Source organism: Martes martes, assembly GCF_963455335.1.
Source record: "Martes martes genome assembly, chromosome: X".
NCBI lineage: Eukaryota > Metazoa > Chordata > Mammalia > Carnivora > Mustelidae > Martes > Martes martes.
The window spans coordinates 41664207-41733153 of record NC_137897.1 but is presented as its reverse complement, the minus strand read 5'-3'; the positions used below and the strand labels follow the sequence as shown (position 1 = coordinate 41733153).

Genomic DNA, 68947 nt, shown 5'->3' with positions numbered 1-68947 from the left:
ACGTTACATTATCCAGCAAGGCTGTCATTCAGAATGAAATGAATGGCAGAAACTGAAAGAGTATGTGACCACCAAGCTGACCCTGCAAGAAATATTAAGGGGGGATCTATAAAAGGAAAAGACCTCAAGAGTGATATAGAACAGATATTTACAGAGACAATCTATAAAAACAAGGACTTCACAGGCAACATGATGACAATAAAATTATATCTTTCAATAATCAATTTCAATGTGCATGGTCTACATGCTCCCATAAAATGGCACAGGTTTGCAGATTGGATAAAAAGAAAGGACCCAACCATATGCTGTCTACAAGAGACTCATTTTGAACCTAAAGATACATCCTGACTGAAAGTGAAGGGTTGGTGAAACATTTTTCACGCTAATGGACCTCATAAGAAAGCTGGGGTAGCAATTCTCATATCAAACAAATTAGATTTAAGCTAAAGACTGTACTTAGAGATACAGAAACACTATATCATTCCTTTTTTTTATTTTTTTAAAGATTTTATTTATTTATTTGACAGGCAGAGATCACAAGTAGGCAAAGAGGCAGGCAGAGATAGAGGAGGAAGCAGGCTCCCTGTCGAGGAGAGAGCCCGATGCGGGGCTCGATCCCAGGACCCCGGGATCACGACCTGAGCCAAAGCAGAGGCTTTAACCCACTGAGCCACCCAGGCGCCCCCTTTTTTTTAATTTTTATTTTTAAAATTTCTTTTCAATGTTCCAGAATTCATTGTTTATGCACCACACCCAGTGCTCCATGCAATACGTGTCCTCCATAATACTCACCACCAGGCTCACCCAACCTCCCACCCTCCACCCCTCCAAAACCCTCAGATTGATTTTCAGAGTCCACAGTCTCTCATGGTTCATCTCCCCTTCCAATTTCCCTCAACTCCCTTCTCTCCATCTCCCCATGTCCTCCATGTTATTTCTTATGCTCCACAAATAAGCAAAATCTTATGATAATTGACTCTCTATGCTTGACTTATTTCACTCAGCATAATCTCTTCCAGTCCCGTCCATGTTGATACAAAAGTTGGGTATTCATCCTTTCTGATGGAGGCATAATATTCCATTGTATATATGGACCACATCTTCCTTATCCATTCGTCAGTTGAAGGGCTTCTTGGTTCTTTCCACAGTTTGGCAACCGTGGCCATTGTTGCTATGAACATTGAGGTACAGATGGCCCTTCTTTTCACTACATCTGTATCTCTGGGGTAAATACCCAGTAGTACAATTGCAGGGTCACAGGGAAGCTCTATTTTTAATTTCTTAAGGAATATCCACACTGTTTTCCAAAGTGGCTGCACCAACTTGCATTCCCACCAACAGTGGAAGAGGGTTCCCCTTTCTCCACATCCTCTCCCAACACATGTTGTTTACTGTCTTGTTAATTTTGGCCATTCTAACTGGTATAAGGTGGTATCTCAATGTAGTTTTGATTTGAATCTCCCTGATGGCTAGTGATGATGAACATTTTTTCATGTGTTTGTTAGCCATTTGTAGGTCTTCATTGGAGAAGTGTCTGTTCATGTCTTCTGCCCATTTTTTGACATGATTATCTGTTTTGTGTGTGTTGAGTTTGAGGAGATCTTAATAGATCCTGGATATCAGCCCTTTGTCTGTAGTGTTATTTGCAAATATCTTCTCCCATTCCGTGGGTTGCCTCTTTGTTTTGTTGACTGTTTCCTTTGCTGTGCCGAAGCTTTTGATCTTGATGAAGTCTGAAAAATTCATTTTTGGTTTTGTTTCCTTTGCCTTTGGAGACATATCTTGAAAGAAGTTGCTGTGGCCGATGTCGAAGAAGTTACTGCCTTTGTTCTCCTCTAGGATTCTGATGGATTCCTGACTCACGTTGAGGTCTTTTATCCATTTCGAGTTTATCTTTGTGTATGATGTAAGAGAATGGTCAAGTTTCATTCTTCTACACATAGCTGTCCAATTTTCCCAGCACCATTTACTGAAGAGACTTTTTTCCACTGTATATTTTTTCCTGCTTTGTTGAAGATTATTTGACCATAGAGTTGAGGGTCCATATCTGGACTCCCTACTCTGTTCCATTGGTCTCTGTGTCTGTTTTTGTGCCAGTACCATGCTGTCTTGGTACAGCTTTGTAGTAAAGTTTGAAATCAGGCAACATGATGCCCCCAGTTTTGTTTTTCTTTTTCAACATTCCCTTAGCAATTCAGGATCTCTTCTGGTTCCATACACATTTTAGGATTGTTTGTTCCAGCTCTTTGAAAAATGCTGGTGGAATTTTGATTGGAATGACACTGAAAGTATAGGATTGCTCTGGGCAGTACAGACATTTTAACAATGTTTATTGTTCCAATTCATGAGCATGGATTGGTCTTCCACGTTTTTGTGTCTTCTTCAATTTCTTTCATGAGTGTTCTGTACTTCCGTGAGTACACATCCTTTACCTCTTTGGTGAGGTTTATTCACATGTATCTTATGGTTCTTGGTGCTATAGTAAACGGCCTAAGTTCTCTAATTTCCCTTTCTCTATTTTCATTGTTAGTGTATAAGAAAGCAACTGATTTCTGTGCATTGACTTTGTATCCTGCCACATTACTGAATTTCTGTATGAGTTCTAATAGTTTGGGGGTGAAGTCTTTTGGGTTTTCCATATAAAGAATCATGTCATCTGCGAAGAGAGAGAGTTTGACTTCTTCATTGCCAATTTGAATACCTTTTATTTCTCTTTGTTGTCTTATTGCTGTTGCTAGGACTTCTAATACTATGTTGAACAAGACTGGTGAGAGTGGGCATCCTTGTCATGTTCCTGATCTCAAAGGGAAGGCTGTCAGCTTTTCCCCATTGAGTATGATATTTGCTGTGGGTTTTTCATAGATTTTATGAAGTTGAGGAATGTTCCCTCTATCCCTATACTTTGAAGCGTTTTAATCAGGAATAGATGCTGTTTCTTGTCAAATGCTTTTTCTGCATCAATTGAGAGGACCATGTGGTTCTTCTTTCTTCTCTTCTTGATTTGTTCTATCACATTGATTGATTTGCAAATGTTGAACCACCCTTGCAACCCAGGGATAAATCCCACCTGGTCATACTGGATTATCTTTTTAATGTACTGTTGGATCCTATTAGCTAGGATCTTGTTGAAAATCTTAGCATCCATATTCATCAGGGATACTGGTCTGAAATTCTCCTTTTTGGTGGGGGTCTTTGCCTGGTTTGGGGATCAGGGTAATGACGGCTTCATAAAACAAGTCTGGAAGTTTTCCTTCTGCTTCAATTTTCTGAAAGAGCTTCAGGAGAATAGGTATTATTTCTTCTTTGAAAGGTTGGTAGAATTCCCGCAGGGAATCCATCAGGTTCTGGGCTCTTGTTTTTTGGGAGGTTTTGGATCACTGCTTCAATCTCGTTACTAGATATTGGTGTATTCAGGTTGTCAACTTCTTCCTGACTCAGTTTTGGCAGTTTACAGTTTTCCAGGAATGCATCCATTTCATCTAGGTTGCTTAACTTATTGGCATATAACTGTTGATAATAATTTCTGATGATTGTTTCTATTTCCTTGGTGTTAGTTGTGATCTCTACCTTTTCATTCATAATTTTATTAATTTGGGTCTTCTCTCTTTTCTTTTGGATTAGTTTAGCCAATGGTTTATCGATCTTATTGATTCTTTCAAAAAACCACCTTCTAGTTTCATTGATGTGTTCCACTGTATCTCTAGTTTCTACCTACACTATATCATTCTTAAAGGGTCTATCCAACAAGAGGATCTAACAATTGTAAACATCTATGCCCCAACATGGGAAGAGCAAACTACATAAGCCAACTGTTAACCAAAATAAAGATATATTGATAATAATATGTTAATAGTAGGAGACCTCAACACTCCACTCTCAGCAATAGATCTAAGCAGAAAATCAACAAAGAGAAAAGAGCTTTGAATGACATGTTGGACCAGATGTACCTCACAGATACATAAGAACATTTCACCCTAAAACAACAGAATACTCATTCTTCTCCAACGAATATTGAACTTTCTCCAGAAGAGACCAGATGCTAGGTCATACCTCAAGTCTGAACTGATACCAAAAGTCTGAGATTATTCCCTACTTTACTCAGAGCATAATGCTTTGAAACTGGAACTCAATCACAAGAAAAAAATTGGAAGAAATTCAAACACTTGGAAGTGAAAGACCATCCTCCTTAAGAATGTTTGGGTCAGGTCGCCTGAGTGGCTCAGTGGGTTAAAGCCTCTGCCTTTGGCTCAGGTCATGATCCCAGTGTCCTGGGATCGAGCCCCACATCAGGCTCTCTGCTCCGCAGGGAGCCTACTTCCTCCTCTCTCTCCGCGTGCCTCTCTGCCTACTTGTGATCTCTGTCTGTCAAATAAATACATAAAATCTTTTAAAAAAAAAGGTTTGGGTCAATCAGGAAATCAAACAAAAACTTGAACAATTCATGGAAACCAAGGATAATCAAAACACATCAGTCCAAAACCTATGGGATTTGCAAATGCAGCCCAAAGGGGGAAATACTTAGCTATTCAGGACTCACTCAAAAAAACAGAAAAATCCCAAATACACAAATTAACTTTATACCTTACAGAACTGGAGAAAGAACAACAAATAAAGCCTAAGCCACACACAAGAAGAACAATAACTAAGATCAGAGCAGAGATCAATGAATTAGAAACCAGACATACAGTAGATCACATCAACGAAACTAGAAGCTGGTTTTTTTAAAAAAATTAATAAGATGAATAAACCACTAGCCAGACTTATCAAAAAGAAAAGAGAAGGGACCCAAATTGATAAGATTATGAATGAAAGGGGAGTGATCATGACTAACACTAAGGAAATAGAAACAATTATTAGAGGTTATTATCAACAACTAAATACCAATAAATTAAGCAACCTGGAGGAAATGTATGCCTTCTAGGAAACCTATAAACTACCAAGCCTGAAACAGGAAGAAATTGACAAGTAGAATAGACCAGTAACCTGTAACAAGATTGAAGCAGTGATCAAAAACCTCCAAAAAAAAAAAAAAAATCGAGTCCAGAGCCTGATGGATTCCCTGAGGAATTCTACCAAACATTCATAGAAGAAATAATACCTATTCTTCTGAAGCTGTTTCAAGAAATAGAAACAGAAGGAAAACTTCCACACTCATTCTATGAAGCCAGTATTACCTTGACGCCAACCATGCAAAGATCCCATCAAATAGAATTATAGACCAATATCCCTGATGAATATGGATACCAGAATTCTCAACAAGAACCTGGCTAATAGGATCCAACACTACATTAAAACAATCATCTATCACCACCAGGTGGGATTTATCCCTGGGAGGCAAGGGTGGTTCAACATTCACAAATCAGTTAGTGTGATAGAACACATTACTAAGAGAAGAGACAAGAACCTTATGGTCCTCTCAACTGATGCAGAAAAGGCATTTGACAAAATAGAGCATCCTTTCCTGATTAAAACTCTTCAGAGTGTAGGGATAGAGGAAACATTCCTCAATTTCTTAAAAATCACCTATGAAAAGCCCACAGCAAATACCATTCTCAATGGGGAAAAGCTGAGAGCCTTTCCCTTAAGATCAAGAACATGACAAGGGTGACCACTCTCACCACTATTGTTCAACAAAGTACCGGAAGTCCTAGCAACAGCAATCAGACAAAAAATGAAATAAAATGTATTCAAATTGGTAAAGAAGAAGTCAAACTCTCTTTGAAGATGACATTATACTTTATATGGAAAACCCAAAAGACTCCATCCCCAAATTACTAGAACTCATACAGCAATTCAGTAATGTGGCAGGATACAAAGTCAATGCACAGAAATCAGTTGCTTTCTTATACACTAATGATGAAACTATAGAAAGGGAAATTAGAGAACTGATTCCATTTACTATAGCCCCAAGAAGCATAATATACCTGGGAATAAACCTAACCAGAGAGGTAAAGGATCTGTACTCGAGGAGCTACAGAACACTTATAAAAGAAACTGAAGAAGACACAAAAAGATGGAAAAGCATTCCATGCTCATGGTTTAGAAGAATAAACATTGTTAAAATGTCTATGCTGCCCAGAGCAATCTATACTTTCAATGCCATCCTGATCAAATTCCACTGGCATTTTTCAAAGTGCTGGAACAAACAATCCTAAAATTTGTATGGAACCAGAAAAGACTCTGAATCTCTAAAGAGAAGTTGAAAAAGAAAAACAAAGCTGGGGGCATCACATTGCCTGATTTCAAGCTTTACTACAAAGCTGTGATCACCAAGACAGCATGGTACTGGCACAAAAACAGACACAGAGACCAATGGAACAGAGTAGGGAGTCCAGATAGGGACCCTCAACTCTATGGTCAAATAATCTTTGACAAAGCAGGAAATAATATCCACTGGAAAAAAGACAGTCACTTCAATAAATGGTGCTGGGAAAATTGGACAGCTATGTAGAGAAAACTGAAACTCAACCATTCTCTTACACCGTACACAAAGATAAACTCAAAATGGATGCAAGACCTCAACATGAGACAGGACTTCATCAAAATCCTAGAGGAGAACATAGACAGTAACCTTTTCAACATCGGCCACAGCAACTTCTTTCAAGACACATCTCCAAAGGCAAAGGAAACAAATGCATGGAGCCCTGGGTATTATACACAAACAGTGAATCATGGAACACTACATCAAAAACTAATGATATACTATATGGTGACTAACATAATAGAAATAAATAAATAAATAAATACTTTAAGGATTAAAAAAAATTAGATGTCCTTCTTTAATAAAAAACTAAATAACAAGATCCAGGTCTAATAGCTGTCTTAATTTTGAAGTAATGATAAATGTAATATAAATTTTCAGACATGAACAATGACAACAAGAGTGATTGATGGTTCCATGATCACGTCTAAAGAACAGAGTTGAAAAAAAAGTGGGGAGGGGGCAGAATAATCACATCAGTTCATTTTTTTCCTCTGATGAAGCTCCCAAATTAAAAAGCAAATATAAGATACTTCCTTTCAGTGAGGCTGGAATTTGCAAGAGGGATTCCAGCCTAGGGCTTTCAGCATGTTTATGTAAAATTGGCTATACAAGGTGAATCACTGCCTAACAACTTAGACCTCTGGCTATACCCTCTAGTCACTCTGCAAAGTAATGGAGCGGGGCAGGAGGGAACCCAGTGATGTCTGGTCACCAAGGCAAAGCAAGTTTGGAGGGGAAGTGGGAAACTGACACAGAGATAAAGCAAGCACTAAGACATTTAAGGGCTCAGAGTGCTCTCCATCCTGTTCCCATCATAACACGGGATGTGACCAGACTAGCATGGGGAGTCTGGGGCCAGAACTGGGGAGGTATTTTCCCTAAGAGTTCTCCATCAATTGTCCCCTCCACCAGATTCCCACCTTCAGGACTGATATTCAAAACATTGACAAGTAGTTATACATGAACAGAGACCAATCACAACAGTTGCCAGTCACAGTACTAGAACAGGGTTCTAGAGGTCGGCTGCTGTGACAGACATTACTTACTGCAGTTGCTAGATTGTGTGGAGGTCACAGAGGTTTTAGAGGCAGGATTAAGGCAGTGGCTCTTCAAGGCGCTGGTGTGACTCTATCATTAAGCATCTGCCTTCGACTCAGGTCATGATCCCAGGGTCCTGGGATCGAGCCCTGCATTGGGCTCCCTGCTCTGCGGGAAGCCTGCTTCTCCCTCTCCCACTCCCCCTGCTTGTGTTCCCTCTCTCACTGTCTCTCTCTGTCAAATAAATAAATAAAATATTTTAAAAAAAGATTTAAGGCCGTGGCTCTTCATCAACTGTCACAGAGTAGATTCAGCTCCTCTGTTAACAACCAGGATAGCTGTACCAGTACACATCACCCCAAAGGTAGAATAGGGAGAGAGAGTAGAACCTCCTGAAGGCTTTATGAATGAACATTGGGCAAATGGTTGATGCCTGCATTCATGGGACATCTCACCAATTTCACAGATGGAAATGTCTCCTCTTGACACAAGATAAGGTCCAAAAGAGATTCTGGCATGCCAGTAGAAGCAGCTTTTCAAATTTAGACTCTAGAAAGCTGCTTAACTATGAAAGTAGGGCTATCCTGGGGTTAAAATCCTAATTCCCCATCGCTTTGACATCCAGGAAGAAACAAAGAAAGCAAGCAACCTGAGATGGGGACCAAATGGTATTAGCCCACACTCCCAGCTGCCCAGATCTGAACACTGAGGCCTGTCTGTCTGGTAGGGCTCTCTCTCGCTCTCTTTGAATGGGGCACCCACCTCCAAGGATCCTCCTTGTATAGACTCAGCCTTCAATTTATACCCTAATTCAATTCTTCTTCCCATCAAGAGAAAGTCTCCAACTAGAGAAGGAAATTGGATAACTTAGATCCTTGAGGCACAGGGAAAAACATCCCTGGGCTACACGTGGGGCTCTTGAGCAAGAAGAGGGGACGTGAGCCCTTTTCACAACAAACATTCATTTTTTATTAAATTTCTAATCAAATACTATAATAATTTCTTTTCTTTCATAAAAAGCTAAATATTTACAAGACTATCAATTTGGGAAAGACAAACAAAAGAGTAAAAAAGAAAAGTGATCAAAAGACAAATTCAAAGACAAAATAAATAACAGCTTATTTCAATGCCTGCCTGGCCCTGGGAGCCGCTGCCAGCACGCCAGCTCCTCAGCCTCAGACTTAGCAGTAGTTCAGCATCTCCTCTAGCTTGAACATGTCCAAGGGGGGGATTTTGGTGACCTCAAAGAAGACCCTGAAAAGGAAGAGGGGTCAGCTCAGCATAAAATAAGCCAAAGAAAACAGGATCCTTGAAATGAGTACGACATAGGACCCTTGGTTCCCTATGTTGGTTTAACCCTAGAGCAGAAAGTAAGGCGAACAGTACTGAATCTTTATTTTTCCTTGAGTGAGGCTAGTCTGTGCCTCCTCATGGCTGAGCACAAACCCCTCCTCAACTGGAGCTTGTTACTTACTGGTGAGAATATTTGGAATGCACAGTCTTGAGCTTGTTGCAAGGACGCAATGTCAGCAGGGTGTTTAGCTGCTTGACCAAGGGGTGAAGATCAGAGGTTTTGTAGCCACTGTAATACTCCAGGGCAGGAGCCTGGAAGAAGCAAAATGAACAGTGACTTTTACCACAGAAAGCAGACCCTTCCTCTATCTCTACTATCCCAAGTCCAGACTTTGTATACATGGCATAGGCAGAGAAGATGGTTAAACATTTCAAAAACTCATACAGCACAGACATTGACCAGTAAGTATAGAGAACTTCCTAGAAGACACTAGGCTCCAGCTGCAAACTAATGGTACGGCTATCCAGATGTATGTAAGTACCATATATCCACAGGTACCAGCTGGATATTAGCCCTGGTTGTAGGTATTCGTGTAAGCTGAAATCCACTAAAGAATCTAAGGAACATAACTGACTTTGTAATTTACTCACTCTCAGGTCAAGAGACAATGGCCAGGCAAACCTCAAAACAAACTCAAGATCCCAAGTCAACAGACAACGGGAATTTAAGGTAGTTTCTCTTCTCTGCCTCTAAGAGCTATCGCTCCACGCATTTATTTTCTCATTCAATTTTATGGATGCTTATTATGTGGCAGAAGTGATAAAGCAGGGCGTTTAAGAGCAAAGGTTCCCGAGGCAAATGGCTTGGGTTCAAATTCTAGCTCCACCAACAGCATGGACTTGAGCCAATTATTAATTTCTTTGTGCCCTGGTTTCCCACTATGCCAAATGGGGATCATTACAGTAACTGCATCATAGAAGCGGATGAGTTAAGGTGTGCACACAAGGCACAATGGAACAGAGCCTAGCACAAAGTGAGTGCCCAAATGAGGCTAGCTAGGATTACTAGTGCCAAGCTCTGTGTAGGCTGCTGCGAATACAAAGATCACCAAGTCCCCTGCCCCTAAGGAATGTGTAGTGGGGGAGATTGCCATGCACATAGAGAATTACAGAATGTGTGGGAAGGTCTACGATGGAAGTGAGAAAGGGACACTGGAGAAACAGAGCAGCAGGACCCATGAACTTTGGCCAGGAGAATCACAGAAAGCTTTGTAGAGGATGGCCCATCTACAGTGGGTGGAAAGACAAGTGGGAGCTCCGAAGGTAAAGAAGAGAAGGTTTATTCTATAAGGCAGTGGTTTTCTAAAAGTATCTTAAATTACTTTCCCCAAACTCCCTTTTTTTCTCCCCAAATATCTTACATGGTAGCCCAAATATCTACCTGGAATTGGGAGTGAGAGCTAACAAGGCCACCAATTTGGATCCCTTCACCTTTTACGTGGCCTGGGAGACACTTCTACAGGAATCCCAGGGCTCTACTGAATATTGTTTAGAAACCACTGCCACCAGTAAAGGGCAATCATTGGCATGCTGAGCAGGGGAGTAACACATTATATTCTGTGTGTCAAATAAAATTAATGGAACCATTGTCATTGCACAGGTTCAGGCCCCAGTGCTTCATCTTGACTATTATGAAAGCCTACTAGATGTTGTTCCCACTTTTATACTCACTGGTGTTCCCAATTTTTATACTACCTCTCATTTAATTCACCTTCTGTACTGCTATACCAGTGCTGTTTCCACAACACACAAAGAGGGGTAGGTCACTCCCCTGCCTCAAAACCTTCCAATGCCTTCATATACAGTAGGTCTCTCCACTTGGTATCAAAGGTCTCTCACAATCTGGCTACACCCTACCATTCCGGTCTCATCTCTCACCACTCCCTATTAATATATCCTCTGCTCGCTCTATAGGAACTGCTTTATTCTGCCCTAAATACATCACACTCTTCTCATTGCCTTCACATCAGGTCAATTATCATTCCCTTTACTTAGAATGTCTTCTCTCACAGGTACCTACTCATCTTTCAAGACCCAACTCAAAAGTCACCTCCACTGTGAAGCCTTTCTTCTCTATAGAAGGAGTATACATAGCATAGAGGACTGTGGGGCCATCCTACCCAAGTTCAGATCAGGGCTGACGCTCAGCTGATACTCACTGGTGCAACCATGCCAAGGGTTAAAACACAGAACTCTTTCTATACTGGCTGGCAGGCAGTTTGCTGCCCTGAGTCCCCTCAGCACCTACCACATTTCCCCAGGATCTAAAGATCAAAGCCTGGAACAGCATGGGGCCTCTCCAGGGCCACAGTACCAAAGCAATGGCCACATCAATTCTGATGATACAGTAGATACCCAATTTGAACTCTACTCTTAATCCCCAAAGATTAGCTCTGCCTCTCATTAGCAAAACATGGGAAGTTATTTCTTATCTGTAAAGTAGGGATAACAGTACTGATCTTGTGAAGATTAAATGAGTTAATATACAAAGTGCTCAGATCACTGTCTAATCACTAAGTTTTAGCCATTTTTTCCTTTTCATCATCATCACTGCCATTTACTGTATGCTTTTTCTGTCCCAAGAAATTTCAGTATGACTTGTCCAAGTTCACACAACTGTTTATAGCAGTCTCAGTACACAGAGGTTTTCCCAAGAGTAGTGGCTGCAGGACTTCCAAGTTGGAGGGGCTTACAAGTGAGTTTTATTTGTACTGGAGAAGGAGGCTTTAGGGACCTTCCTCTTCAGAGAAGACCACTATACTATACCTTCAGAGAAGACCACTATACTATACCTCGGAGTCCCCCATTATACACAAGGACAGTTGCTTTCATGACTCTGGGTCTGTGCTTCTCAAATTCTGTTCCAATGAGCTCTCTTGGGGAAGTGGGGGGCAACCTTGTTGGGCGGACTGCAAGGGGCAGGGGTGGACTGGGGTCAGGTAAGAAGGGGGCCCATCCTACCATCTGTTGCAACCAGAATTATTTCATATTAATCTGTTTTACAATATCATGTTTTCAAGTAAGTTTTCTTTGGAATAAAGAGTACTGTGACTAAGGAAAATAAAATAAAACGCTTTAAGCAGCCAGGCTCCTAACACGTCCTAACTCCTAACATGTCAAAGAATTTATAACTATGGTTGCATGGCAGTTTTATCACTGAGTTTCCCATGACCCCACTTTACACCTTCCACCTGAACTGACCCCGTGCTTTCTTGCTTTTAACTGATGTATAGGTGACATACAATACTATATTAGCTTCAGGTGTATAACACAGTGATTCAGTGTTCACATATTACGAAACGCTCACCATTATAAGTGTGGTCACCATATGTCACCATACAGTGTCATTACAATGTTATTGACTATACTTCCTATGCAGTACTTTACATCCCCAAGACTTACTTATTTTGTAACTGCAAAACTATACCTTTTAATCCCCTACGCTTATTTCACCCTTCCCTCCCTGCCCTTCTCCCCTCACTAGTTTGTTCTCTATATTTATAAATCTGTTCCTGTTTTTTTTTAATTTTTTTAAAGATTTTAATTATTTATCTGAGAGAGAGAGTGAGAGTGAGAGAGAGGGAGAGAGAGCAAGAGCGAGAGCGAGCACAAGCTGGGGAAGCAGCAGATGGAGAAGCAGGCTCCCCACTGATCAGGGAGCCTGACATGTGGCTCAATCCCAGGACCCTGGGATCATGACCTGAGCCAAAGGCAGACATTTAACCAACTGAGCCACCAGGCGCCCCCTGTTTTGTTTTTTTTACACCCGACATATAAGTGAAATAATACAGTATTTGTCTTTCTCTGACTTATTTCACTTAGTATAATATCCTCTAGGTCCATCCATGTTGTCACAAATTGTAAGATTTTATTCTTTATGGCTAAGCAATATCCCTCTGTGTGTGTGTGTGTGTGTGTGTGTGTGTGCATGTGTGTACACACCACATCTTCTTTACTCATTCATCCATCAACGGACACTTAGGTTGCTCACTCTGTGCTTTTAAAGCTCTACTCCATGTCCCCAGCAAGTGTTTACCCGGTGTCCGAGCTTCTTCATGTAGAGGGCCAGGAGGAAGGAGCCAGCAGCTAGCTTGGAAGCCCTCTCCTGGACATAGTCGTATTCCTGCAGAGTCATCTCACAGATGAAGCGGGACAAAGTCAGTGTCTTCATGCTGGCACAGAGACACTAAAGGTAGCAAGAAGACTTGCTCAGCAATCAATTCGGAAAAGCAACACCTAGCAGAAGACCCTCTGTACCCACTCTCTCCAGTTATCCCACCTCAGGCCTAAATGGCTCTCTGCCTGAACAATTCACTTCTCTTGCTACCATGACTCACACTAAGGACCCTACCCCCAAAACCACAGAATCTTTCAGGCAGGGATTCTGAAATCAGCCAATAGGCTTTGCTACCTTTAGAATTTTTAACCAAATTATCAAGTGTCTTTGTGGTACCTTCCCCCAACCTCCCTTTTCTTTGTAAGTTATCCTTTTAAGAGCCAAAGCCTTCCAATTATAACTTTGCACCTGGCTCCACCCCAGAAATATTCCATGCTCCAAAAGAATTTCCATTTTCTTGACTGAATCTTTTTTAGAAATTATAACTTATAAACACACACATAGAAGAAAGTACACACATGTACTTGCAGAATACAATAAATAATTATAAAGTGACCTCACCTGTAACCAATACTAAGATGAAGGAAGAGAACTTTACCAGCATCTCCTCCCAACTTCCCACATGTCCCTTCCTGATCAAAGACTCTTCTTCCCCTCCTCTACACTGCCTTCACCTCAAAATATAAAGGCACACCAATTGTTTCTCCCACACTTCATAAAGATTTTCAATCTAAGAGGGTGGATTGAAGAAGAAATTCACTTGGCCCCTGTTGCCCCTTTCCCTTTCCCTACCATTCAAGCAGCCATTCTGGGTATGGAGGGGACCAACCCAATAGTGGGAGAATGAGGATACGCCTCTTCCCTCTTACCCTAGCATATCTGCGCAGGAAATGATAGGCGATGGGAATGTTGATATCAAATTTGAGAGTTTGCAGGATGCTGATTTCCATGGTGAGCATCTCATCTCGCTGATAAATATCGTCACAGATATATAGGAAGTCATCCACACAAGGTGGGCAGGACTCCTACGGGTGGAGAGGAGAGATAGTCAGAACCAGGCCAAGAAAGCCCACTACTCTGTGCTTTGAGATAAAAGGCAGTGGGGGAGAGAAGTGAAAGATAGGAGGCAATAACATTTCCCAGCATAAAACTTCAGGCTCGCTCTGAGAGCAAACTTCTGGTTGATTTGAGTAGCCCATCTGAAAAGCAAAATCAGAGACAGAGGAGAGATCTGCCCCCCAAAACTGCACCACAGGAGAGAGAATCAGGCCTTGGCGGGGGTGGGGTGGGGGGTGGGTGTAGATTCTTACACTGTCCGGAGTGGCATAATATGGCACAGGAACCCAGAGCAATGACCTCTTTTCTAATGAGTGAAAGCTGGAAATGGGAAATCTAAGACCTGCTCTGGGGGAAGGGAGGAAAGAAGACAACAGAAAGTGGAGCTAGCGATGAAAAAGAAGATGGCACTTTGTTTCGCAGTCTAAGAAATGAACAAGGACGTTTGGGAAGGGGGGGCCCCCTCAGGTAGCAGGCAGTGAGAGACAGGCAGACAGGCACGGAGAGAGCCCAAGCAGAGACTGAGGACTGCAGGGGGCTTGGGGGAGGAAATGCTCATGGGGGCCAGACTGGGAAGATCCAGACCAGGCCAAGGGTGAGAAGAACCCCTAACTGGGAAGCCCCTTATTATGTCCTGCCCTCTGCGGGGTGAACCGTGGTTTGGGGGAGAGGAATAGGAAGCGGGAAGACTCCCGAATCTTTTATCCAGCAGTATCTAACTGCCCACCGCAGCATTCTTTCCACACCTTTCTCTGTCTTTCTATTTTGAGATCTCAGACTAGATTAACCCTTAGTTTTACAGACAAGGAAATTTCGGCACAGAAAAAGAAGGCAAATTGCTCAAGTTCATACAGCAACCTAGCAGCAGCACCAGGACAAGAAACTCTCCCTTCCTTTGCCCTACTCACTAGTGGTTCCTTCCTTTCTTCTCTTCTCATACCATCTCCACACTTCCCCTTGCAAAAGTCTTTCTGTACTTCTCAATCCTGTGAGGGGAAGACATCCCTTCTCCAAAAAACATAGTGGGGACCCTTCATCCTGATAACCACAACAGGGGTACTCTTGGTTCCCAGATTTGCTAGGAAGTGCCTCTTTGCACTTTGCTCCTCCTTCTGCTGTCAGCCAGGGACCCCCAACTTCTTTTTAATTCTCTTGAGCCTAAGGATCGGAGAACGTAATATCTTAGTACTTAATAACTTGTGCTAAGCCACAAGGATGGCCCTAGGTAGGAGAAGGAAAGAGGAGGGAGGAGGAGAGAGAAGGAGAACAAGGAATGAGCCAGGGAGTATGTAATCAGGGAGGGAAGTGAGCCAGAGAGGAAAGCAGCAAAGGAGGGAGCAAGGGACAGAGTGAGAGAAGAGGAAGGGAAAAAGGGAAGGAGGAGGCAAGAGAGGAAGGAAGGGACAAAGGGAGGAAGTGAGTCAGGGAAGGTGGGTAGGAGGGAAAACAGCCAGGGACAGAGAGAGAAAGAGGATAGACTAGAGCAAGTGATAGTGGGTGGGAGGAAATGAACACCCCAGAGGAGAGGTAGCAGTCAAGAGGGGGAGCTTGGAGGGAACAGAGAGTGAGGGGGAGCAAGCAAACCAGGGAGCAAATGAGTAGGGAAAGAAGTGAACCCAAGAGGTAAATAGTAAGGAAAGGCGGAAAGACAGAAGGGGGAAGAGAGAGAAGAAGCAAGGGAAGAAGGAGATGAGAGAAAGAAGGTGGGAGGCAGCTAGAATTAGAGGGAGTTGTGGTGCCAGGGTACCAGGAAGCAAGGGTGGGAGGTAGAGAGGGAAGGAGCATGTGAAGAAGGGAGAGAAGGAATAAACAGAAAAGGGAGGAGGGAAGGGATGGAAGAGGGAAGCAAAAGACAGGAAGGGAAAGCAGCATGAAAAGAATGAGGTGGGGAGTGAGGAGAGATGGGACAGAGAGAAGAGAGCAAAGGAAGGGAAAATTAAGGGGCAAAAGGAGTAAGGGAAGGAGGAAAGAGGATGGAATGGTCCGGAGGGAGGGAGGGAGGTGGGAGGGAGAAGGTGGCAGGAAAAGAGACACAGAAGGAGGGATGGATGGAAGAAGGGTAGGAGAAGGGCAGAGAGGGAACTAGGGAGGGAAGGAAAGAGTGATACAGGAAGGAAACCCAGTTGGTAGTGAATGCGTGCACAAGGCAGGGATGGAAGAATCAAGGGAGAGATGAGGGAGGGATTGAGAGAAGGCTGGAAAAAGGAAGAGAGTTAAGGAGCAAGGGTAGAAGTGAAGCAAGGAGGGAAGAGAAGCCAGAGCTGCGGGAAAGAGAGGCAATTAAGAAGCAAAAGAGGGAGGACTGGAATGAGGGAGGGAGGGAGTTCAGGAGTAAGGGACGCAAGAAGCAAGTTAATGGTAAAGCTGGGGAGGCAGCAAGTCAGGGAGCACAAAAACAAACCCACAGTTCTGAAGCTCTTTAAATTCAGTAGAAGTTGCTACCCCTCTGCTTCTAAACCCCAAGATTTCACACATGTAGCCTATTCATGGAAATATCACAGTTGAACAGGATCATTTAGCATCTGAGGAAGAGGAAAGACTCAGAGAAATTAGATGGTTTACGTTTATGAAAGAAAGGCCAGCAGGGCACCTGGGTGGCTCAGTCAGTTACGTGGCTGACTCTTGATTTCAGCTCAGGTCATGATCTTAGGGTCCTGGAATCAAGCCCCACATGCGAGGGAGTCTGCTTCTAGAGTCAACCTCTTTCTCTGCCCCTCCCTCTATACTCTCTCCCTCTAAAGTGAATGGATAAATCTTCAAAGAAAGAAAAGAAAAGAAAAGCTACTTGCTTCTATAATGCTACTTCAAAAATAACCATTTCACCCGGACTCACTACCATCTGTAGCAGGCCATGTTCCCTTAAATGTCTCCAGCACTGAGGTTTGGAACTGCTTTCTTATCTATGCAGTTCAAGACTATGCAGTGGAGACTAGGTGGAGATGAAGTTGGTAGAAGAAGAAAAGAGTGCAGGGTAGGCAGACAGTTATGGATCAGAAGGAAGTACTTAACTAAGCACATGCCCACATACACACGTCTTCAAAGAAGAAGTGAAAGAACCCTGTGGACTCCAGGAAACAAACATACCACCCTTGCCACCCAACACCAGCATCCCTCTAGGAAAGACCAACCAAAAAAAGGTAGGAGATATTATTTGTGTGTATATGTATATAATTATACACACATACACACACACAGGTGCACATATATGCAAATGTAAATGCATGTATGTGTGCGTGGGTGTATCTACATGTAGATGATACAAACGCATATACCTACATATATTCCCATTTACATATACAAATACATACATATATATAGGACATGGCTAGAAACTTGATTATTTTTCTCCAGGCTCTATGAACTCAGGCTCACCTCAAATTTTGCTGCAATCAGAAACGCCGTGGAACCAAGGAGTTGTAGCTTGTCCCTCTTGCATACTACCTCCATAAGGTAGTGATCCACCAGTTTCACTGCCAAGTACAGGGTCTCATGACTCATCTCAAAGGTCATCTGGAGGAAGACACAAACAGGAATCTGCCATATCGTCCCACCCCAAGGTCACATCCAGTAGATCTAACTATCTGGTCTGTGGCATTGAGGATAGTGGAACTACCAGAACTGGCTAGCTGAGACTCAGCTACAAATGTGGGAAGTGCTTCAGCTAGGTGCCTAGCTAGACCTTCTGTGCCTCTAAGGACCCCAGCATTATTCATCCCTACACATTTAGGTAGATGACCAGTCCTATAAATCAGAGAGAGATGTTCTGCCTTCTCTAGGAGCACTTTGAATGAACACACCCTCTCTCCTCGATCTCCAATACTTAGATCCTTGCTTTCCCCATCTGCTACTACATTATACAGTGAACTCCCCCAAAGAGATCATGTTCTTTTACCTCTAAAATACAGAGGCTCATTTATTAGTTTATTCATTCAGTAGTGTCTCTTCCCAATTAGACACGCTATTAGAATATATGGATTGGGAGAAAGTACCAATAGCACCATTTGGAAATGAACTGAGGGATTGGAGAAGCCAGAAAGAGATTAAAGCATTAGTAGTATAACCCTCCTTCCTTGTTTTTCTCTTGTCTGTCTTTGCCTTGCCTTCACCAACTCCAAGAAACTACCTCCTAGAACTCTAGACCCAGTGTTAGTTTCAGCCCACACAGCATCTTTGAGCAAATTAGAGGAAAAAAGTGACATCTTTGGGAGAATGCAGCCCTGCAGGCACACATCTTATCAAGTAAATAATACCTTTATATGAATTAGCAAACGGTCCCTCTGCCTCAAGGCAGAGCAGCTCCACAGCCAAAATGTACAGCTTGACAAATGGTATGAGCTGGAATCCATCGCCCACTTTTGTCTTCCCTAGTAACCCTGTGTAGGCACAATCTGCACTACACACAGGGGTCCTCCCAATCCTCGGTGATGCTTCTTCCTCTCAACCCCTTAGGTTCTTAGATTTAAGAACAATAAAATCTATACTTATCCAGCATCTCAACCAATGCAGGAATCTTCTCTTTAATGTCTCTACCAAATAATTGTTCAGTTTCTGCTATAGGACCTCCAAATATAGCCTAATCTCTCTTTGAATGGTTTTAATGGAAAATTCTTCCTAGTAAAATTTGCTTACTTCATTGGGCCTCCTTTTATGTAGGCTACTCTTATTGACTGAAGCCTAGATGTCCAAAAAGTAGGCCAATAAGAAGCAGTGGAGAAATGGATGATTATCAGAAGATGGCTGAACACATCAGTTCAGCAATAGATGCATTACATTTCTGAGTAACAGAAATACCAAGAAGCTGTTCTTATTGTTCCTGGGATATGGCCTTGGATCTTCTCAGAAATCCATCCTTACCAGCTTCCTATTGCAATGTAAAAAATTACCACACACTTAGTGGCTTAAAGCAACATAAATTCAATTATCTCACAGATCTCGAAGTCAAAAGTGCAAAATGGGACTCACTGGGCTAAAAAAAAAAAAAAACCAAGGTGTTAAAAGGACTGGGTTTCTTTCTAGAGGTTCTAGTAAAAAAACCCTTCTTCTAACTTCTGCGAGCTGCCCATATTCCTTGGTTTGTGGTCCCTTCCATCCTCAAGGCCAGCAGTCTTTCTCACACTGCATTACTCTCTGCCTCCCTCTTCCACACGTAAGAACCCTTGTGATTACCCTGAGTCCATCTGGATAATCCAGGATAATCACTGTATCTTAAATTTGGCTGATTACAATCTTAATTCCATATTCTATTTTAATTTTCCTTTGCCACATAAAGTAACATATTCATAGATTCTGGGGATTAGGATATGAACATTTTATTCTGCCTACCACATTTTCCAAAGGAATGTCATAAGAGATGGAGAGAGTTCATGAAGATTAAGGGTAATGACTACCAATTTAAGTATCAAGAAATTGAGGTCAAGTAATTACCAAAAAAAAGACAGTAAGAATGAACAGTAGCAGTTCTCTGAGGATGATACCACTGTGAGTAAATGACAAAGCCAATGCCTACATAGCCTCTTTCCAGTACCTCTCATAGGCACTTGGCCACCCATGTAACACGTTGTTATGAAATGGTTAACATGTAAAGTATGGGCAATATCTGAATGAATGGTTGAAATTTGGAGTCAATAAATATTTGAATCAGCAGCAGGGTCAGTGATAGCAATCCTCCTTCTTTGAATGTAAGACAGTACTCTTCTAACATAATTCTACCACTCGGGACTATGCAGAGCAAGTCTAATTGTTCTTGTGACAGCCCTTCAGCTACTGAAGACAGTTATCATGTCTCCTATAAATTTCCATTCTAGACCAAATAACTTGACTTCCTGTAACTATTCTTCACATGATACGGTTTTCTGTCACCTCAGCATCAGGCTCCAAATGAGGAGACTGACTTTGTGCCAGTTAGAGAAAAGTGGTAGTGCTCTAGATAATTCAAGAAGCTACAACAAACAAAGAAGCCTTTCAACACTGTAGCAACGGTTTCTCCCTCACAACCACCCCTTGGCTAGCACACCCTTCTAATTCTTCATGAACAATTATGCTCCTTACCTGGGGATGGGTAAGAAGGAACAAAAGGGAATAAATAAGTAAATAACTATAGAAAATATAAAGAGTACTCTTGGTCTCAAAGGAGGAGACAAGTTTGACAAAATTTATCTCAAATTCCAAAACTCAAAAACCATCTTCTGCAAAGATGAATAAATGGAGAACATCGCCCATTTATATGAAAAAGAACAAGTAATTTTTCAAGAAGCAATGTTCTGAGAAATCAGAGCAAGTGTCTACTTGTGAAACCTTTCCACTTCAAAGAACTGAAATAAACTTAAAAAGTATACTCTTAACAAGATCTGAGAGATCACTGTATGAAAAGAGAACAGATCCAGAAAGACTGGTTTCTGATGAAAAAGCAATTACTTAATTAAAAATGTAATAGAGGAAGTGAATAGTACATTCAGTTATGACAAAAGTCAAATCAATAATTCCAAAGGCTGCTTTAAAAAATTCTCCCAGAACTGAGAGGTAAGAGAGAGTTGAAGATAATAAATGAAAACCTGAGACACAAGAACAGATTCTGGAGACATATACAAACACATGCACATACACACACACTCAGAATGAGATAAGAGGCTGAAGAGAAATAAATAAAAATTTCTCTGAGCCAGTCTCTCCTCTAGCCATCCAAGATGCCAAAAGGAAAGAAGGCTGGGGGGAAGAAGGTGGCCCCAGCCCCTGCTGTTGTGAAGAAGCAGGAGGCCAAGAAGGTGGTCAATCCCCCGTTTTAGAAAAGGTCCAAGAATTCTGGCATTGGACAGGACATCCAGCCCAAAAGGGACCTCACCCACTCTGTCAAATGGCCCTGCTCCGTCAGGCTGCAGCAGCAAAAGGCTATCCACTATAAATGTCTAAAAGCACCTCCTGTGATTAATGAGTTCACCCAGGCCTTGGACCACCAAAGACCTACTAAACTGCTTAAGCTGGCCCACAAATATGGACCAGAGACCAAGCAAGAGAAGAAGCAGGGATTGTTGGCCCAGACTGAGGAGAAAGCTACTGGCAAAGAGGATGTCCCCACTAAGAAGCTGCCTGTCCTTCTAGTTGGGGTTAATACCGTCACCACCTGGTGGAAAACAGGAAGGTTCAGCTAGCACAAGATGTGGATCCCATTAAGCTGGCTGTCTTCATGCCTTCCCTGCGTCGTAAGATGGGGGTTCCCTACTGCATTATGAAGGGGAAGGCCAGGCTGAGGTGTCTGGTCTGCAGGAAGACCTGCACCACTGTCGCCTTCACACAGGCTAACTCAGAAGACAAAGAAGCTCTGGCTAAGCTGGTGGAAGCTATTAGGACCAATTACAATGACAGGTAGGATGAGATCCACCGTCACTGGAGAGGTAATGTCCTGGGTCTAAAGTTGGTGGTTTGCATCGCCAAGTTGGAAAAAGCAAAGGCTAAAGAACTGGCCACCAAACTGGGCTAAGTGTATGCTGTTGAATTTTCTGAACATAAAAGTAATAAAAAGTTATCTTTCAAAAAAATTTTCTCTGAGCCAAAGAAAGATTGAATCTTCAGACTGAAAGGACTCATGATATACAGGACAAAATTAAGGAAAACATATCTATGTCAAAAACAATCATTGTAGGGAAGGTAATGTATGAAACAATAATAATACAGATCTAAAGGTCTCAGTTATCTTGACTAAAAATAGAAGCAGAAATAAACTAAAAGTGTGCAAACTATCTCATCGTACTTGAGAGGCAATTAAAAGAACAGGTTCACTAGAGAGGCTGATTAAATAATGGGCTATATCCATATAATAGAATATTATGCAACACTTTAAAAAATAAGGTAGATCTATAATTACATGGAAAGATTACTAAGACATTCTTGTTTTTTTAAAGATTTTATTTATTTATTTGATAAAGAGAGAGAGAGAGAGAGCACAAGCAGGGGGAGCAGCAGGCAGAGGGAGAACCAGGCTCCCTGCTGAGCAGGGAGTCGACATGGGCTCAATCCCAGGACTCTGAGATCATGATCTGAGCTGAAGGCAGACGCTCAACCAACTGAGCCACCCAGGTGCCCCTACTAAGACATTCTTAAAACCACAAAATGCAGAGCAATGTGTACAACATGACCTATTAATATAACAAAATATCATAAAACCCACATTCATTAAAAAACTGCACTTTTATGTATATATATGCCTGTATGTGTGTACAATCATGCATTACTCATAAAATTTAAGGTTTTTGAAGAAAGGATAGTCAAAACTTAATAAAAGTGAAAATACACACATAAGAGGATCTAGAAGGATACACACACTAAATTATTTATAGTTGTTACCTCTGAGGAATAAGAAAATGGTTGATTTTATTCATATACATATACACAAATCTATATGAATACATACACACATATTATAAGCATATATTAATTTATAGTTAAAAAATTGTATGGGGCAGAGGGTTTAAGGTGAGATGGAGGGGGTGAAGAAATGCCAGGAGAAATTAACTAAACAATGATCGTGGATGGTTACCACACTGATCTTAGACTTTGATAAGTTAAGCAGAAAAATAAATTAGCATATAAATTATATAATAATTATTAAGTCAAAATTAATTGACATAATGATATTTGTATTCTATAGAGAATACCTATTTTCTACAAACATCAGTGAATCATTTATAAAAATCCATTATGTCTGAAGCCATGAAGAAAATCTCATTAACTTAAGAAAAACAGAAATTATCATTCAGGTCACATTCTCAACACACAGTATGATAAATCTGGAAATTGGCAACAAAAGGATAAACCAAACAAAGTAAAGAAAAGCATTTTTTAAAAATGGTAAGCACTATTCTTTTTTTTTCTTCTTTTGGTAAGCACTATTCTTAAAGAAAAAACAAAATGAGGAAACAAAAATTGCAAACACAGATTACCGAGGAAAAAAACAAGATAGCTACAACACTATCAAAATTAATGAGATGTACTCAGAACTATTACTTAGAAGAAAATACATATTTTAAAGCTTTTACTATGAAGTCAGAAATAATTAAATTAGACTAAGCATGCATTTTAAGAAACTAGGGAAAACAAAATAAACTTTAATAAACTAAGAGTAAAATAACAAATATGAAAGCAGATGTCAATAAATATTTTAAAAAGGAAAAGTTATATGAATACATTCATGAGCTGGTTCTTTGCCCAGAAAACTGAATGAAACCTTTGCAAGGAACATTGAAGACAGCATGCACATGTATGCAAACACATGGAAGCAAGCTAACATAACACACACATTTTAAATGAAAAAAGAAATAATTACAAAGAATTATAAAAGAATATCATATACAGTCTGTGACAATAACTGTGAAAACCTACAAAATGGATGATTTTTAAAAAAGACAATATAAACCACAAAAATGACTCAAGAAGAACAATAAATCCTTAGTAAGCCAATAATCATCAATGTTATCAGAGTTATCAAAGAAAGATACACACAAATGGCACCATGCATCAATAAATTCATGGGCCAGTTCCCCAAGGTAAATAATTCCTGTGTTAAACTTAGTACTATAGAAAAAATTTTCTAATTATGTTAGGCTAGAACAGTCCTAGTACCACAACTTAATAAAGACAGCGCCAAAAACTTACAAAGGAATCTTATTTGTGAATACAGAAGCAAAAATTCTAAATAAAGTATAAGCAATCAAATCCAAGAGTAAACTAAATAACCATGACTAGTTCAGCAAAGTAGATGAATACAAAATAAGTACAGAAAAATATTAATTGCTTTCTCAATATATGAATACATTTTAAAATTAAAGAAAAAAGGATAACACTCATAACATTAAAAAAAAATTCCTCGGGGCGCCTGGGTGGTTCAGTGGGTTAAAGCCTCTGCCTTCGGCTCAGGTCCTGATCCCAGGGTCCTGGGATCGAGCCCCGCATCAGGCTCTCTGCTCAGCAGGGAGCCTGCTTCCCCCCTCTCTCTGCCTGTCTCTCTGCCTACTTGTGATCTCTGTCTGTCAAATAAATAAATAGAATCTTTAAAAAAAAAAAAATTCCTCGATACCCAAGAAAAAACCTTTCAAGTCAGTGAAACCAATATGAAGAAAATCTTCTAAAACTTAAAATTAAAAAGAAGACCTGGTAACTAAACAGATATAACTGGCTTGGAAAGCTTGATATTGTGCAATCTGTGAATTCTCCCTGAATTAATCTCAAAAGGCTGTTTTTGAAAAACTGACAAAACTGTTCTATAGCTCACCTGGAAAAATTAACATGTGAGAACGATGTGTATTTCATAAAATAAGTGAAGAGGCAGTAAATGTGTTACAAATCATGATAATAAAAACAGCATACTACTGATATTAGAATAGACAAATGTACTAAAGAATAAAATTGGAAAGACCATAAACAAACCCAAGTACACATGATTAAAGATTAAGAGGGACAAACTTCCAGTTATAAAACAGTTAAGTCACACAGATGAGAAGTACAGCATAGGGAATACAGTCAATAATATTATAATAATGCTGTATGGTAACAGATGGTAATTACACTTATTATGGTGAACATGGAGTAATGTACAGAATTATTGAGTCATTATGTTGTACATCTGAAACTAATATAACATTGTATGTCAGCTATACTTTATAATAAAAACATACGTCAATTCAAGCCAGTGGATAAAGAAAACAAATAAATCGTATTAGAATTACTGGATAATCACTGGGGGAAGGTGTATAAGTGTTGACACCAAAATCAAAATAAATTCTAGACAAAGATTTAAATGTGAACATGAAACTATAAATGTTCTAGAAAAAATTCAGAGAAATATTTAAATAATTATGACTGGATAAGACTTTTCTAAAGAAGAAACAAATCTTAAAACCATAAAGAAAAAAACTGATGGACCTAACTACTTAAAATGCCAATGCCACTACATATCAACTTAAAAAAACACATTAAAATTTTTCATTTATCAGATGGCAAAAAAATAACACTCTATCTTGGTAAGATTATGAGAAAATCATTTTTCTTCAGTAAAGTACAATGGGCATATTTCAGAAGGACAGTGCCTATATGTACAAATATTCTAAAGGTGCATTGCATTGATCTAATACTTCTATTCCTAGTAATTTAATACAGAAAAACAACAGTACAATCATGAACAATGGAAGCATATGTATGTTCACTATAGGGTTATTTTTTTTTAATATTTTATTTATTTATTTGACAGAGACAGAGATCACAAGTAGGCAGAGAGGCAGGCAGAGAGAGAGAGGGAGAAGCAAGCTCCTCACTGAGCAGAGAGCCCGATGCGGGGCTCGATCCCAGGACCCTGAGATCATGATCTGAGCCAAAGGCAGAGGCTTTAACCCACTGAGCCACCCAGGTGCCCCACTATAGGGTTATTTCTAAGAGCAAAATTTAGAAATAGCCTAAATGTCCATTAATAGGGGGTTAGATAAATAAGGACAGCTGAAGAACAGAATACTATGTAGTCAACATAAATGATATAGAAATACGTCATTTTAACTGGAAAGATCTCACAATTACATGAACATTGTTACATGAGAAAAAAGGCAAGTCATAAAAACACTATAAAAAGGATATAACTAATCTTCAATGTGTATGTTCCTCAAAATACATAAAGCAAACAATGACAAGACTGAAAAAATATACAAATTCACAATTATAATTGAAAATTTCAGTACTCTTCTCAGCAACAGAATTAGTACACAGAAAAACAGCAAGGATAATGAGGAAATTAACAACATTAACCAACTGTATCCAACTGACATTTATAGAACACTCCATCCAACAGCAACGGAATACACATTTTCTCAAGTGCACCTGGAAAATTCAACAAGACAGACCATATCCTGAGTGATAAGCCTTTAAATTTTTTAAAGAATTAAAATCATAGTGTTTTCTTTGACCACAATAGAATTAAACTAGAAATTGGTTACAGAAAAATAATAGCAAAAATTCCAAACACTTGGATAGCAAATGACAAACTTCTAAACAGTCCAGGGATCAAAGAGGATGTCTCCCAAAATTTGTGGCATGCAGCTAAAGCAATGCTTAGGGAGAAATGTATAGCATTAAATGCTTCTATTAAAGAAAAGAAAGGTCTTAAATCAATAACCCAAGCTTCCACCTTAAGGTGAGTGAAATAAGTCAAGCAGAGAGAGTCAAGTATCATATGGTTTCACTTATTTGTGGAGCATAAGAAATAACACGGAGGACATGGGGAGATGGAGAGGAGAAGGGAGTTGAGGGAAATAGGAGGGGGAGACGAACCATGAGAGACTGTGGACTCTGAAAAACAATCTGAGGGTTTTGAAGGGGCGAGGGGTGGGAAGGTGGGTGAGCCTGGTGGTGGGTATTATGGAGGGCACGTATTGCATGGAGCACTGGGTGTGGTGCATAAACAATGAATTTTGGTATACTGAAAAGAAATTTAAAAAACAAAAAATTTTTTAAAAAAAGAAACTAGAAGAAGAACAAATTAAACCCAAAGCAAAAGGAAACTATAAAAAATTGGAGCAGATACCAATAAAACTGAAAACAAAAAACAGTAAGAAAATGAATGAAATGAAAACCTGGTTCTTTGAGAAGATCAAGAAAATTGAGAAACTTCTAGAAAATTGAGAAACTTCTAGCAAGATTGATAAACAAAAAGACACAAACACCAAATATCAGGAATGAAAGTGAATAATAAGCGAATACAGGAAGAACTCTATGCACATAAATTAGACTTAGATGAAGTAGACCATTTCTTTGAAAACCACAAACCACAAATCAAAAGTCACCTGAAACGAAATAGGTAACTTGAATATCTTATAACCATTAAAGAAATTATAATCTTAGTTAAAATTCTTCAGGAAAAAGAAAAAGAAACTTCAGGCCCAAATAACCTCACTTGTGAATTCTACAGAACATTTAAAGAATAAATAACAGTAATTCTACACATCTCTTCCAGAAAATAGAAGAGAAGGATACTCTCAAATTATTTTTTAAAGTGAGTACCATTCTCATACCAAAACCAAAGACAGTACAAAAAAAAGTAGTACAGGGGCACCTGGGTGGCTCCATGGGTTAAAGCCTCTGCCTTCGACTCAGGTCATGATCCCGGGGTCCTGGGATTGAGCCCCACATGGGGCTCTAGCCCCGCACTGGCTCTCTGCTCAGTGGGGAGCCTGCTTCCTCCCTCTATCTCTCTCTCTGCCTGCATCTCTGCCTACTTGTGATCTCTTTCTGTCAAAAAAATAAAATAAAATCTTAAAAAAAAAAAGAAAAAAAATACTACAGAGAAACATCCATCATAAACACAACTACAAAAATCATCAACAAAATACTAGCAAATAAAATCCAATAATACATAAAAAGAATAATACACCAGGACCAAGTGGGGTTTATCCCAGGAATGGGGCTACTTCAATATTTGAAAATCAATCCATGTAATCTGCCATATTAATAGTCTAAAACAAATAAGATTGTATCAACAGATGTGGGGGGGGAAAGCATTTGACAAAATTCAACATCCATTCATGATAAACATGGAATGGAAAGTAAATTTCTCAACCTGATCAAGGGTGTCTACAAAAACTCTACAGTTAAGATCATACTAATTTTGAAAGACTAAGAGCTTTCTTCCTAAGACCAGGAACAAGACAAGGTCGTCCACTCTCACTGTTGCTATTCAACATCATAAAAGAAGTCCTATGCTGTGCAATGAAACACAAAAATGAAATTAAAATCATGCATATTGGAAAGAAAGAAATAACACTGTCCCCATTTGCAAATGGCATATTTGTCTATGTAGCTAATCTCAAGAAACCTATAAAAACAAAAGCACTCCTAAGAATTAATAAGTCAATACATAAATGCCAGTATTTCATACTAGTAATATACAAATGGAAAACTACATTTTTATAAAAATACCATTTACAATACTACATCTGAAACTAATGATATACTATATGTTGGCTAACTGAATTTAAACTAAAAAAATATCATTTACAGTAGCTCCAAGAAAATAAAATATTTTGGTAGAAATCTAACAAAACATGTACAGGATCTACATGGTAAAAAGACAGAAATCGGGACGCCTGGGTGGCTTAGTTGGTTAAGCAGTTGCCTTCGGCTCAGGCCGTGATCCCAGGGTCCTGGGATCCAGTCCCACATCAGGCTCCTTGCTCCACAGGGAGCCTGCTTCTCTCTCCAACTCTGCCTGCTTGTGCGTGCTCTCTCTCTCTCTCTCTCTGACAAATGAATAAATAAATAAAATCTTTTAAAAATTAAATAAATTTAAAATAAAAAGACAGAAATCAAAGAAAACCAAAATAAATGAAGGACATACCATATTCATTGGTATGGAAGATTCAACACGGAAAAATGTTAATTCTTTTCAAATTCACCCATAGATGTGTGTTAATGGTCCCCAAGACCACCCCAAGGTAAAGCAATTCCTAGTCACAGGACTCAGCATATAGTCATACTCATGACTATGATTTATTATAACAAAAGATAGAAAGCAAAAATCAAGTAAATGAGAACATCAGCAAAACTTGCCAAAAACCAGACACAAGCTTTCAAGAGTCTTACCCCAATAGAGTCAGCTGCTCAGGATGTACTTAATTCCTCCAGGAATGAAATGTGACAATACACATAAAGTGCCGTCTACCACGGAAACTCGGTGCCTAAGATTTTATTGGGAGCTGGTCACGTAAACACTCTCTGCCTTGCATGTACCAAACTTTCAGACTCACAAAAGGAAAGCGAGAGTTCAGAATAAACCACATTGTTTATACAAAGAGTTTAGGCACAGTTAGCATTAAGGGAGGGTTTTATAGCACTGTAGGGAACTGTTTACCAGACAACTAGTCAGATGCCCAGACAAAGGTGAGATTTGCAAATAGGACTTTCTTTTTTTATTTTTTTAAAGATTTTATTTATTTATTTGACAGAGAGAGATCACAAGTAGGCAGAGAGGCAGGCAGAAGGAGAGGGGGAAGCAGGCTCCCTGCTGAGCAGAGAGCCCGATGCGGGGCTCGATCCCAGGACCCTGGGATCATGACCTGAGCCGAAGGCAGAGTCTTAACCCACTTAGCCACCCAGGCACCCCGCAAATAGGACTTTCTAAGGATAGCAGTATTTGGCCTGTTAACTATTTTCTGCACAAGATTTAACTCAATTCCAATCAAATTCTCAGCAGGACTTTTTTGTAGATATAAACAAACTTTCTAAAATTTATATAGAAAAGCAAAGGAACTAGAATAACTAAAACAATTTTGAGAAAGAAAAAGAACAGAGGTGGAAGGATCACACTACCTAGTTTTAAGACTTACTATAAAACTACAGGAATAAAGACAGTGTGATATTGGCAAAGTGACAGACACAGATCAATAAAGCAGAATATAGAAATAAGTATAGAAATAGAGCCTCACATATAAGGTCAATTGATTTTTGGCAAAGGTGCAAAAACAATTTAGTGGGAAAAAAGTTTATTTTCCCACAAATGGTGTTAGAACAATTGGACATCCATATGCAAAAAAAAATGAACTTTGACCTCAAAAACCTCATACCATACAAAAACTAACTCAAAATGGATTACAGATTTAATGTTAAAACTATAAAACTTTCAGATAACATATGAGAAAATATTCATGACTTAGGTTTAGGCAGAGAATTCTTAAGAAGCACAATACATAACAGAAAACACTGAAAACTAGACTATCAAAATTTAAAAAAAAACTTTTGCTCTGTGAAAAACCCAAATAAGAGAATAAAAAGGCTACAGACTGGTAGGATATATTTGTAAATCACATATCCAACACAGGGTTTATATCCAGAATATGTAAAGAACTCTCAATAACTTGACACAAAGAAAATATAGTATATGTTGGCTAATTGAACATAATTTAAAAAAAGGAAAAGAAAAGAAACTAACCCATTTAAGAAATGGGCAAGACTTAAAACACTTCACCAAAGAGGATAGACGGATGACAAGCAAGTATGATGTTCAACATTATTAGCCCTCCAGGAAATGCAAATTAAAACTATGGCGAGACTCCTCTACCCACCTACTAGATGGCTAAAATTAAAAAATACTAATATTGGGGCGCTTGGGGGGTTCAGTGGGTTAAGCCTCTGCCTTTGGCTCAGGTCATGATCTCAGGGTCCTGGGATCGAGCCCTGCATCGGGCTCTCTGCTCAGCAGGGAGCCTGCTTCCCCCCACCCCCACCTACTTGTGATCTCTGTCTGTCAAATAAGTAAATAAAATCTTAAAAAAAAATACCAATACCAAGTGCTGACAAGGATACACAGCAACCAGAACTCTTATGTCCTACAGGTAGATCTCAAGGGAATTATGGTGAAGGATAAAAGTCAATCTCAAAAGGTTATGTACTGTATGATTCCATTTATATACCATTTGTGAAATTACAAAGTTATAGATGTGAAAACAAATTAGGAGTTCCCAGGGACAGGAAGGTAAGGAGAGGAAGATGGCTGTTGCTATAAAAGGGTAACATGAGGGATCTTTGTGGTAATGGAACAGTTCTGTGTCTCAACTGTGGTGGCAGTGCCTACAAAATTTGCATGTTTGATAAAACTATACAGACTAAACACACACAACAAATAAATGCATGTAAAACTGATGAAATTTAAGGCCTGTGGACCTTAATTATGACACTATATTATAGTTACGTGAAATGTTACCATCAGGAAAAAGTAGGTGAAATGTACACAGGACTTCCCTATACTGTTTTTTTGCAAATTCTTGGACTCTTATTTCAAAACAAATGTTAAAATTTCATAGAACTATATACCAAAAAGTCCATTCTTGTTTATTTAAAATATAAAAATTAAAGTTATAAAAACACTATATATGTTTTCTAGAACTGTGATTCTCTATCAAAAGGTGTACATTAACATCACTTGTGGAGGGGTGCCTGGGTGGCTCAGTCAGTTGGGCATCTGTCTTCGGCTTGGGTAATGATCCTGGGGTCCTGCTCAGCAGGCTCAGCAGGCTCAGCAGGCTCCCTGCTCAGCAGAGAATCTGTTTCTCCCTCACCTGCCACTCCCCCTGCTCTCTCTGACGAATAAATAAAATCTTTAAAAAATCACTTGTGGAGCTTTATAAAAATATATGTGCCCTGAAGACATGAACAGACATTTCTGCAAAGACATCCAAATGGCCAACAGACACATGAAAAAGTGCTCAACATCACTCAGCATCAGGGAAATACAAATCAAAACCACAGGGAGATACCACCTCACACCAGTCAGAATGGCTACAATTAACAAGTCAGGAAATGACAGATGTTGGCAAGGATGCAGAGAAAGGGGAACCCTCCTACACTGTTGGTGGGAATGCAAACTGAGGCAGCCACTCTGGAAAACAGCATGGAGGTTCCTCAAAAAGTTGAAAATAGAGCTACCCTATGATCCAGCAATCCCACTACTGGGTATTTACCCTAAAGATACAAATGTAGTGATCCAAAGGGGCACATGCACCCGAATGTTTATAGCAGCAATGTCCACAATAGCCAAACTATGGAAAGAACCTAGACGTCCATCAACAGATGAATGGATAAAGATGTGGTATATATATATAATGGAATACTATGCAGCCATCAAAAAACCCAAAATCTTGCCATTTGCAATGACGTGGATGGAACTAGAGGGTATTATGCTAAGCGAAATAAGTCAATCAGAGAAAGACAATTATCATATGGTCTCTCTGATATGAGGAATTTGAGAGGCAGGCAGGGGTCATGGGGGGAAGGAAGGGAAAAATGAAACAAGACAGGACCAGGGAGGGAGACAAACCATAAGAGACTCTCAATCTCAGGAAACAAAATGAGGGTTGCTGGGGGGCGGCCGGGGAGGGATAGGGTGGCTGGGTGATGGATATTGGGGATGGTATGTGCTATGGTGAGTGTTGTGAATTGTGTAAAACTGATGATTCACAGACCTGTACCCTTGAAGCAAATAATTCATTATATGTTAATAATTTTAAAAAATATATGTGCCCCTTCACCCAAAAAATACAAAAACACTAATTCAAAGGGATACACACACCCTTACGTTTATTGCAGCATTATTTACAATAGCCAAACTATGGAAGCAATGCAAGTGTCCATCAATAGATGAGTGGATAAAGAAGATGTGGTATATATACACAATGAAATATTATTCAGCCATGAAAAAGAATGAAATCTTGCCATTTGCAATAACATGGATGGAGCCAGAAAGTATGATGCTAAGTGAAGTAAGTCCATCCAAAAAAGACAAATACCATATTATCTCGCTCATATATAGAATTCAAGAAACAAAACAGAAGAGTAAAGGACAAAAAGAGAAAGACAAACCAAGAAACAGACTCTCAACTACAGAAAATAAACTGATGGTTACAAGAGGGGAGGTGGGTGGGGGGATGGTTTAAATAGGTGATGGGGATTAAAAAGTACACTTCTGATGAATAAAATAACAATTAAAAAAACAAAAAATATATGTATATGCCTGCACCACACCCCCACAATTCTGTTTGGATAATATGGGATGGGACCTGGGCATCTGTGATTCTATCATCCATGCACTAGAATTGTACCCCTAAAGCAGACGACTACCACTTGAAGTGGAGGAATAATATACACACAAATATTAACAACGGTTCTGAGTTGTGGGATCACAGGTAATTATATTACTTTCCTATAACGAAAGTGAATTTTTGTGCAATAAAAATAACAACAAAAGCTTTTTTAAAAAAGATTCAGTTCCTGAGGGTTGCTGGGGGCAGGGGGAGGGTTAGGGTGGCAGAGTAATGGACAATGGTGAGGATATGTGCTATGGTGAGTGCTGTGAATTTGTGTAAGACTGACAATTCACAGACTTGTACCCATGAAACAAATAATACATTATGTTAATAGATTATTAAATTTAAAAAAAGATTCAGTTCATCATTCCAGCTAGTAGAGATGTTTCATCTGATATCCATTTATTTCCTGTCACTACTCCTAGTCTCATGCCATGCAATATTTGATGAGTTTACCTTTTCTGTTATCATTTACATCACTAATAAAAATGTTGACTAGAACAAAGTCCGCTGGCAATCTTCTAGAAATCTCCTTCAAGCTTAATAATGTTCAGCAATCTCTGGGATCAGTTTTACTTATGTAAGATCTACCTAAATTCTACTCTTTTTTAAAAGATTTATTTATTTATTTGAGAGGGTCAGGGAAAGAGGGGCAGAGGGAGGAAAGAGAGAGAGAATCTCAAGCAGACTCCCCACTGAACATGGAGCCCAGTGCAGGGCTTGATCTCACCACCCTGAGATCATAACCTAACCCAAAACCAAGAGTTGGACACTCAATTGACAGAGCCACCCAGTCAACCCCCTCAAATTATGCTCTTATCTAATTCATTATTCTTCATTATTTCCATAAGATGAGAGGCATTTTCATGCTTTACTGATATCCAAATATATCATGTCTACCACATTTTCCTGGTCTGTTACTTCAAAGTGACCCTGAACCACCCCTCTCGTACTCAATAAAGGATATTAAACTATATTACCTTTTCTTCCTAATTATGTAGCTAAGACTCTTCTGGGCATAGCCTATGCCTTATATTTTCTTGCAAATGCCACAGCAAGCCATTTGATTTCATTCATTCAACAAATATTTATTGATACTCCACTATGTGCCAGGTACTATTCTGGACTCTCCTTCCTTTGTGTAAAAGGATAACTAAGTACTCATAGCAATATTCCCTCAACATCCAACCCAGGGCAAATAGCTACCTGCCATGTCTGCCACACTGTCCTTCCTATCACCAGTCTCACCCAAAGCTTGAAAGGCTTTGTCACTGACCCTTATCCAAATCACGAAATAGACTTTGTAAAATTCTGATAATGATTGAACTACCATACCATCATCGCCTTTTCTAGAAGTAGTGTCTCCTTCCGCTGGGTTCTCACAGGATCTTTTGTATAACATTCTTATAGTAACTAGGGTATTCTACTTTTTATTGTACTCATCTGTCTGCATGTCTTATCTTGCCCCCTAGATCATAAGCTCCCTGAAAGCTCAGCTCTGTAGGCCCAGAAAATTTTTACCATGCTTAGCATCTGGTGATACTGAATGAATAATCAATAAAGAAAAGAGCAGCCCCTTAAAGCACCAGTTGTCAGGCTTACCTGCACCTCTACCAGCCAGTCCACAAGAATAGCCCTCATGCAACTGCTGATGTCAGTCTGCCTGTTCATGTATTTTTTAAGTATGAACTTTTCCTGGCAACAATAAAAAAAGAAATATTAATCCATAAACTCTCCTTATAGTTCAAAAATTGTAACTTAAGAAAAAAAAATACTTGCAACCAATATCTCAGAAAAAGAAATTGTCACAACATAATTAACTTCTTCAGTTCTAACTCATTATTTTCAGCTGGTATCAGATAGGGGCCGATCAAAGTCTCCTTTCCTAGACAAGTTCTAGTTATGCTTGGGAAATGGATGCCCATCATATTCAAGCATCAGGGTAGATATGGAGGAGCCTAGGGGGAGTATGGAATATGGACAGGAATATACCTATCAATGAATACTAAAGAGGTTCCACCCCTTCCTTGCCATTCAATCTAAAGTGGAGCAGTGTTTTGCAAACTTTAACACATATACCACCTGGGGATCTTTAAAATTCACATTCTAATTTAGAAGGCCTAGGTGAGGCTAGATTTCTGCATTTCTAACAAGATCTCAAGTGAAATTGACACCACTGAGCTAAGGCCCATACTTGTAGTATAACAAAGCTATCTCGTGCTTCCTCCAAGCTACACCAGAAAAAAGTGAAGGATCTGGAGTCAGTTAATCAAATGTTATGTCTCTAGAGAGAAGACAAGATATTCATCTTCGCTCTTATGCATGGCCTGCTAAAATTTTAGTTGTTAGATAATCTTGGTCCCATCTATTCCACTGAGAGATTGAGAGAGAATGAGAGAGAGAAGAAAATTTGCAGTCAGTGAATTTTAGTGGTCAAGGAAACTGGCTGATTTTAAAGAGGAAGAAAGTGTCACCAGGTTGGAGAGTGATTTCACATGTCGCCAGAAACTTGCATAGAGAAGGGAAAAGATCTCTAAGAGCAGCCACTCAGAAGACGACTACTATTTTTGTGTCTGAGATTGTCTCCTCAACAATTAGAGGTGCAGACTTATGGTCTTCAAGGTAATCAGACTTTTAGCCCATATTCCAGCTCTACCATATACTAGTTGTGTGATTCTGAGCAGTTTCTCCAATCTACAAAAAGGAGATAATAATACCTATCATCATGAAGTTATTGGGAGAATTAAACAAGATAACGTCTATAAACACTTTAGCCCCAATGTCTAACTTACGGTAAGCTACCAGTAGATGTCAGTTGTTGCTGTTATTATTTTAATCATCATTATTATCTCCCCTTTCAACTTGCATTTTGAAGGATGGAATGATGAGGAAATGAGACCTAGAAATCCTTCTGCTCCAACAGCCACCTACATACCTCTCTCTCCTTCATGTAACTGAAGATATCCTTGGCATATATGGGGTTGAAAAATGGATCACTGTAGTTATTGTCAATATCCTCCAATGGGGTTATCTGCTTGGAAATCACCAAAAAGATGTTAGAGGGAGAAAGATTCCAAAGAAGGCTTAGCACATACACATAAAGCATGCACTCCTTTCTTCCCAGTGTCATCTTCTGCTAAGTTTCCTCAAGCCTCATATATCCTGGGCCACAACAGAGCACCCCCTTGGTCCTTCAATACTCATACTGCTAAATGACCAAGAAATGTTTAGTCCTTCTTGCACGTGCCTGCTCTGCCTTAGGAACTAGGCACCATTTTTACAGGTAAGCTCAAGACTCTCCAGGAAAAACACTCTTATTTTACTATTTCAACTTGTGTCACATATCTTCTTAGGTCACTTGTTTTGTCCCAATGCTTTGATCTAACCCAATTCATCTTCTTGGTAGCCTTTTCCTCCCTTCTACACCTCTACCCAGATTGTTTTGCCTACAAGAGGGGTACTTCTCCTCCTGTTTGCCAAATCTCATTCCTTCATCCTTCCAATTTTCAATTTAAATACCAACTTCCTTGGGAGATGCCTCTGTGGGCTTTACTCATCTTTGACTGGAGTCCACTGTAATGCAGATTGCAATTACTAAGAAAGGCAATTTACACACACACACACACACACACACACACACACACACACACAATATTCCAGAACCTTGTGGGAATTCCTGGAATAAATACTTTCTAATTGTTTGGGTGTATTTTAATTCCAATTGGAAAGTCAAGAGATCCCACAAGGCCAACTTAATTTACTATAGCTTACTATATACATATCAATTACCTAGGAAGGCAAAAAAAAAAATCTCTTTGCTAGCAGCTACCTACAGGACAACAAAGAACACATCATCTGATTTAAGAAGAAAGAGAAAGAATACCTCCTTCTGTGACCTCTTGCCCCAAGATGAGGAAGGTTTATTGGAACTGGATTCACAAGCACTGGACGTGCTTGTAGTATTGAACTTGCCCACACTGGACATGCCTGTTCTGGATTCGGGGGCTGTGCTGGACACATGTGAGCTGGTTTCAACTTGGAGGATCAGGAAATCTTTGAGAGAGTTATCTTCCTTTTGGGTGGTATTCTCTTGCAAGGCCAATGGCTCCTTTAGGGACAACTCCTTCCCAATGGTGGGTTTCTCATCCAATGCAAATGTCTCCTTGACATGGAATGTCTCATTGAGGGTAGGTTTCTCCTGAAAAGGCTCCTTGAAGAGGGTCTCCTTCTCACTGCTGGGCTTCTCCTGCAAGGCCAAGGGCCCCATCGGGGTAGCCTCTTCCTCAACTGTGGGATTCTCCTGCAAGGCCAAGGACTCCCTTGGGATGGTCTCCTCAGTGCTGGGCTTCTGAAAAGCCAGTGGTTGCTTAATAAGGGACTCTTCATTGGTGATATTCTCTTGCAAGGCCAAATGCTTCTTCAAGAGGAACACCTCCCCCTGAGCAGTGGGTTTCTTCTTTAAACATAACTGCTCTTCAGTGCTTGTTGCCACCTCAGTGGAGACCTCCTCCTTCAGAACTGATGGTTTATGTAAAAGGGATTCCTCTTCAGTAGTGCTTTTCTCCTGCAAGGCCAACAGCTCCTTCAAGGAATCCTCTTTGGTATCAGTCTTCTGCAAACCTAAAGCCTTCCAGAAGAGGGGCTCATCTTTGTTGGTAGGTTTAACATGCAATGAAAACGGCTCCGGAGAAAGGAATTCCTCCTCAGTAGTAGGCTTCTCCTCTAAAGTCAATAGTTCCTTAATATACAATTCTTCTTCAGTGGTGGTCTTTTCTGGCAAGGCCAGTGGCTTAGTTGAGAGGGACGCCTCCTGCAGAGTGGTGTGCTTCTCTTTCAAAAGAGATGGATCCTGGAAGAGGAGCTCCTCTTCAGTTATAGACTTTTTATTAAAGGGCAATAGCTTCTTAAAGACTGACTCTTCTTCAGAGGTGGTGTTCTCTGAGACCAGTGGCTTCTTTAAGAGGGACATCCTCCCCTGTGTGATTTGCTTTTTCTTTAAAGATAACGGTGTCTTGGTAAGGATTGTCTCCTCAGTTGAAGACTTCTTCCTAAGTGACACTGGCTCCATAAAGAAAGAATCCTTATCTTTGCTAATCATATTCTGCAAGTCCAACAGTTCTTGGCAGATGGACATCATTATTTGACTGGCACACTTTTTCTTCTTTAAAGATAAAGGCTCCTTGGTAGAGACTGCCTCATCTCTGGTATGTTTCTTCCTAAAGGGAACTGGTTCTATACGAAATTCATCTTTACTATCAACATTCTCCTGCAATGCCCCTGGCTTCTTCAAAAGAGCCACCTCCCCCTGCGTGGTATGCTTGTCTTGGAACACAGGTGATTCCCTGATGAGAGACTCCTCCTCAGTGGTAGACTTATTTTTAAAGGACAAGGGCTCCTTAATGAGTGACTTCTCTCCAGAGGTGATCTGCAATACTAGTGGCATCTTCAAGTAGGACACCTTACCCTGACTAGTACACTTTTTCTTCTTTAAAGATAATGGCTTTTCGGTGGGGGTTGCCTCCTCAATGGTACGTTTCTTCTTAAAAGCCAAAGTCTCCTTTAAAAGTGACTCCTCCTCAGTTAGAGTCTTTTGCAAGGTCAAGGCCTTCTTCAAGATGGACACCTCCTCTTCTGTGCTGTGCTTCTCTTGTAACATGGATGGCTCATGGAAAAGGGACTCCTCAGTTGTGTCCTTCTTCGCAGAGGACTGTGGCTCCTTAATGAATGACTTCTCTCCAGATGTGGTCTTTTGCAATACTAGTGGCTTCTTCAAGTGATACATCTTCCCCTGAATGGTACACTTCTTTACAGGTAATGGCTTCTTGGTGGGGTTTGTCTCCTTGGCAGTACGTTTCTTCCTAAGGGACATTGGCTCCATAAGAAATTTATCCTTAGTGTCCTCCTCCTGCAATGCCTGTGGCTTCTTCAAGAGGACCACCTCCCCACTAGTGGTGTGTTTCTCTTGCAATGCAGATGGTTCCTGGAAGAGAGACTCCTCCTTAGAGGTAGGCTTCTTTTTAAAAGACAATGGCTCTTTAATGAGTTTCTTCTCTCCAGAGATAGTCTTCTGCAATTCTAATGGCTTTTTCAAGTAAGCCATCTGCCCTTGAATAGTACACTTCTTCTTTAAAGATAATGGCTTCAAGATGAAGGCTGCCTCCTTGCTGGTAGCTTTCTTCTTGAAAGCCAATGGCTCCTCAATGAGAGACTCCTCTTTAGAAGTGGTCTTCTGCAACACTAGTGGTTTCTCCATATGGGACACTTTCTCCTGAGTGGTATACTTCTTCTTTAAAGATAACACCTTCTTGGTGGAGGTTGCCTCCTCTGTTTTAGGCTTCTTTCTAAAGTTTGTTGGCTCCATAAAGAAGGAATCCTCTTCAAAAGTGATGTCCTGCAAAGCCAAGTCCCCCTGATATGTGCTCATCTTCTTTAAGGATAATGTTCCTTTGGTGATGGCTGCCTCCTCAGTCTTATGCTTCTTCCCAGAAGTCATTGGCTCTACAACAAACTCATCATTGCTGTCAGCTTCCTCCTGTAAGGACGGTGGCCTGTCCATGAGGGATACCTCCCCCTGATTTGTGGACTTTCTTAAAGAAAATGACCTCTTGAAAAGGTTTGTTTCCTCAGTAGTGAGTTCCTCTTTTAAAATTAATGGCTTTTTGAAAAATGATACCTCCTCAGTAGTGGTTGTTTTTGAGATGGTGGATATCTCCAGACTGAGTGGTTTCTCCATAATATTTGGTACCAGGGTAGTAGAAACTACTACTGGTGAAGGTTCCGGCTTATAACTGTAAAGGAAACAATGTCTGAGTAAGAAGAATGTAGTTCCTAGAATCCTCACCAACCATCTCATTTTGTTGCTATATTTACCAAAGCTATAAAAGGGGAAAGGGCTTCAACCTCAAGGGATAGATTAAAGGGTAAAAATCAATGGGTACTATAGAGAATCAACTAAGTAGCACTCTGTATAGTTTCTATGGCCTAGGTTCTCACACTTTTCTGGAAAATTTCCCCTAAAATCTATGTTGTGCTTTACTATATATGAATTATTTCCTTTACTTATATACAAAGTCTTTATTCTAAAACCACACTGTATGAGTTATTTGCTATTATATCAGTCTCCCTCAGTAGCTAGATTTATTTATCTTTGTCCATCAGCACCAGGCATCTGGTAAAATGTAGGTTGAAATTAATATTGTTTGAAGGCTTGTGAGAAAATTATGAGAGCTTAGGAAGGCTTAGAAGAGAAAGGTGGGTTGGTACTTAATGTTGGTGGTATCTAACCACATCCCCTTCAACCTAAGCTAGTCATGAGATACTTTCCCAGTGGAGAGAATAAAAAGACCACAACATACATTTGTTCACAAGGATCAGATTCAAAGCTTTGTTTTGAACAGGACTTCATGTCCAATTAGTAACTAACCTAGTGTGACCAAATCACTGGAGGACTAGAAATCAGAATAAGAGAGAATTTAAGGCAAATACAATCATCAGTCTGAACAAGAGTAAATGCCCCCAAAACTAGATATCATCTGATTCCATTTATATGAAATGTCCAGAATAGACATACCCATAGAGGTATATCCATAAAAGAAATAGATTGGTGGTTGCCTGTGGCTGGAAAAGGGCAGGGAAATGGGGTAGAATGAGAGGCTGGGAAAGGAAAGGGACTACTAATGGGTTCAGGCCTTTTTGGGGGGGGGTTGAAAAGTTCTAAAATTAGATAGTGGTAATGGCTGTACAACCCCATAAGTATAATTTAAAAATCACTGTATTTTTTTTAAGGAAGTGCCTAGAGAGGTTCCACATGGCCAGATAGATTCCAGGTCCCTCCTGATGAGAACAGCCTTCAGATAACCTAGTTATGATAAAGAGTATGCCTTCTAGAGCTAAAATGCCTGGATTCAAATCCTGGCTCCTCCACGTACTGGCTAGGTGACACTGGGCAAGTTAACTGTCTGTGCTTCACTTTTTTCACCTATACAATGGGGATCATATTATCTCTTTTATAGGGTTGTTGTGAAGATTTGATTAATTAATATGCAATGAAAACATGTAAAACAAAGAACAGTTCAAAACTAAATGTATATCAATAAATCAGTTTAGCTAGATAAAATGGACAAATTCCTAAGAAGACACAAACTACCAAAACTAACTTAAAAAGAAAATAGAAAATCTGAGTGGACTTATAACAACCAAAAATATTGAATTAATATAAAAACTACCCACAGAGAAAAGTCCAGGCCCAGAAGGTTTTGCTGGGGAATTCTACCAAACATCTAAATTAATACCAGCTCCTCATAAACCACCCCAAGAAATAGAAGATATAAGAACAGTTACCAACTCATTCTATGAAGCCAATATTACTCTGATACCAAAAACAAAGATATCACAAGAAAATTATAGTCTGGTATCTCTTAAAAATATAGGTGCAAAAATCCTCCACAAAATACTAACAAATCAAATCCAGCAACACATAAAAGTATTATACACCATGACCAAGTGGGATTTGTCCCACGAATACAAGATTAGTTTAACATCCAAAACTCAATTCATGTATCAAACCATATTAATGAAATAAAAAACAAAAGCCACATGATCATCTCAATAGATTCAGAAAAATCATTTGACAAAATATAAAACCCTTTCATGATAAAGGAATTAATAGACTAGGAATAGAAAAGAGATTCCTCAACTTGACAAAGGACATCTATGAAAACCCAAAGCTAATATTGTACTTAATGGTGAGAGACGGGTGATTTCCCCCTAAGATCAGGGAAAAGACAGGATATCCAACTCTTCTTTAGAGGGTGGGAGATTTGTAGTGTAGCAGTATATAACTCATATAACATTGCTGATGCTTTAGGACAAAATCCCTCTATTCTCTGAATAAATTCCAAACTCTTTGCCATGATCTGCAAGGCCCTGGTGATCTGGCTCCTGTCTGCCTCTTCAAATCCAGCTCTTAAGAAACATTAGTATAGGAAATAGGTATTGAGTATCCATGATACCATAGATCTGGGGTGATCAGAGTAGGCTTCCTTGATAGAGTGACCAACTCTCTTTGTGACTGAGAGGGTTCTGGGGATGCAAGACTCTCAGTATTAAAACTGGGCAAATCTTAGGAAAACCAGAATAAGTCGGTCTCCCAATTCTTAGAAGACAAGAATGTCCAACTCTTGATACTTCTATTCAACATAGTACTAGAGGTTCAAGCCAGGGCAACTAGGCAAAAAAATAAAATAAAAGGCCTCCAGATTGAAAAGGAAGAAGTAAAACTGTATATTAGCAGATGATATAATTTACATACAGAAAATCCTAGGAATATACCCAAAAACTATTAGAACTAATATACAAGTTTAGCAAGGTTCCATGATACAAGATCAATATGCCAAAATCATATATATTTCTATATCCTTGAAATGAACAGTATGGAAAAGAAATTGGGAAAACAAACCCATTTACAACAGCATCGAGAAGAATAAAATGTTTAGAAATAAATTTAACAGGGGCACCTGGGTGGCTCAGTGGGTTAAGCCTCTGCCTTCAGCTCAGGTCATGGTCTCAGGGTCCTGGGATCGAGCCCCACATCGGGCTCCCTGCTCAGCAGGGAGCCTGCTTTCCCCCTCTCTCTGCCTGCCTCTCTGCCTACTTGTGATCTCTCTCTCTGTCAAATAAACAAAATATTAAAAAAGAAAGAAAGAAAGAAAGAAAGAAATTTAACAAAAGAATTACAAGACTTATATTCTGAAAACTACAAAAATGTTGCAAGAATTTAAAGGTCTAAATAAATGAAAAGACATCCCATGTTTGTGGGTTGGAGGAGTTAGTATTAAGATGGCAATACTCCCCAGACTGATTTACAGATTCAAGACAACTTCTGTAAACATCCCAGTGGAAACAGACGAGCTGATTCTAAAATTTATAAGGAATTGCAAAGAACCCAGAATAGCCAAAACAGTCTTGAAAAAGAGGAACAAGTTGGAAGAGTCACACTTCCTAATTTCAAAATGCACTATAGAGCAACAACGGTCAAGATATGTGGTACTGGCATAATGGCAGATGTGTAGATCGAAGGAATAAAATTGAGACTTCAGAAATAAACACTTTCATTTATAGTCATTTGATTTTTGACAAGGATGCCAAGATAATTTGGTGGAGAAAGATTAGTCTTTTTAACAAACAGTGCTGGGACAACTGGATATCTACATGTAAAACAATGAAGTTAGACCCCTAACACACACTAACAACAAAAATTAACTCAAAAGGAATCAATAACCTAAGAGCTAAAACTTTAAAGCTCTTCAAAGAAAATCTTAAATCTTTGTAACCTCTGATTTGGCAATGGTCTTTTATATAGGACACCAAAAGCATAAGGAACAAAGGAAAAAAATAAATTGGACTTCAACAAAATTAAAAACTTTTGTGCCTCAAAGGATACCAACAAGAAAATGAAAAGACAACTCACAGAACAGATGAAAATATTTGCAAATTACATATCTGATCAGAGACTTATAGCTAAAAAATATAAAGAACTCTTACAACTTAAAAATGAAAAGCTCAACAACTAGATTTTTTAAATGGGCAAATGATCTGAATAGACATTCCTCCAAAAGGTATGCAAAAGGCAATAAGCACATGAGTGATGCTCAATATCATTAGTCATCAGAAAAATGCAAATCTGGGGGCACATGAGTGGCCCAGTTGGCTAAGCATCTGCCTTCAGCTTGGTCATGATCCCAGGGTCCTGGGATGGAGCCCCACATCAGGCTCCCTGCTTAGCTAGAAGCCTACTTTTTCCTCTCCCTCTGCCTGCAACTCCCCTGCCTATGCTCTCTCTGTCAAATAAATAAATAAAATCTTAAAAAACAAAAGAAAAATGCAAATCTAAAGCAGTGAGATTCCACTTCACACCCATTAGAATGGCCATGATAAAAAAAAATAGTAAGGGTTGGCAAGGATGTATAAAATTGGAAACCCTCATATAGTGCTAGTAGGAATGTAAAATAGTGCCACCACTATGGAATACAGTTTGGTAGCTCCTCATTGAGATCAACACAGAATTACCATATGACCCAACAATTACATTCCTAGGTATACACACAAAATTATCGAAAATAGGTGTTCAAAAAAAAACTCGTACACAAATGTTCATAGCCACATCATTCACAATAACCAAAAGGTCGAAACAATCCTAATGTCCATCAACTGAAGAATGGATAAGGAAAGTAAAATATATTCACACAATGGGATATTATTGGACAACAAAAAGTAATGAAGTACTGATACCTGAAACAACGTGAATGAAGCTTGAAAACACTATACTAAATGAAAAAAGCTAGACACATAAGACCACACATTGCATAATTCCATTTATATGAAATGCCCAGAATAGGCAAAGCTATAGAAACAGAAACAAGTTTAGTGATTGCCTAGAGCTGGGAAGGATGGGGGAATTGAGAGGTGGTAGTTAAAGATACTGGCTGAAGGGGTTTTTTGTTGTTGTTTCTCGGGTTTTTTTTTTTTTTTGATTTACGAAAATGTTCTAAAATTCATTGTGGTGATGGCTACATAACTTCAAATATACTGAAAGCTTTCAGTACATAATGTGTGAACTACACACATTAAATGGAAGAATTGTATGGTATGTAAATTATATCTCAATAAAGCTGTTAGCAAAAAAGCCCACTTAGAAAAATGTGTGATTACAGTGAGCTCTCAATAAATGTCAGCCACTAGTTCTAGTGCTATTAATTAATATCCATTCCACTGAACCCTAAATGAAGGCAAGAATGTTTATGGTATTTTCTAAGGAATTCCCTGCTAAAGTCAGAATTATAAAAGAAAATAATTCAGGGAATTAAAGTCAAAATACACATAGAAATCCCAGGAATTTCATTTCAGCAAAAAACTAAGTAGGGATAAATGCTAATCTGGTTTGATTTCTTTTGGCTAGATAATTAGAAAAGTGTCTTGTAGACCTACCATGTTAATTTCCTGGAATTCCCCAACTTTTTCTCTTACCCTTTGGAATCCATGCTTAAGCCTACTATAGTTAACTAGATAATTTATTCTTTTCTTTCCTGAAAGTAATTCCCACCAGGATGAGGAGAGGCTATAGAAAGGACTCACTCCACCCTCTAACTCTTCTTCTAATAAAAGTTTTCCTAGAGGTAAATCCTTTTTCTAACCCAAATGAAAATACTCATATCTACTTGCAGAACCTGTGAACAGGTCCCGCAAAATCTGGAAAACAGAGGTTTTTGGCCTAGAGAGATGGTAATTTCTCTCCAGTAACAAGGGACAAACCTCTCCCAAAAGCTTCTAATGAGATAAGCAGACTGGCAAGCTATCAGCCAGCTGCTGAGTATCCCCTGGAAAATTGCCACCACAATCTCAAGCACAGACTAGCTCAAACAGGGACTGAATTACTAAAAGAGAGAAAAGGTGTGCACAAGATCTTTTGGCAAACTTCCCAATGACAACAGCTCTTTCAATATGCACATGCCATGGAAAGAAAAAGAAGAGGCCTATAACACTTCAGCAACCACATCTGGGCTCACCCGCAGCACCCAAGGGTTAGTGTGGCAATCACCACTGTGGCTCACTAAATATGTTCTCAGTGGAGGACAACAGGAGGTCAAAAGATGTCACATACTCTTCTTTACCATCTAAAAATACTGCCATCTGAGTCTCTTCTCACTCACCTTTCCTTATTCATCTCATTGTTTTTGGCCAACCCAAGAGCAGGTGTGTTCCCTTTTATCTTCTTGGAAACATCCTTAACAAACTCCTTATTGGCTTCCTTCTTGAGCTGGGCAGGTTGACTTTGAGAAGCCTGCAAAAAACATGGGATGCGGGGGAGAAGGAAGCAAGGAAATCTAAAGAACCACAAATTACCTAATAGGTAGCACTTATAGGAAAGTTTCGACCCACATCCCCACCTTGGACACTTCATTTGGGTGTTCCCAGGAGTAATAATCAAAACATCCCACAACCAGTGTGGCACTGGTGCCAACCAATCAAAATGGAAGCTAGCAATATAGTAGTACTGCTACATATTAGCCAAATAGCAGCCTGAAGTGATTCCAAGATACACAGAATGCAGTTCTGATCTCCATGTCAGGTATACTTGCTGGAGAAGTCCCCAAAAGATGTTTTGTTAATATCACATTCTACTTTGACTCCATAAGACATTTAGAGGGGGGAAAATGTAACATAACTGGCTTTGCTACCTGGGTTTACCAAGATTGACTAGCTTTTCAGGGTAGGCCTCTAAGACAACAAACACTACCTGTGACACATCTATCCCATCATTGAGGGGATTTTTATTTAACATGGGGCTTTGGGGAGCTCCACCATAAACTCTAATCATAACAAATTCTATCGAATAGTAGAGGAGATCATGAGATTTTGAATAATACCAGTAAAAATGGAATATAATTAGGTTCAGTTTGTTTCATTTAAAAGTTATGGCTTTAAAATGAAACAAACTGAACCTAATTATATTCCAAACAAATACCATAATCACACTAAGGGATAAAGAAAAAGAAAACAGAAGAAAATACAAGAAACAACTAATCCAAGTAAACACAGTTTTTGACTATATACCCTCAACATACACATCCTCAATCAGGATGGGTTTGTGGAGTGGCAGAGAATATTGCAAATAAATGTGGAACTCTTTTTTTTTTAAGAGTTATTTATTTATTTATTTGTCAGAGAGAGCACATGCAAGGAGAGCTGCAGGCAGAAGGAGAAGCAGGCTCCCCACTGAACAAGGAGCCCGATGCAGGACTCATCCCAGGATCCTGGGATCATGGCCTGAGCCGAAGGCAGACACCCAACTAATGCCACCCAGGTGTCCCAAATCTGGAACTCTTTTTAACTCTTTTATTATGGTGGGATGGATGAAGTAATTTTGAAATCCTTTTAGTTGTGTTATAGTACTGAATAAATGTGTTGATGTCCTCATTGTAGAAGAAGGAACATACATATATCGATTGGGGAATGCCAGGAAAAACCCTGTGTACTGGAATAGGAGCTGTGTAAATTCATGATTTCTTAAATAGGTATATGTATATATACACCTGAGTATATGGGTATATGTATAAATGTGTGCACATCGGTGTATACAGATATATGGATATGTATGTTTAAGTACACATATATTTATATGGGTATATAAAGATTTGGTTTAGACAAAAATCATAAATGGATGCTAAATCTAGGGCAAATTTTGATGAAGAGCAAATTATTTGCAGGCTCTTAAGAGTGTATCACTACTTATTAGCTGCAACAGGAAAAAAAATAAACAGTATTATACAGTGGGAACCAGATAATATCCTGACTGGGTGACTAAAATTTAATATCACCAGTGAGAGACAGATGGACATCATGTGCCTCCAGATGTGATATCTTACAAAGGACAGAGTATCACCTACACAGCATCCCAACCAAGAATGTGTAACATCAGTCTAGTCACATGGGAACATCAGACAAACACAAAATGAGGAATGTCCTATTTTTAAAAGGGTGTCCAGGGGTGCCTAAGTGGCTGAGTTGGTTAAGCATCTGCCTTCAGCTCAGGCCATGATTTCGGGGTCCTGGGATTGAGACCAAAGTTGGGCTCCTGCTCAGCAGGGAGTCTGCTTCTCCCTTTCCCTCATGCTCTCTCTCTTCCCTCAAATAAATAAGTAAACCTTTAAATATAAATAAAAGGGTGTTTTAAAGGGACTGTATTTTTCAAAAATGGTAATATCAATGAAAAACAAATACAGGCTATGGAAACTTTCCAGATTAAAAGCAGCTAGAGACTCTGAAAATAATAATACGTTATACATTAATTAATTGAATTTAAATTTAAAAAAATACATACACTTTTTTTTAGAAGCAGCTAAAGAAATGAGAAGTAAATGATACTACACTGGATCCTCTACTGGACGGTAAAAGTACTTACAACATTGACCTTATAAGGTCAACTGAAAAAATTGGACTATGGATAATAGATTACATAAAAATAATGTATCAATGTAAATTTATAAAGTTGTTAACAGTACTGTGGTTATATAACACAATTTCTCAGGGGCACCTGAGTAGCTCAGTCAGTTGGGTGTCTCTTAGTTTCAGCTCAAGTCATGATCTCAGGGTCACAAGATGTGGGCTCCATGCTCAGCAGGGAATCTGCTTGAGATCCTCTCTCTCCCCCTCCTTTTGCTCCTCCCCCTACTTGCAGTCGCGCGCTTGCACGCGCGCTCTCTCTCTCTCTAAAATAAATAAATAAATCTTTTTTTAAAAAGACAATTTCTCTGAGGAAATATACAGTGAAGTACTTAGGGGTAAAAAGCCATGACGTATGTAAGCAAATGGGATAAAATGTTAACTATAGGTTAATCTAGGTGAAGAGTATATGTATATCATTTGTACTACTATTTATTTTTGCAACTTTTTGTACCCTTGAAATTATTTCTAAATGAAATATTTAAAAATATGTCTTTGTATCATCAGATCATAATAAGCAACTGCAATCCAACATGGAATTCTTTCTTAGGTCCTCAAGTCATCCACCTCTGCTTCTCAAATAGTTTGGCACTGTTTTCATTTTAACTTCTTACCTAAAGTTTAACAAACTCCCTATATGTGCAACTGAGATTCAGAATTAGAAAAGAACTGCATTCTCGGCAGGAGAGATAAGACCCCAACACCCAAGGTGAAATTCTCTACTTGCCATATGTGAAGGTTCAAAGCACTAATATTCTCAGATCTAACTAAACTCAAGGGGAGAGGACCTTAATCTGAACTTCCTGACAACTGTCTGACCAAAAAAATAAGAAAGTTGTGTCCTACTGACACAAAATCATTTAAGTAAATGTGGATATAGACCCTATCTCCTTGTCTACTGGCTTAGGACCAGCTCTTACACATCAAGTCTTTCCCATGCTGGAATGATAAAGGCAAGGGAAAGAAAAACACAGATTAATTAAAAACAGATCAACTCTTTGGCATGCCAGGACCTTACTGGTGAATGCTGAGGGGAAAAAAAATAGATGTGTGGACATGGAGACTTAGTATACTGACAGGAATACAGACAGGAAGAAGCAAATAATCTTAGAGGTAATCCCCAAAATTCAGAAATAAAGGAGCCCACACCTTCAAATAGATGAGCTCAGACATCTGCAGAAATGCCCAGTCCTAGGAAGGGCTTAGGCACATTGTAGTGATGGGACATTTTTTGGGAAAACACCAAAGACCATTCAAGGTTACCAAAATGAATCTTCAAAACTTGAATGCAAAAGGGAATTAGACTGAGTTTCTGGAAAGCTAGAGGCAGAGCTACTGCTCAGAGATGCCTTGCTTCTCCCACTTCCACCCTGGATACAGATGTGGCCTAACAGATAATTGCAATGAGTTGGAGAACCAGAGGGCTCTGGATGATATCTGCATGTATTTCCTATTAGTTTGTGTTTGTTCTTTATGAATGGCAATATAAACTTCATGAAAAAAAAAAGACTGCGACATAGCAAGAAATCATCTCACATGCTGTGAGACCTTGCTTTGCACAATGTCACCACTCTTCCATCAGGGACTCTGGGGGTCAAGGGAAGCCACACCAACATGAGCTGCATCTGCTTCAGAATTGTGTGGCTACCTTATTTCAGCCAAGTTTCTAGATCCATGGTGAAATAAGTCAGGAAACAAATCTAGCGTTACAGGTCTGTGTGGAAAGGGTCTCTTTCAACCAAGGCACAGTAAATCTGAAATTATTCAGAAAGCTGTAACCCAATCATAAATGTTCTAATCTGTATGGGGAAAATTATGTATGGGGAAAAATATGTTAGTACAAAGGTGGTCACATAGCAGCATCTAAAGAGCAGAGATCCAAAGAAGAGAACTTTGCCAATGCTTATCCAATCCTGCTCAAGGGGGTAAGCCAGAATACTTGTATTCAGATACAAGTATTCTGGTAGCTACAGAAGGACACCCTATTATGGAAGGCAGGAATAGCTCACCAGGGTTCTCTGTACCCTAGATGAAACAGACTTCAAAAACAACATTGGGGGACGCCTGGGTGGCTCAGTTGGTTAAGCAGCTGCCTTCAGCTCAGGTCATGATCCCAGTGTCCTGGGATCGAGTCCCACATCGGGCTCCTTGCTTGGCAGAGAGCCTGCTTCTCCCTCTGCCTATGCTTGCTCACTCTCTCTCCCACTCTCTCTCTGACAAATAAATAAATAAAATTAAAAAACAAACAAACAAACAAAAACAACATTGGGCAAGTCCTGATCTGTAGACATAATTATGGTATCTACATTACAGAAATAAATGAGGATTAAGGGAGTTGATACAGGAAAAAGTGCTTAGAATAGTGTCAGGCACCTGGTAAACCCTCAGTAGACATCAGTTATTATTTTCTAAAACCAAAGATTACCTTTGGTCCAATTCTACATTCAATTAGTAACAGTTTAACTATCAGTGCTGGGTTTTGCTGGTATCTTAATAATACCAGAAGGGAGTAAACTCAACAATCTTCTTCAAAATTGAGTTTCTCAAATCTCCACGTTGAAGACCAGATCATGGAACAGTAGTCCTCAATGGTTCTGTACATCAGGGGGCATTTTTTATTGTCACTGTGAATGGGATGCTGCTGGAATTTAATGCCAGGAGCCAGAGATACTGTGGCTGAGGACAGTCCTACATAATAGAAAAACTACTGCACCAAATGCCCATAGTGCTTGAATTGATAAACACTGCCTTGAACTACAATATATCCATCAAGATATCTCCAAGGCCTAGACAGCTAGTTGAGCCATGACTGGACTTAATCTAAGTGCAAGATCCCTTATATTTATATACAATTATATACAATTTTGTATCTGATAATCACTCTGTCTACTGCTTCTAGAAAGTTCAACAAATTAATCCAGATGGTATGTGCCAGCAGAAGAGCTCCTGCAGCTTCTGAAATTGGATCATTAATTCCAAGTAAAATTGGCTCTCAACATTCTAGAGAGGGTCAGTGTCTGGTAACCCAGAATGATCCCTTAAGGAAGAGATTATCTCAGCCATATGCAAAACCATAGGAGGGGACTGGACTAGCATACTCACATTGGTGAGATCTTCAAAAGCTGATCTCTTTTTGCACCGTCTCTTAGGTAAAGATGAAGAAATCTTTGCTTGGTAATTCTCCCCTCTCTAAAAAAGTAAAAGAGGTAAATGAGTATATCTAATAATGAACACTTTTCAGAGGCTTTGGGTCATCTTTGGAGCTCAGGGGAAACTCCAGAATCTCCAAGCAACTAGAGATGTATATAATAAACTCCAAAAAACTACAACAAAAGGAAATTTTGGCACTCACTGCTGCTTAGAGAGTCTCTGAAGGAGGTAATCATTGATCATGGAGACAAAATTAGCATGATGATATTCAGTGTAACCCCTAGAATGAGCAAAATGGCTTGGTAAAGTTTTTCCTCTTAGTTCTCTCATCTTTATGGTTATCTGATCCAAAATTAACAACCACCACCACCACCCTGCCATTCCCAGTCATTCCTTTAATATGGATGCTCTCAAGTAAATCAGTTCAGTAATTTAACAAATATTTAAGTATCTCTTATGTTATGTATTTAAGATATTCCCAATAAGGACAATAACACACATACCTAGATACTGGTCCAGGATCACCTCTTTACTAGCTGCTGACCTTGGACAAATCGCTTACTCTTTTAGGCCCAATTTGCTTATCAGTAAAATTGAAATGGTAACCTTATTTGAGGATCAAATGAGAGAATATGTGTTTTTTATAGTCTGTATAGAGGTGCTTAGGTGGCCCAAATTTTGTGTTTTGAGAAAGGAGTCTGGTAATCCATATTAACCTCTAATTGTCAGTGTCTATGAAGGAGAGGTAGTGGATGGGAGGAGAGGTGAATATTTTGGAGCAAAGAGGGCTTTCTTTCTGGGTATTGTTTATCTGTGCATGCCTTACCCAACTCCCAACTGAATAAGATCATTTCTACGGGGCTACAGGTTAGGGTAAATCACACTGTAGGGCTCTTCTACTCTCTAACAGTTTTTCTTTGGTGAAAGCCTCCAAAGTAAATTTCTTCTATGAAATGAGAACCCTGCCCTACTTAGATCAGAGAGTTGCTATGATGTGAAGCAGAGCATTAGGGTCACACCATCTTTTGCTCTGTTTTTCATCTACATCATGAACAGTTAATACATGACACAGTAAGTGATCAGAAAGTTTAGAGAATTGGATTCATAGTACAATAGACCAATCTAGCATAGCAGAGCAATCCTGAAAGAGTCGAGAAGAATTACTTCTACTTTCTAATTGATTAAGCTAAGAAATCAGTAAATTATTAGTCTTTTATCTAGTTCATGATAAATAATCCTAGCGGAAATAATTAGGAAAAATAAAATATTTGGTGGTTACACAAATCTCACAAATTAGCTAAGAAATACACTGTCAGTCTGCTATCCAATTCCCACTTAATATTACCAGTAGAAATAATCAGCCCCAAATAAAACTCACAGGTAAACGTGAACTCAATAAAACTTAGATTTATAAAATGTGCCCCCAGAAAGCTGGATTTGGAAAAATAACTGCCACAAAATAAAACTTATTATGGCAGAACTCTAATCAGCAAATTCGAGATGGCCAAAAATCTGATCAAATCTTTCTTGCCAAATTTATATATAAAAAAATTTAGCCCCTCCATGAAAATCATTTTAGTAAAAGAAAAAATGAAAATGATTAGAAAATGTTTATCTATGCTGAGAGAAAACCAATCAAGGAATTTAAATTGGCTTAATGATGTTTGTTCCAGGAAATACTCCCTTAATGACAATTCATCAGTCTTAGTAAAACTCTGATTAAAATATGTACGGTGACAAACAAAGAACATCCCAGGGTCAGAATGACAGTGTCAAACTATCTACAAGGTCAAAAAAGCAACATCAAAATGGACCCCTTCTTCAAATTTAATAGCTATAAAAAGCATAATAATACATTTGTTGACCTAATCTTCATAGTCTCCCCAAGATGCACCAAGCAGCCTCCCAGCAAGGTGCTTTGAGCATCTCCCAGAAATTAAGAGTACAGATGTGATCATTAATGAGAGCTGAGTATTGTTTGCTTTTGAAGGACACCCTTCATTTCAGCTCTGCATTTGTGGAAAAGAAGAGTTCACACGTAGAATCCAAGTTCTAATTTGCTAGTCTTCTTAAACTACAAGAGCTACCACTCCTTCCCAATTTCCCAGATTAAACAACACATATTCAGAAAGATTTAGGGGTGAGGATAGGGACTCAACCAAAACAGGAAGAAGCTACTCCAGGCACTGTTGGGAGAGACAGCGTGCTCTAACCTTTTCAGACTGGCCATGATCACTGGGAACAATTTTGCTGGACTGCGATTTCTTAGTCTCAGGTTTGGAGCTTTGGGAAGGTAGTGGCAGTGGCATCTTTCACAGGTTCAGCAGTGTCTCTCCAAGATAGGGCTGCAATCAGAAAGGGACTCTTTAAAACACCATTCACCAGAAACACTGCCAAACTCTCTGAAAACTCCTGAGAATACCCAGTTTCTCTATAGCATCTCTAGAAGAACATATACTTTGAGTTGGGCAGATCTGTGTTTAAATCTTAGTTCTACCACAATTAACCTTAGGCAAGTGACAAACTCCCTGGGCTTCAGTTATCTCATCTGTAAAATGGAGAAAAGTATACCTACCTCTGCGGGGCACTGTTCAAATTAAACAAGACACTCTATCTAAAAAGCCCAGCACAGTGCCTGTCATCCTCTGTGGGCACTGGAACTGTGGCCTGCCTCCTAGTTTAGGCCTGGGAACACTGGGAACGAACACGTCACATGAGTGTTATGCATTAAAAATGATCAAGAACATGCAGATCATATAATATAGAAGACAGCTGGAAGGGTTAATGTTCTTTAAAAGGCACAGGGTCCTGGCACAGCAATTACAATGAAGCTACAGAGAAGATGCTAGAATACACCACGAACATACATATATGCATGATAGGTCAGAGTATTCAAAGACTGCATTCAACCAAAAGAAACCGCAATCTGGTTCCAGAGACACCTGGTAGGGGAAAAAAAAATTCAAAAGATGAGATGACAATAGAAGGAATTAACTTATTGAAAATCACTTGACATAAAAATTTAACGGTCATTACAGTCCTTGAGAGAGTCCTATCTTTGTCCCATCTCGGTGGGGGACCTCATTCTACATTCTTTAAGGTTCTTTTTTGTGAGTCCTCAATAGTTAGGATCCACCTAGGTGTCTTACGAGCAAATGCCATTATTAGGAGGAATCGGTTTTTGGATATACAAGAGACCCCTCCCACTCAGATGCAACTGCCCTTCCAAACTCACCCACATTCAATCTCCAAATTCAAATGCATTTGACGAAGAACAGGCTCATCTAAGCAAGACCCTAAAGCAATGCAACAAGCTTACCATTCTGTACCAGATATTTCCAGCAATGGTGATATTCATGCAAATAAATCATGCACCTTATCCTATAAGTAGTCACATGCACAACTCTAAATGTAACATTAAAATGTGGCAAATGATTTAGTAAAAGTAAATAAAAAGTATTAGAGAAACACAACGGAAAGTCAATAATCTTCTTGGGGAAACGGGTGGGAGAAGGCTTCATAGCAGAGGTTATATATAATCTAGACTTAAATGACAAAGAGGTTCCCAAGTAGAGTGGGGAGCTTTCCTGGAAAAGAAAGTCTGAGCTCAAGCTGAGGCCTGAACATGCTGAGCGCAGCAGGTGCAGAGACACCCCAGCTGTCTGGAGTGTAGAATATAAAGAATGTAATTGGGGAGGAGTTAGAAAGGGGCTGAATGCTAGGCTGGGGCCAGGCTGGTGAGAAAGGGAAGCAGAGAAGACTGCAGCTTGAGGAAAAGGTTTAAGAAAGAAGAAAGGCTGATTTTGGATGAAGTATTAAACATTTTGTCAGTCAAGAAAAGTCAGTACAAGTCTGTGCCTTTACATTTTTTTAAGATTTTTTTTTTATTTATTCATTTGACAGACAGAGATCACAAGTAGGCAGAGAAGCAGGCAGAGTGAGAGAGGAGGAAGCAGGCTCCCTGCTGAGCAGAGAGCCCGATTCGGGGCTCGATCCCAGGACCCTGGGATCATGACCTGAGCCGAAGGCAGAGGCCTCAACCCACTGAGCCACCCAGGTGCCCCTGTGCCTTTACATTTATTACCTCAGTTAATCCTCGCAACAAAACTGGGAGGGTACACAATACAAATACAGTTCTTTTCCATTTTAGAGGCCTCAATGTGTTAAGGGACTTACTACACAGGACAAACTATTAAGCAGCATAGATCCCCTGGCTCTTTCGAGGGCTCTTCATGAAAATACCAGGAAGTCTCTCCAATCATACTTAAAACACTCCGAAACAGTCCATGGTCCAAAGCGAAAGGCTGTATTGTAGTATTGTAAGGAGACAGAGTGAACATATTTTTTTAAGAAGCAACTGGATTTCTAAACCAGACAACTTAGCATCTTTGAGCCTTAATTTTCTCGTTTGCAATAGAGGAATACCACCATTTACTTGCCGAAGCAGAAGTAAATGTGTATGTGCAAAACTTAACCCACAGTAGGCCCTCAAAATAAGTGGTGAATCTTACTTTCCCTCTCTTCGCCCAAATCCAAACCTATTTTCCATCTCATCTTTCAAAACTCAGCCAAGCAGCAATAAAGCCAAATCGGGTGCACCCACCCTTAACTGTGCTCTATGAAAACCCCTTACCCTGCTGTTATTATTCACACCTCGGACCATTTTTTTATGGATGATCAAAGACTCATGTTCTGAAACTTTTATCTTCCAAGGGGAAAGAAAAAAATAGAACTCAGCAGGCTAGAAAACTTTCAGCTGATGATATCACAGGGTAAGTAAACCTCAGAGAGAATAAGCTTATTCAGATGATATTCATACACCACCCTCATTTTCCCCGACACTAATCACTTGCTTTGGGGGACACACACAGTGACTTAAGTAACTCATTTCTCTGCCATTAGGAAGGAGGAGGGGATTGACACCACTAAAAACAAGCTTTCATTAAGGGACATTCAGCAGAACATTCTTGACTTCTACCACCTACAGAATGGGCTTTTACTTGGACGAGAAAATTATAATCCTTTTCACTTTCCAGACTTTCCATCTTCCACACGTATACACTCATAAGTGTGGGAGACTCCACTGAGCATCCCGGGACCGGTGCTAAAACCCAAAGAGGGGCAAGTGGGCTCATTTAGAAGCCCAGTTGCTTAGACTCCAAAACTATAGATCAAGACAGTCTACAGGAAACAATAGCAACTTCATTTTATATCTAAAAGCAGGTTACAGATAGCAAGACAGTGAGGAGAGAATGCAGCATGGTGTCCATGAAAGCAGCACTAGGCTGGGAAGAATGCCTAGGATCTAGCTCTGACTCTGCCCCTGGCTGGAGGGATGATGCTAGGCAAGTCTCTTTTCCCTCTCTAGGCCTTTGTTTCCCCACCTAAGAAAATGAGGCAATGGGACCAAAGGAGCCACCTAGCTATTCAAACCATGGTCAACAGACCAGCAACATTAGCATCACCTGGGAGCTTGTTAGCAATTTAAAATCCCAGGCCCGAAGCTAGACCTACCAAATCTGAAAGTGCAAGTTAACAATATCCCCTAGGTGATTTGTATGTACTTCAAAGTTTAAGAAGCACTGTTCTAGGGTCCTTTGACCTCTGACATTCTAGGATCCTAAGTGGACGAAAGCACAAAGCAGTGGGAAAGCCCAGAGCTGCAACGGTTGAAGTAGGGGATAGAAGAGAGCCAGTGGAGACAAAAGCGATAACGAGAGAGAGAGAGAGAGCGCGCGAGACAGAGAGCGAGCGCACACGTTTCCATCCTCCTTCATACCCTCAGACCTGTAATTCAAAAGACGTCCCGCAAGTAGCACTGACTTAAATACCTCCCGTGGATGAAACTGATCCTCCATATTTGCACTTGTGAAGACTTTTTTGTAAACGTACTCTGATTCAGGCTTGTTGTACTGTTCACTCTATCTGAAAGCTAGGACACAATCTCATTTCTTTTGCCATCTCACCCTCGAAAACACACTCCCTGCCCAACTTCGCACAAACTGCTGACTGACAGCAGAACAAAACAAAGGTTTCATGGCAGGGATGCCTTGCCTGCCGGCGAGAGAAGACAGCGTGTTAACAAGGCGCTGGAGTGGTGCTCAGGCATCAACCCGCTTGTGACAGGGCCGGACATTCGAGCGGGCAGTATAAGCTCAAACGCGCCTACCTCACACCGAGACTGAGGGCAGAAGAGGAAAGATCACGGACGCACTCCTAGACCAGGAGAGGCCCGGGAAATGAACGGAGCTCCGTGTTGTAGCGACCTGTGTCCTTCTCAACCTGGCCTGTGCTCGCTCCAATCTGCCCAGTAGCGAATTTGAAAATTACAGCCCCAGCAGGAAGCGCGGTGGTGATTGGTCAGCAGGGGGGCCAATCAGCGGGCACAGCTGGGGCGTCTGCTCCCCTAGCAAGGAGGGGCGGGGCTGGGTATTTTTAAATTGAGTTCCGCAGCTAATAGACTTCGCATCGGGGCGTGGTTTCGAGTACAATTGGTTGAACCCGGCAGGGCTGACCAGCCGAGTACTGGGTGGATTTAAAGAGGCGTTTTTATTTAAATAATCCTGTTGGAGGATGGGTGTGAGAGTGGCTGCAAAATGCAGATTCAGACCAATTAAAACATTAATATTAATAACCCTCTGTAGAGTTAAATGTTAACTCCTGCTGGCTTCACAGATCACCTTGTGAGGGAAGCAGGGCAGAAATTATTGCCCCTATTTTATGGATAAGCACCCAAAGTGAAGTAGAGCTAATAGTAGCTAGCATTAATTTACCACTACCTCTGTGCTAAACGCTATAAATTTTTATTGTTTTAAATCCTATCCAAAAAGATAGGTACTTTTATTAGTGCCATTTTACAGATAACAAAATTGTAGCTTGCTCACCGCCCAATATTACAAACCTGCGTTGTGGCAAAGCCAGTATTAAAACTCAGATATTCTCATTCATTTCACTCACTCATTCACTCATTCATTCATTCATTCATCCATCCATTCATCCAACAGTTATTGAGCACCTGCTTTGTTCTAGGAAAAAGAAAAACTATATATGACTAATTGACAAAAGACTTGAAGAATTAATAGCCCTGCCCTATCCTCTGAAGATGCAAAGAGTAAATGGAGATACCAAGGATAAAATCTAGGACTTGCTGCATATATAGCAGCTAGCTGTATATGCTCCACCACTAAACTACATCCCTGCCTTTACTATCAGCCCATTCCCCTTTTAGTATCTCACAGCTTTACATTAAAGGTAGAATATTCACATGATCCCAAGCCCTCTTCTCTTTTTAATTTCCCTAGGTTATCTCACCCAGATCCACGACTTTAAATATCATCTAAAACCTGAGCTCCAGATTCATAAATCCAACTAACTATGATACATCTCCACTTGGATGTCTGATAGACACCTCAAACTCAATTATGTTCACAATGTTTACCAAACCTGATCCTTCTTCCAATATCTCCCATTTCAAAAATTGGTACCATATCAAACTTGTTAATCAAGCCAGAAACCTGGGAATCATCCTCAATTCAAACTCTCTTCCATCACCTTACTTTCCCATATCCAATCCTTCAGCAAGTCCTATTGATTCTACCTTAAAACTATACCTTACATCCATCCACTTCTCTCCACCTCCGCTGCCACCACAGTCTCTCATCTGGACCACTGTCAAGATCCTCCAAGCTGCTCTCCCCCTGTCCAATCTTGATCTTCTCTAATGTAAATACAATACAAGATCGATCTTTAAAAAAGAAAAGAAAAGAAAAAATTATATCATCTTTCTCTCATGCTTTAGTGGTTTCCCACAGAATTTAATATCCAAACTCCTTACTCTTATCTATAAGGTCTTGCCTATATCATCAACCTCATCTCATACACTCTTTCTTTTTCACTACATTCTAGCCATAATGGTCTTCTTTCAAAGCTTTGAATATAATAAAATCCTTCTCCTCAGGGTCTTTGTACATGATGTTCCCACTGCCTGGAATATTCTTCCCTCCATTCTTTAAATTACTTTTTTCTAATGCTTCAAGTTTCAGCTTAATTGCCCCCTCTTCAGAGAGGCCTTCCCTGACCATGTAATCTAAAGTAGGATTCTCCTCCCACTCCTTTATACTGTATTTCAGCCCCTACATTTATTTTAGAGTAATTACTGTTATTTGTAATTTTTAACCTATCTCTTCATCCAAGAATGCAAGGTCCTTACCTAGAGAGTATTATGTTAAGTGAAGTAAGTCCTACAGAGAAAGACAAATACCTTATGATTTCACAGATATGTGGAATCTAAAAAACATAACAAATGAACAAACCAAAAAACAGACTCATAAATAAAGATGTGGTTCATATATACAATGGAATATTACTCAGCCATCAGAAAGGATGAATACCTACCATTTGTATCAACATAGATGGAACTGGAGGAGATTATGCTAAGTGAAATAAGCCAAGCAGAGACAGACGATTATCATGTGGTTTCACTCATATGTGGAATATAAGGAATAGTGCAGAGGACCACAGGGGAAGGGAGGGAACACTGAATGGGAAGAAGTCAGAGAGGGAGTCAAACCATGAGAGACTCTGGACTCTGGGAAACAAACTGAGGGTTACAGAAGGGAGAAGGTTAGGGGGAGGGGGTAACAGGGTAAGGGGTATTAAGGAAGTGTTGTGACAAGCACTGGGTGTTATGCAAAACTAATGAATCATTAAACACTACCTCAAAAACTAATGGTGTACTATATGTTGGCTAATTGAACAAAATAATAAAAAAATAATAAATAAATAAATAATAAATAGAGTGAACTGGGAGTTGTGGGGGGGGATAGGTAAAGGGGATTAAGGGGTAAAAATTTCCAGTTATGAAAACGAAAAATGAAGTGTAGGGAATATAGTCAATAATATTGTAATAACTTTGTATGGTGACAGGTAGTAACTACACTTATTATGGTGAACATTTTATGATGTATGTAATTTTCAAATCACTATGTCATATACCTAAAAATAATATATGTCAACTATACTTTAATTATAATTTTTAAAATTCTAAAAATAAAAAATTAAAGTGTAAATTGTAACTAAAAAAATAAAACAAAAAGAATACAAGACCCATAACTATATGGACCATATCCACTGTGCTCTATCTCCAGTCACTAGCATTAATAGTTCATATTTATCAATTGCTTACTATATGTTTGATGTTGTTCTGGGACTCATGGTAATACAATGGGGTGTTAATATCCCCATATTACAGGAAAGAAACTTGGAGTACAGAGAAGTTTAGTAACTTGCCTGAGATCACACAACTAGTAAGTAATTGGACTGGGATTTAAACCCAAGCAATCTAATTTCAGAGACAAACACATAATCATTACCCTATACCTGCCTCTTAGATAAATGATTAAAAATATTTGTTAACTAAGCAAATTAGTATCTTCTTTTAAAGGTAATCACTATGGACAAGTGCCCCAGTGGGATGCACTAAAGAAGAAATACAGTATTAACCCAAGTCATTTTAAGTCTTCTTTATTTTCTTTAATTTTTATTATTCAAGTATAGTTGACATACAATGTGCTCTTAGTTTCAGGTGTACAATATAATGATTTGACAACTCTATACATTACACAATGATCACCATGATAATTGTAGTTACCGTTTGTCAACACACAACATGATTATAATATTGTTGACCATATTCCCTGTGCTGTACTTTTGATCTCCCTTTTTTATTTTAAAACTGCAAGTTTGTACCTTCACTTACTTACCCATCCCCACCTTCCAACAACCACCAATTTGTTCTTTCTTTATGAATGTTTCTACTTTTCTGTTTGTTCATTTGTTTTGTTTTTGAGGTTTCACATGTAAGCAAAATCATATAGTATTTGCCTTTCTTTGTCTGACTTATTTCAATTAACATTACACCCTCTACATCCATTCATGTTGTCATAAATGGCAAGATCTCATTTTTTACAGCTGAGTAATATTCCATTTTATACACACATACAAACACGCACACACACACAAAATATCTTCTTTATTCATCTGTCAATGAACACTTAGGTTGTTTCCATTTCTTGGCTGTTGTAAATAATGCTGCAATAAACATGGGGTGCATATATATCTCTTCAAATTAGTGTTTTCATTTACTTTGGGTAAATAATCAGTAGTAGAATTACTGGATAATATATTTCTATTTTTAATTTTTTGAGAAACCTCCATACTATTTTCCACAGCGGGTACAGCAATTTACATTCTCACAAATGGCACGTGAGGGTTCCCTTTTCTCCACATTCTTGCCAATACTTGTTCTTATTTTACTTATTTATTTTTTTATTTTTTTATACTAGTCATTCTGACTGGTTGCAAAGTGAGATCTGTGCTTTTGATTCTCTTTTCCCTGATGCTCAGGGATGTTCAGCATCTTCTCATGCATCTGTTAGCCATCTGTATGTCTTCATTGGAAAAATGTCTACTCAGGTCCTCTGCCCATTTTTTCATCGGATTATTTGGTGTTTTGGTGTGGGGTTGTGTAAGTTCTTTATATATTTTGGATATTAACTGTTTACCAAACATAACATTTGAAAATATCATCTCCCATTCAGTAGGTAGCCTTTTCATCTTGTTGATGGTTTCTTTCACTGTGTATAAACTTTTCTATTTTGGTTTGGTCCCAATAGATCATTTTTGCTTTTGTTTCCCTTGCCTGAGAAACATAAATATGTTTCTAAGACTGATGCCCAAAATATAACTGCCTATGTTTTCTTTCAGAAATTCTATGGTTTCAGATCTCACATTTGGGTCTTTAATCTACTTTGAGTTTATTTTTTTTTAATATGGTGTAAGAAAAGGGTCCCATTTCATTCTTTGAATATAGCAGTCCTATTTTTCCAATGCCATTTATTGAAAAGACTGTCTTTTCTCTATTGTATATTCTTCCCTACTTTGTCATAGATTAATTGACCTTATAAGCATGGGTTTATTTCTGGGCTCTCTATCCCATCCACTGATCTATGTGTCTATTTTTGTGCCAGTGCTATACTGTTTTGATTACTTTAGCTTTGTAATATAGTTTGAAATCAGGGACCATGATACCTCTAGCTTTGTTCTTCTTCCTCAAGATTGCTTTGGTTATTTGAGGTCTTTTGTGGTTCCATACAAATTTTAGGATTATTCTAGTTCTGCAACAAATGCTATTGGTGGGGCACCTGGGTGGCTCAGTTGGTTGGACATCTGCCTTCAGCTCAGGTCATGATCCCAAGACCCTGGGATCAAGCCCCAAGTCAGGCTCCCTGGAACCTGCTTCTCCCTCTCCCTCTGCTGTTCCCCCTACTTGTGCTCTCTGTCAAATAAATAAATAAAATCTTTATTTTAAAAAGTGCTGTTGGTATTTTGTTAGGGATTGCACTGAATCTGTAGACTGCTTGGGTTAGTATGGACATTTTAACAATTTAACAATCTTTTTTGAGAGAGAGAGAGCGAGCGAGCGAGCAGGGTTAAGGGCAGAGGGAGAGAGAGAATGAATCTCAGGCAGGTTCAGTGCTCAGTGCAGAGCCCAACACAGGGCTCAATCTCACGACCCGGAGATCAGGACCTCAGCCAAAATCAAGAATCAAATGTTTAACCAATAAAGCCACCCAGGCACCCCGGACATTTTAACAATATTATTTCTTCCAACCCATGACCATGACATATCTTTCCATTTGTTTGTGTTGTCTTCAACATTTTCATCAGTGTTTCATAGTTCTCACAGTATGGGCCTTTTACCTCTTTGGTTCAATTTATTCCTAGGTATTGTATTTTTTGGGTGTAATTGTAAATGAGATCGTTTTTCTTAATTTCTCTTTCTGCTACTCCACTATTATTGTTAAAAATGCCACAGATTTCTAAGAGCTTTCTGGCGGAGTCTTTAGATTTTTCTATACATAAGATCATGTCATTTGCGAATAATTACAGTTTTACTTCTTTACCAATTTGGGTAAATTACCAATTTGCTTCTTCTTTACCAATTTATTCTCCCTGTCTGATTTCTATAGCTAAGACTTCCAGTACTGTGCTAAAATAAAAGACTGCAAGCCCTTCTTTAGTCAAGAGAGGAAAAGTTCTATCCATCAAAATAACAGCAATATAAAAATTACAAAAGAAATCATTTCATTTTTCCTATTTCTTCCCAGGTTTTCAAAAAAAAAAACGTTATTGAACAAAAGAACATTTCCAAACATTTTAGGTTTCTTTAAGTTTTCCTTCACACTTCCAGTTGACTTAACCTCTCCTTTGCATTGCACTCAGAGGGAACACTGAGAAAAGAGGAAATGGTCCTCAGAGTCTATCACCTTCCAATATTTCCCTCCACCCAAACAGACAACATTTTCATAAGCTCTCCTTTCTCCTCCCCCCACACATCCCTGTATTAAAACCTGATAGAAAAGATCTGCTATTATCTACTTTACTTTAACATGAAAATATATTCCAGATGGGTCCAAGATTTAATTGTGAAAATAAAACCATGGAAATATTAGACAAAATATAAAAGAATATTTTTATAGCCTTCAGAAGGAAAAACTTTTCTAAACAGGACAAAAATTTAAAGATAACAAAAGTCTCAATAAATTTTAGTAGGTAAAAATTAAAAATTTGTTTGGCAAAACAAATTTTTTAAAAAGAAAAAAGCAAGTATAGCTATATTAATATCAGATAAAGTAAACTTCAGAGCAAGGTAAATTACCAAAGACAGACAGGAATATTACAAAGAAGACACAGCAACCCTACTGACATCCAAAGGATAATGAGGGAATACTATGAGCTATAGTATACACACATATAGTATACTATACAGTATATAGTATACATATAGTATATAGTATACTATACAGTATATAGTATACTATATAGTATATAGTATACTATACAGTATATAGTATACATATAGTATATAGTATACTATACACATAAATTTGATGATTTAATTGAAATGGACACGTTCCATGGAAATTACAAACTACCATAATGTACCCCATATTAAATACATCATTTGAATAGCTCCATAGTTTTAAAAAACTCAATTTGTAATTTTAAAATTCTCAAAAAAGAAGTCTTTAGGTCAAGATTATTTCACTGGAGAATTAAACTAAATATTTAAAGAATAATTAACAGCAATTCTACACCATCTCTTCCAAAAAATAAAGAGGAGGGAACACTTTCCAACTCATATGAAAACACTTCTACCATGATCCCAAAACCACAAAAAGACTACAAAAAAAGAAAACCACATACCAATCTTCCCTCATGAAAAGAAATGCAAAGTCTTTAGCAAGATAATAGAAAATAGCATTTAGCAATTATAAAAAATATGATATACCATGACCAAGTGGGGCTTATTCCAGGGATGCAAGACTAGTTCAAAAATCAATCCACATAATCTACCATATTAACATGCTAAGGAATTCACAAAAATAAGAAAACTATTAGAACTAATAAATGAGCTTAAAGCTGTGGGATACAAAACCAATATACAAAACTCAATTGTATTTCTATAGACTTTCAAGGAACTATCTGAAAATAAAGAAAACAATTCCACTTATAACGGCATCAAAGAAATACAATACTTAGAAATAAATTTAACAAAAGCAGTATAAGACTTGTACACTGATAACCACAAAACATTAAGAAAAAAATTAAAGGTGTAAATCAATGTAAAGACATCCCATATTCATTGATTGAAATACTTAATATTGTTTAGATGGCATCCCCCTCAAACTGAACTACAGAATCAACAAAATCCCTATCAAAATCTGTGCAGAAAAGTTAACATAGCAGACCTGAGAATGTTATCATCTGAAAATCCTGCAGGCAGGATTGACCCTTGGCTAGGATCTAAGAACTTGGATTTGGGGAGGGTTCCCACACCCCTAACCCATAAAAGTAGCTCACTGTACCTTAATTGTGCAAACAATATGGTTTCCAGTGAACATGTGATTTCCTCCTGGGACTTTGGAATTTGGGTATGTACTAGACAGAGGGTGCCTGCACAGCCAGCCTCCAGCAAAAAATCCTTGGCACCGAGTAGCTAACTAGAGTCCCTCATAAACATCATTTCACACATGTCACAACATTATACCAGGAAAAGTTATGCTAAGTGAAAGAAGTCAGTCACAAAAGACCACATACCAAATGATTCCATTTATATTAAATGTCCAAAATAGGCAGATATATAGAGAAAGGAAGAAAATTAGTGATTACCTAAGTCTGGGTAAGTACAGGGTTAGGGGAGCAGGAGCGTGATGGCTAAAGTGTATGAGATTTCCTTTTTTGGTGATGAAAATGTTTTCAAGTTGATTATGGTAATAGTTCCATAACTCTGCGAATATTCTAAGAATCATTGAGTTGTACACTTTAACTAGGTGAACGACATAGTATTTGAATTACATTTCAATAAAGATGTTTTTAAAATAACTAGCTAATAAAAAGATATTGTTTCTTCAAATAATCCAATCAAGAAATGGGCAGAGGACATGAACAGACATTTCTGCAAAGAAGACATCCAAATGGCCAAAAGACACATGAAAAAGTGCTTCACGTCACTTAGCATCAGGGAAATAAAAATCAAAACCACAGTGAGATACCACCTCACACCAGTCAGAATGGCTAAAATTAACCTGTCAGGAAATGACAGGTGTTGGTGAGAATGTGGAGAAAGGGGAACCCTCCTACACTGTTCATGGGAATGCAAGCTGGTACAGCCACTCTGGAAAACATACGGAGGTTCCTCAGAAAGTTAAAAATAGAGCTACCCTATGACCCAGCAATTGCACTACTGGGTATTTACCCCAAAGATACAAATGTAGTGATCTGAAGGGGCATGTGCACCCCAATGTTTATAGCAGCCATGTCCACAATACCCAAACTATGGAAAAAACCTAGATGTCCATCCACAGATGAATAGATAAAGAAGATGTGGTATACATATATAATGGAATATTACGTAGCCATCAAAAAAATGAAATCTTGGGGCACCTGGGTGGCTCAGTGGGTTAAAGCCTCTGCCTTCGGCTCAGGTCATGATCCCGGGGTCCTGGGATCAGGCCCCGCATCGGGCTCTCCGCTCAGCGGGGAGCCTGCTCCCTCCTCTCTCTCTGCCTGCCTCTCTGCCTACTTGTGATCTCTGTCTGTCAAATAAATAAATAAAATCTTTTTAAAAAAAAAAATGAAATCTTGCCATTTGCAATGATGTGGATGGAACTAGAGGGTATTATGCTAAGCAAAATAAGTCAATCATAGAAAGACAATTATCATATGATCTTGCTGATATGTGGAATTTGAGATACAAGGCAGAGGGTAGGAGGGAAGAGATGAAAAAATGAAGTGGCACAAAACCAGAGAGGGAGACAAACCATAAGAGACTCTTAATTTCAGGAAACATACTGAGGGTTACTGAAGTGGAGGAGGGTGGGAGGGCTGGGGTGGCTGGGTGATGGACATTGGGGAGGGTATGTGCTAATGGTGAATGCCGTGCATTGTGTAAGACTGATGAGTCACAGACCTGTACCCCCGAAACAAATAATACATGTATGTTAATTTTTTAAAAGTGCAGACATATAGTAGCTGCTTCACTAGTAAAAAATAAATAAAGTGCGCAATTCAGCAGTTCTAAAAATATATATATTGGTTCTCTCAAAAAAAAAAAAATTGTTTAAGAGTAGCAAGAAAAGACTCAGTAGAACCAGTTAGGAAGTTACTGCAATAAGTCAGGCAGTTTGGACCAAGGTTATTCAACCTTCTTGACCATGGCCAAGCACGTCTATATGGTTCTGAGCATGGCAATTCTTGAACCTAGGGCTATCCCCTGGCAGGATAAATGAAAATCAGTAAAACACAGTCATTCTCCTCAAGCATTTGGACAGATAAAGCTCATAATGAAACAGAACGGACACTACTTTCCTTCAACCTATAAACAACTTTTTTTGAAGGAAACGTATCAATAAATATAACACGCACAAAAAGTGAGGTTTTTAGGGTAGGGAGCGCTTCTATGAAGGAGGAATCACCAATTCCCCTTTTAATTTGAGGAATGCCTTGGCAAAAGGGGCTTTGGTAAAGGGGTTATCGCCTACAGTATGGAAGCACGTTTCCCAAGCAGCTGCGGCCTCCTAGTGGCCACATGGACTCATGACCGCCATTTACCCTCTTGATGGGAGATCAACAGGCACAGGTCTCAGCCTGACACCCCCACGGGGCAAGGACATGACCAACCTGAAGACTAGGTCAGTGTGCATCCCATTTCCACATCCCTAAAACCTGGGGGATACTTAGCAGAGTCGCGGGGTGGGGGGATGCCTACAAATACTATGATGGAACTCGAAAGGCTTCCGGCTTCCAGAGCCCCTTCCTCTCCTCCAAAAGTTTTGGCTTAAAATGTTCATTCACTGACAAAGATAGAAGCCTAGAAGAGGATAAGAAATTCTGTCGCCAGGCACCTGGGTGGCTCAGTCTGTTAAGTATCTGCCTTGGGCACAGGCCAAGATCCCAGGGTCCTGGGTTTGAGCCCACATGAGGCTCTCTGCTCAGCGGGGAGCCAGCTTTTCCCTCTCCCTCCGCCCCTCCCCTGCTCATGCGAGCTCACGCGCTCTCGCTTTCAGTCAAATAAATAACTAAATTAAAAAAAAAAAAACCTTGTCGCCTGTTAATACAATATTTAATACCTTTCATCAGACATTCGAGATAATTGTTGATTTGATGGGGGGGGCAGAGAATGTGATTCATAGCCTAGCTTCCTCAGCTACATCTCCAGCTCTGACACAAAATACGTCTATGTACTTATATAGGGAAGGCAAAAGGCCTAGAAAATTAAGTTGTACCTCGAACTTAGCCGGACTGACACTAAACCCTCGGCTTTGTAAAGCGACGCCCCCCAAGTAGTAGGAAACAGAAACAAAACAAGACACAAAACAAAACACGGATGAGGGCCCCAAGAAGTGACTAACCGCCTCAGAAAAACTTTCCTCAGAGCAACAGCCTCAGGAAAAACCGCCTCCGGAAAAACCGCCTCCGCCTATGGATCTCGGAGGCCGCCATCCGACCCCACCATTCTCCCCAGCAGGGGGAGCTAACGGATCAGCGCTTTGTTCAGTCAGACTAGAAACCACCAGATGGGGCCAAAAGATCAAAGTAAGTACCCCTTAGCCATTTCTTTTTCTCCGGAAATTTGTCTTCGGACCCTAGAAGAAAGAAAAAGGGTCCCACTCTGCGCGCGCACACGTACACCCACCTCCAAAATGATGGAAGTGGGTAGTGCCTCGTCTAGCCGGAATCCCCCCCCACCCCGCCCCATGATCCAGCCCCCCATTGATGAAATCCGGATTAAAATAGCACCCATTTCTGAAGGCCTTGTAAGAAATGAGAACACAGCAGCGGGCAAATTTTCAGGTGCCACTCCAGACCCACAGAATAAAAAACTCCGGGATGGAGCCCAGCTATCTGTTTTCACAAGTTCTCCAGGTGGTTCTGAGCCACACTCAAGTGTGGGGAGTGTTGCTCTCAGATGTAGACTGCCCACTGAAATATTACAGATTCCAGGACTCCATGGCTTCTGAACTGTTTGCTGCCTGAAATTCCAAAAACCGTTATTTATTTGTTCCTTGAGCCCATCTGTTTGCCCAGTATTGTGGCAGATACAATGACAGAGAAACTGTCCGCCAGTCTTTCCACACAGGTGATCCAGGGATAGGAAAAGTTAATTAAGTCTACCAGGCCAGATCTACTAAAGGTCAGATGAATTATACAGACAAGAAGCAAATGTTCTAGGAAATCAGAGGAGGGAAATTTCCCAATTATAAGAGGGAGGAGCCTGACTAGAAACGGCCACTGCCAAGCCAAGCCCACCTTTCACAAATAGCTATTAAGTCATTTTCTGCAACAAGGCAATAGAACAGACCTTAGCTGCCCAATTAAGCCTCTGCCTAAATGGAAACTCCAACATTATCTAAGAGTCCTCTTTTCTTTAACAGCTTCCCTCTAGCGTTTTCAAGTCCTTTATTTTCTCCCTCCACTGCTTCAATCACTCATAGAAAAGGCCAGACAGATACACACAATACAGACATGACATAAATACTTGACCGAAGTAATTATGCAGCACCACTGTGGAGATGTTCAGAA

The 68947-nt window shown here is 39.5% G+C and overlaps 1 protein-coding gene and 1 pseudogene across 3 annotated transcripts; one reads left to right on the top strand and one right to left on the bottom strand.

The window, feature by feature from the left end:
* Positions 1–8471: 8471 nt before the first annotated feature.
* On the bottom strand, positions 8472–57103 carry CCNB3 (cyclin B3). 2 transcript variants are annotated; one of them, XM_080831261.1, is made up of 12 exons: positions 56973–57103; positions 53017–53148; positions 50756–50842; positions 45361–45491; positions 36537–39441; positions 35589–35684; positions 34256–34348; positions 17421–17558; positions 13862–14017; positions 12912–13061; positions 8997–9127; positions 8472–8776 (listed from the first exon to the last, which is right to left on the bottom strand). In XM_080831261.1, the coding sequence occupies exons 2-12, from the start codon at positions 53110–53112 to the stop codon at positions 8704–8706; spliced, it is 4056 nt and encodes a 1351-aa protein (XP_080687387.1). In that variant the 5' UTR covers positions 53113–53148; positions 56973–57103; the 3' UTR covers positions 8472–8703. The 2 variants fall into 2 exon arrangements, with proteins under 2 accessions (XP_080687387.1, XP_080687388.1); XM_080831262.1 differs by lacking the exons at positions 45361–45491; positions 50756–50842; positions 53017–53148; positions 56973–57103 and having other exon boundaries at positions 35589–35687; positions 36537–39032.
* LOC308359927 (large ribosomal subunit protein eL8-like) lies at positions 20732–21522 on the top strand (annotated as a pseudogene). Its single transcript has one exon. The product of its transcript is annotated as a large ribosomal subunit protein eL8-like (transcript).
* Positions 57104–68947: the final 11844 nt, after the last annotated feature.

Coding starts and splice junctions, on each gene's coding strand:
- CCNB3 (XM_080831261.1), bottom strand. CDS start 53,112: ATGCCACTGCCACTACCTTCCCAAAGCTCCAAACCTGAGACTAAGAAA. Junction 34,349..35,588: donor GTTACATGAAGGAGAGAGAG/GTATGTAGGTGG, acceptor TATTGTTGCCAG/GAAAAGTTCATACTTAAAAA. Junction 8,777..8,996: donor CATTCCAAATATTCTCACCA/GTAAGTAACAAG, acceptor CTTCCTTTTCAG/GGTCTTCTTTGAGGTCACCA.